The 71757-nt window shown below is 46.5% G+C and overlaps 3 protein-coding genes across 3 annotated transcripts; 2 read left to right on the top strand and 1 right to left on the bottom strand.

Moving 5' to 3' along the window:
- The first annotated feature begins 11973 nt into the window (after nt 1-11973).
- Nucleotides 11974-12921, top strand: LOC123348376 (olfactory receptor 12-like). Its single transcript, XM_044985896.1, has one exon. It carries the CDS (start codon nt 11974-11976, stop codon nt 12919-12921), a length of 948 nt encoding a protein of 315 aa, XP_044841831.1.
- A 20020-nt stretch (nt 12922-32941) lies between these two features.
- Nucleotides 32942-33880, bottom strand: LOC123348002 (olfactory receptor 10A7-like). Its single transcript, XM_044985209.1, has one exon. The coding sequence runs from the start codon at nt 33878-33880 to the stop codon at nt 32942-32944; it is 939 nt and encodes a 312-aa protein (XP_044841144.1).
- A 25872-nt stretch (nt 33881-59752) lies between these two features.
- On the top strand, nt 59753-60688 carry LOC123348855 (olfactory receptor 1020-like). The gene has a single exon (XM_044986539.1). It carries the CDS (start codon nt 59753-59755, stop codon nt 60686-60688), a length of 936 nt encoding a protein of 311 aa, XP_044842474.1.
- Nucleotides 60689-71757: the final 11069 nt, after the last annotated feature.

The raw sequence follows: 71757 nt of genomic DNA, 5'->3' as shown, positions 1-71757 counted from the left end.
GGAGCAATGGTCTGAAGTTTCAGTGGGGGAGGTTTAGGTTGGATATTAGGAAAAACTATTTCACTAGGAAGGTGGTGAAGCACTGGAATGTGTTACATAGGGAGGTGGTGAAATCCCCATCCCTAGAGGTTTTTAAGGCCCAACTTGACAAAACCCTGGCTGGGGTGATTTAATTGGTGTTGGTCCTGCTTTGAGCAGAGGGTTGGACTAGATGACCTCCTGAGGTCTCTTCTAACCCTAATCTTCTATGATTCTTTGATTATATGATTTCATCAGGCCCTGTTGACTTGAATACATTTATTTTATCTAAGTATTCTTTGACCTTTTCTTTCCCTATTTTGACTTGTTTTCCTTCCACCTTGCTTTTAGTATTAACCATCTGGTCACCATTAAGCTTTTTAGAGAAAACTGAAGAAAAACAGTTGCTAAATACCTCAGCGTTCTCTATAGTATCAGTCATTGTCTCTCCTTTCCTGGTAAGCAGAGGACCTACACTTTCCTTTCTCCTTCGCTTACTCCTCATGTACTATTAGAGAACCTCTTCTTAGTGCCTTCTATGTCCCTTGTAAGGTGTGATTCATTTTGTACTTTAGCCTTTCTGATTTTGTCCTTCATGCTTGTGCTATCCTTTCGTACTCATCCTTAGCAATCTGTCTATATTTTTTGGATTCTTTTTTTCATTTTCACAACATTAAAACGCTCCCAAAGGAGCCATATCAGACTCTTACTATTCTTTCTGTCTTTCCTTCGGATCAGGATAATTTGCTCTTGCACCTTTAATAATGTATCTTCGAGAAACTGCCAGCTCTCATCAACTCTTTTTTCCCTTAGATTTTCTTCTCATGGGACTTTATCGATCAGTGTTCTGAGTTTGTTACTCTGCAATTTTGAGGTGCATTGCCCTTATTCTGCTGCTCTCACTCCTTCCTTTCCTTAAAGTTATTAACTTTATCAGTTGTTGATCATTTTCATTCCAGATACCTTTAGTCTTCAAATTCTCAACCACTTCCTTCCTGTTCATCTGAATCAAGTCTGAAATGGATTCCCTCTGATTACTTCCTCCATTTTTTAAACAAAAGTTGTCCCCCAAACATTCCAAGAACTGTACCGAATATTTTGGGTTTTGCCATATTCCTTTTCTAACAGATGTCTTGGTAGTTAATGTCTCCCATTATTATCAGGTGTGGGTTTTGTTTTCATTTTGATATTTGTTTATTTGTATTAGAAATGCCTCATCTACTGCCTTTTCCTAATTTGGGGGTCTATAGCAGACCCCTACCATGGCATTGTTCCTTTTTTTCACCCTTTTATGTTCACCCAGAGACTTTCAACTGGTCTTCTCTCACCTACTTCTGGACCTCAGAACAAATATATATATTCTTGATGTATAATCCAATACTTCCTCCCATTTTTCCTTTCCTGTCCTTCCTGATCCAGCTATAGCCCTCTGTACCAATATTCCATTCCTGAGATTTATCCCACCAAGTCTCTGCAATGCCATGGTGGTATCATGGTGTATAAGGAGAGAAATACAGGGTAATAAGAGATCTTTACTCTATCAGAGAAAGGCATACCAAGAACCAATGGCTGCTCATCAAAAGTAGGCAAACTGAAATTAGAAATAAGGCACAGATTTTTAACAATGAGGGAGATTAACCACTGGAGTAAATTAACAAATTAAGTGTTGGATTCTATGTCTCCCAATGTTGTCAAATCAAGATTGGATTTCTTTCTGGAAGATATACTTTAGTCAAACACAAATTATTGGGCTCAGTAGAGGGGTAATTGGATGAAATTCTATGGCTGGTATTACAGAAGGTCAAGGCTGGATTATCTAATAGTAATATAATCTATGAATCTACAAATCCAGTGGTTTTCTACCTTTTTTTATTTGGAAACAATGCTGAATGGAGGTGCAGACCTCTCTGGAAATCTTTGACATAGTTTGCAGACCTCCAGGTGTCTGCAGACCACAGACTGAAAACCATAGCCTATGGTAAGAGCAAACTTTGGTAGACTCCTTACAGTGGTTTTCAACCTTTTCTGGACTGGGTGGGGCTGGGGATGAAGGGTTGGGGTGCAGGAGGATGCTCTGGGCTGTGACCAAGGAGTTTGGAGGGCAGGAGGGGGATCAGATCTGGGTCAGGAGGTTGGGGGGTGGAAGGGGACATGGAGGCAGGGGCAGGTGGCTCTGCACGCTGCCCCATCTGCAGGCACCACCCATGGTTCCCAGCCAATGGGAGCTGCAGGGGCTGTGCTTGGGGCAGGAGCAACATGCAGAGCCCCCTGACTACCCCTACATGTAGGAGCCGGAGGCGGGATATGCTGCAACTTCCGGGAGCCATGTGAAGCCACGTCACATGTGGAGTGGGGCAACCCCCCGACCCCACTCCCTGGCTGGACCACCGGAGCAGGGCAAGCCCCATACCCTGCTCTCCAGTAGCAGCTCGGGGGCTGTATATAAATGTCTGAAGGGACAGATGTGGGCCCCGGGCCATAGTTTTCCCACCCCTGCTCTGGACCCTATCCTTACCTCTTCCCCTAGCTTAGTGTCATCCGTGAACTTGCTGAGAGTGCAATCCCTCCCATCATCCCCTCAACCAGACATTAATGAAGATGTTTACCAGCCCCAGGATTGACCCCTAGAGCACTCTGCTGGATACCTGCTGCCAACTAGACATTGAGCAATTCATGACCAATCTTCGCACTTACACTGTAGTCAGAATCTGCTTCACTGAATCCAGTGGAGTTACTCCTAGTTTACACCAGGATGAATGCAAGGAGAATCAGACCGTCAATCTGTAGCTTCCCTTGAAATAAGAAGATAAGAATGGTTGTACTGGGTCAGATCAAAGGTCCATCTAGTCCAGTATCCTGTCTTCCAACAGTGACCAATGCCAGGTGCCCCAGAGAGAATGAACAGAACAGGTAATCATCAAGTGATCCATTCCCTGTCACCCATTCCCAGCTTCTGGCAAACAGAGGCTAGGGACACATCCCTGCCCATCCTGGCTAATAGCCATTGATGGACCCATCCTCCATGAATTTTTCTAGTTCTTTTTTTAACCTTTTTATAGTCTTGGCCTTCACAACATCCTCTGGTAAAGAGTTCCACAGGTTGACTGTGCGTTGTGCGAAGAAATACTTCATTTCTTTTGTTTTAAACCTGCTGCCAATTAATGTCATTTGGTGAACCATAGTTCTTGTGTTATGAGGAGTAAATAACACTTCCTTATTTACTTTCTCCACACCAGTTGTGATTTTGTAGACCTTTATCACATTCCCCCTTAGTCATCTCTTTTCCAAGCTGAAAAGCCCCAGTCTTATTAATCTCTTCTCATATGGAAGCTGTTCCATTCCCCTAATCATTTTTGTTGCCCTTTCCTGAAATTTTTCCAATTCCGATATATCTTTTTTTTTTGAGATGGGGTGACCACATCTGCACACAGTATTCAAAATATGGGTATACTTTGGATTTATATGGAGGAAAAATGATATTTTCTCATGATCTATCCCTTTCTCAATGATTCCCAACATTATTTTATCTTAAGATCTCTTTCTTGAGTGGTAGCAGCTAATATAGACTCCATCATTTTGTATGAATAGCTTGGATTTTGTTTTCCAATATGCATTACTTTGCATTTATCAACACTGGATTTCATCTGCCATTTTCTTGCCCAGTCACCCAGTTTTGTGACATCACTTTGTAACTCATCACAGTCTGCTTTGGGCTTTACTATCTTGAGTAGTTTTGTATCATCTGCAAATTTTCCCTCCTCACTGTTTACCCATTTTTCCAGATCTTTTCTGAATATTTTGAATAATACTAGTCCCAAGACAGACCCCTGAGGGACACCACTAATTATCTCTCTCCATTCTGAAAACTGACCATTTCTTCCTACCCTTTGTTTCCTGTCTTTTAACCACAAGACGACCTTGCCTTTCATCCCATAATGCTGCTTGAGAACTTACTAGTGTTTATTTTAAAGATATTTACTTTGTATATTTTGACATGAGAGGTTGACCCCTCTGTGATGGGGTGCAACCTGGAACTGGGGTACCACTCTGCACCCTCAAGTCTCCAACTGGGGCTGTCTCTTACAATGCTTTGCTAATGACATGCAGCAAACCCCTCTGGGACCTCTTATCACTCAGCACAACACGAAATTGAGCCCCACACCCAGCTAGACTGCACGAAGACACCCAAAGCCTCCCATGAATCACACAGAGAAAAACACCAGACAATTCCCCCAGCTCCCCAGCCTTATATCCCAAAGCTGCACTGTCTTGCCCTTGTCAGAAACCTAAGCAGTGTAAATTTATTATGCAGTCCACCCCTCCCTCAATGTGGAGAGGACACACACCGGATTTTGTCACCTGAGCTGATGTTTTCCAAGCACTTCAAGGAAAACACACTGTATTAGGTAAAGTATCAAAAGCGGGTGGCTGCTGGCGTGACTCTGTGGTCTCTGGTACTGGGCGATGCAGCTCCGCGTGCTACCCCTACCCCCAGCATCATCGCCGCAGCTCCCATTGGCTAGTTCCCGAGCAATGGGAGCTGTGGAGGGCGGTGCTTGTGGGTGCTGGCAAACCTCCTAATAGCTCATTAGTATTATAGTAGCACCTATAAGGTCTGAACTCCCTGTACTGCTTGGAATTTTTTATCCAACTCTTTTTTTTTTGTTTGGAAAATGACTTTTCAGAAATTTTTACACAAAAAAAATCAGTTTTCATTTAAAATCTTTGGCTTAAAAACCCTAATATTTTAAATTAAAAATTGAAAATATTTAGCTTTTGGTTGGTGAAAATTAAAAATAAATCCCTTTTGTTTTCAGCAACAACAACCCCTCCCCCCTAAAAAAAACTTAAAAGAAAAATGCAGATTAAAATTTTCATAAAAAGTGAAATAGAAAAATTCATTTTCTAACCAAATCTACCTTATGCTTTTTGAATACCCCAACCTAATTCTTTCTTTCTTCATCTCCATTTATTTAGATGGACAATGAACTATACAGTTTAACTAGTGTGGTAAATTCGGTCCCCCGTTGCAGCCCACATCTCATGTGGCAGGCTAAATGAGGGATTTCCTTTGAGGGCAAAGGTTTGATTCCCCTTCACAGAGTAGTTGATTAAGTGTGTAAAACATGCAGTTGACAAATTCCACCTCTTCCATTTATTCAAAGTGATCAGCAGCAACTGGGGAAATGTTATAAGCAGAGGATGCAGACCTGAGTCCATGATGCCTTTTGTAACTAGCAGCGTCTTGGTGTGAAGACACTTCCAGCAATCCTCAGAGTTGGTGGATCCAAGAGGCTGGGTACACAGCGGCTAGCTCAGTGGAAGGTAGAGAGAAGAAACCATCACACAGTTTCTAGCTGATTGCACAGTGGAGATCAAGGTAAAGCCAACATTTTCATACTTCTGCAGACGGCTACATTTCAGCACCCCACCGTGTATCCATCCTATAACCCCGTGACTAGGTCTTGACTCCTGACTTCTGCCAGCATGGCTTTGCTATTCAGGGGTGTAAAGAGGTGAAATCATTAATGGACATAGCTGTGCTCCCCACCATTCCAACCCCCTGAAAAATCCACCTCTTCCAGACTGTTAGTGATAGTAATGTAGTATTTAGGCCTGTTTATTATCTTGAGATAGAATTTGGGGGGTTGTTTGCCATTGACACTCTTATATCCTTACTAACATGGGTGAAAAAAGAACAAAGACACTGTGGGTTGCATCAGTCTGCAGCCAGATGGGGTTTATAGCACAATGAGAAAAGATAAGGAAAAGAATTAAAGTGTTGCTGGGTATGGAGGGCGTTTAATATACGAGTATACACATGAAGGCTGCCCGACCCCTCAAATAACCAGTTGTGGGCAGGGGGGGCAAGAGGAATGGGGGGAGGTATAAGAAACACTAAAATCCACAGAAACAGTGAACCTGGCCAAAACACAAACTACCTACCTCCCCCTCCCATAGGGTACAAAAGAGGTGGTACCAAAACCCCCAGACTCAAGACCCTCCAAAATGGAGCATGACCATGAATTGTAAGGGGTGGGACCAGGGGTGAGCAGTACAGGTATAATTCAGCCTATTAGGAAAGAGGAAGCAAGGAGAAAGTGCTACTCATGTACAGAGCTGTGGTTGTGCTTGGTAACCCCAATAAGCATTGCATTGCCTGCCCTTCGGATTCTGGCTTTCTGCTTTCCGCCTGCAGGACAAGAACCAGGGAAGGGCAGGGGAACCCTAACACAGACCCTCCCGTCAAACTCCTCCTTACACACGCTGTCCATGCAGGCTCCGTCAGGCAGGATAAGTGGAGTGGGCTCGGTGCCCTGGAGCTGTGCTGAAGGGCCTGGGTTGGGAGTGGAGTGAAAAGTTGCAGTTGGGGGGCGGGGGAAATGGCTCTACATGCCCCCCATCTCCTCACCTGGGTGTGACATCACAACATCACAGGTGTTGCTTTCAGGCGGTGGCTCTGTTGCTGGTACCGGGTGGACAATTCATGGTAGGGAAAGTGTTCCCCAGGAAATGCTGCCTGTAAGCGGTGGTTGCTCTTACAAGGTGTTGTTGCAAACAATCATCAACTGTATAGTTTATCTAGCTCAGAGGGGCTGGAATAAACTGTATCAATGAAGATGCATCTGTATCTTGCTGTCCTGTGCAATCCTGTATCAATGTGTCTGCTTCCTTACTCTCTATAGTCATGGCTTCTTTCTTGAATATGTTTAGTTAACAATAGGGTTAGCTCTTAGAGCTCCCCCATCTATCTATCTATCTATCTATCTATCTATCTATCTATCTATCTATCTATCTAATCTAGTGAATTTCTCACTGTCTGAAATGTATCCAGGGATTCTTATGCTTGTATTAGGCCTGGATGGAATCCTTTTCATGAAAAATTTCAAAACAGAAAGAAATAATTTTTATTCTATAAGTTTTAAGCAGGAAACATTTTTTCATTCATTTGGAATTAATTGCACCACATGTTTATCTATTGCTTTGAGGCTGAGGGAACTGGGATTATTTAGTCTGAAGAAGATAAGAATGAGGGGGGATTTGATAGCTGCTTTCAACTACCTGAAAGAGGTTTCCAAAGAGGATGGATCTAGACTGTTCTCAGTGGTAGCAGATGACAGAACAAGGAGTAATGGTCTCTAGTTGCATTGGGGAGGTTTAGGTTGGATTTTAGGAAAAACCTTTTCACTAGAAGGGTGGTAAAGCACTGGAATGGGTTACCTAGGGAGGTGGTGGAATCTCCTTCCTTAGAGGTTTCTAAGGCCCAGCTTCACAAAGCCCTGGCTGGGATGATTTAGTTGGGAATTGGTCCTGCTTTGAGCAGGGGGTTGGACTAGATACCTCCTGAGGTCCCTTCCAACCCTGATATTCTATGATTCTATTGACAGGTTTCAGAGTAGCAGCCGTGTTAGTCTGTATCCGCAAAAAGAACAGGAGTACTTGTGGCACCTTAGAGACTAACAAATTTATTTGAGCATAAGCTTTCGTGGGCCACAGCCTACTTCATCGGATGCATAGAATGGAACATGATTCTAGGATTCTATGATTTAACCTGGAGGTCCCAAGACAATAATTACTGAGTTCCTTTCCCTTGCAAACCTGGATAATGAAACTCAGAATGCACCACATGTTTAAATAAAGATCTAATTATGAAGTGACATATATTCTCTCTGATTCCAGAATGCAAAAATGTAAGGCTACTCATAATCAGAAGCACCTAGGGCCAGATCCTCAAAAGTACTTTGGAATCAAATTCCCAATGATTTCAATGAGTAGTAGATACCTAAATATGTTTGGAGATCTGGACCTCACTCCATTGATTAGCATTATTGACTGCAGTGGGGCTACTCATTAAGTGATTGTTGTGCATTGGGGTTCACAATCTGGCCTTTAGTTCAGTGGGCTCTTTTTATGTTTCTATGGTTTTAATTTTCTAATTAAGATTGAGAACAATCATGCTGCACATGTGTGTTAAGCCCCACAGTCACAATGTTTACCACTGATTATAATGGGAGAACATCTACTGCCCCTTGAAAACAAAATGCTGACATCTATGTCTGTTCCACTTCCTGAACTTCATTCTATCAGCCTTAATAACAATCATCATCAAATTGGTGCATTTCTAGTGGCGTCCTGCAGGGATTGGTTCTTGACACTATGGTATTTAACATTTGTATTAATGACCTGGAAGAAAATGTCAAATCATCACTGATAAAGTTTGCAGATAACACAGAAATTGGGGGAGTGGTAAATAATGAAGAGGACACTGATACAAAGGGATCACTTGATAAGCTGGGTGCAGGCAAATAATATTAATTTTAATGTGGCTAAATGTATACATGTAGGAACAAAAAATGTAGGCCACACTTAGACGGTGGGGGACTCTATCCTGAGAAGTAGTAACTATGAAAAATGGATGCAATGGATAATTAGCTCAACATGAATTCCTGGTGTGACACTGTGCAATGCAATCCTTGGCTGCAGAAAAAGGGGAATCTTGAGTAAGAGTAGAGAGTTTATTTTACCTGTGTATTTGGCACAGTGACCGCTGCTGGAATCCTGAGTCCAGTTCTGGTGTCCACAATTCAAGAAGGAAGTTGATAAATTGGAGAGGGTTCAGAGAAGAGCCAGGAGAATGATTAAAGGATTAGAAAACCTGTCCTAGGGTGACAGAGTCAAGGAGCTCAATCAATTTAGCTTAACAGAGAGAAGGCTGAAGGATGACTGGATTACAGTCTATAAGTACCTGCACAGGGAACAAATATTTAATAATGGCTCTCCAGTCCGGCAGAAAAAGGTATAGCATGTTCCAATAGCTTGAAGTTGAAGTTAGAAAAATTAAGACTACAAATAAGGCATACAATGTGAACAGTTGACAGTAATTAATCACTTAATAAAGTTCAACTTAATAAAGTTAATGGTGGAGTCTCCATCACTGACCATTTTAAATCAAGATGTGATGTTTTTGAAGAAAAAAAAAATCTGCTCTAGGAATTATTTCAGGGCGGTTTTCCGGCCTGGGTTTTACAGAGGTTAGACTAGGTGATCACCACAATGGTTCCGTCCAGCCTTGGAATCCAGGAATCTATAAAAGAGATAGTGGGTCTGATTCTGATCTCTTGGCTTGATCCAAAGCCCACTGAAGGCGAGCAGGTTCTTTCCATTGTTTGAAAAGGTCATCAGATCAGACTCTCACTTCTATGGTGTAAATGAAGAGTAATGCCCTTAATATGAGGATGAAGATAGATAGATAGATAGATAGATAGATAGATAGTTAGAATTTAAAGACTTCAAGGTGTGGCATATGACTCTGAGTGCTCTTGCCATCTGCTGGGGATCTATGATTTATTTTAAAATGCTTTATTTCCCCTGCTGCGGCATTAAACAATATCATGAACAACAGGGACAACTGACCAGCTAAGGGTGGAAACACAGAAAATGACTCTGCACAGGTAGTTTCTGTCTAAAACATGCAGTGATCTCACTGGATAACCTTGAATAATATTTGCTGTCTACGCTGTTTTACTAACAGTCATTTCAGGTGATAATTGTGATAATAGTAGGCAAAATAAATTTCAGACAGAAGTTTGATTTAGATGTTGCAGTCCCTTGAGGAAAAATCTCTTTAAAAGGGAGCCCAGCACTGTCACCTGTGGATGAAATGGGGGAAAAGGGAGCCTGCAGCTGTGGAAGGTCTCCATTGCTGAGGGAGCTCTCTGCCACTGTCTATTGGAGAGCAAAGGGAATTGACTAGATAGACCTGGCCTCATTTGCATTTCACTTACATGACAGTGTGGAGCATTTTGTTTAAAGTGGAATTCTGTTTTGAGTTGGGGGGATAAAGTGCAATTGGGAGCTAGAAGGACAGGACATCAGCATCGAACATGCCTGAGGTTGCCCTCACAAAGATATCTGTCAGGCACAGTGCAGTAAGGGAGTCTGGACAGAGCTAGAAGAAGGAAAAAAAGAGTTTAAAGGCAGCTACTTGTGCCTCTTGAGTTGTGAGGCCTTTCTCAAGAGCCCTAAGCACCACTGATCCCTTCCCAAGAGCCAAGCTGAGACTGTTGTGTGACACAGAACAGTGACAGGTGCGTTGATGGTGATGGGTGGAACAAATCAGCAATGGCAGCAGCTCCAAAGGGAGGGGTGGGGCAGAGAGGCAGCGCCAGCAGCTTCTTGGAGGCAGTGGATGGCTCAGGCAATGGATGACAAAGGTGGCAGTTTTAAGGGGACAAAGGGCAGCAGAGCTGGTCACCTTGCACTGAAGCCACAGAGAAAAAACAGCAGCCAGCCCAAGGGACACTGGTGCAGGCCTCCTTGCCCAGCAAGGAAAGCTGAAATCACTCCAGCTGGGTTAGGAAACAGAACATCCCACGCATCCCTGACCAGCTACAATCCTCGGACTTCTCCAGTCCTGGATAACAAATTGTGAGGGCAGAGCTGGGGAACAGGGAATTGGCCAGAACACAAGCTAAAGGAGGATCTACTCCTTTAGATCTGTTGAAGTTGGATCTACTTTTGAGATATGCAGGGGGAGTTTCACATTATAGAACTTTTTAATTTATGAATTGCTGGTTTCCCCAAATCCAGTCTGTTGCCTTCCTTCCACCTATCCACCCCAAATAAAGTTCTCTCTGTTGTAACCCCTGTATTTGGGACTTGCCAGGTGGAAGACTTGCCCATCAAGGGGGTCCGGGTGATGTATATCATTTCCTAGTACAACCAGTTCTCCACGGAGGTCTAATTTTAGCAACTGGTTCTTGGGAACCTGTGGGAACCGGCTCCAGCTCACCACTGGGTCAGATACCAAATGGTTCAATTGGTTTTGCTTGCCAGGCTTTAGTCAAAATATTGAAAATTTCAGGGTATAGACTTTCTAAAAGTATGGTGTGAATTGTTTTATCTGTTGTTTTCAAACCTACTCTACCTCTCACCCAGACATTAGAAAATTGGGAAATGCTTTGTAATATATGGAGATATACCTATCTCATAGAACTGGAAAGGACCCTGAAAGGTCATCTAGTCCAGCCCCCTGCCTTCATAACAAGGACTAAGTACTGATTTTGCCCTAGATCCCTAAGTGACCCCCTCAAGAATTGAACTCATAACCCTGGATTTAACAGGGCACTGCTCAAACCACTGAGCTATACCTCTGTAGGACTGTAGATGCATCTTGGGAGAATTTTCTGGATGTCTGTAGGTTGTTGACCTAGCTTCCAGTGACCAGAGCCCAACGGCCCTCCCTCTGATGGAAAAGACTCAAATCTAGGGTGATTAGCCATGAATACACGTACTTGTAAGGTTTATCATCAAACAGTTGAAATGAACAATCCATTGTTATCAAGAAGGTTACACGGGAAAGACGGTACTACTGAATGTGACTAAGGGTGGCAGAATCAGACACTTCACACACAAGCCAGCCAAAGTAGAAGTAACTTGTAGTCAAAAGCAAATACTGAGTCCTTACATTCATACTCAGACTTTCCTCATCAGTACTCATGCAAAACTCCCATTGGATGTTCCTGAGTAAGGGTATTTTGTACAGAGGTTAAAGCTCTCAGCTAGAACCATTGCAGTCTGTCAGGAGCAGAAATGATAATTAATTAAATCATAGATAGATAGTCTTATTTCTACAACCCTTTTATAAATCAGTGGTGTTACTCATGGAGGATTTTGCCAACATCTTAATCAGCCAAGAAGAGTCATGAATCACAATTGTAGGAGAAAGTTGATTAATCTAGACTTCATAGTAATTTTTTCTAAAACAAACAAACAAACAAAAAAACAAAGGCCAGATTTTTAAATATATTTAGGAACCTACTGGGAATTTCCAAAGCATCTAAGTGAATAACCCCAATTGAGTTGAAGAACATTTAGGAAAAACTTCAATGTATCTTCTGTATTTGACCTTTTTTAATTTTTACCTTGTTCTTTTTTCTAAAAGAAATGTCAGCCATGGAGCCAGTAAGAAAAGTAAACCACACAGGAGTGAAAGAATTCATCCTACTGGGGTTTGGAAGAGGTCTGTGGTTCCAGATTGTCCCCTTTGTGATGTTCCTGGTGATTTACATCATAACCGTGCTGGGAAACACCATCCTGGTCCTCATCATTAGAGCTGACTCTCACCTTCATACCCCCATGTACTTCTTCCTCAAGAATCTGTCCTTCTTAGACTTCTGCTGCTCTTCCTCTGTTGCCCCCAGAGCCATGGTGAGCTTCCTAGCAGGGAGTAAAGCCATTTCCTACAATGGATGTGCCACCCAATTCTTCTTCATCACTGTCTTCCTCACCACCGAAGCATTTCTGCTTGCAGTGATGGCGTATGATAGATACTCCGCCATCTGCAACCCACTCTTGTATCCCGTCACCATGTCCAAGTGGGTTTGCATTCAGCTGGTTGCAGGGTCATATATCTGCGGCTGTGTGAATTCAATGGTGCAAACAGGTTTCACCTTTACATTGAACCATTGTGGGTCTAATGAGATTGATAATTTCTTCTGTGATGGCCCTCCCTTGATTAGTCTCTCCTGTAGTGACACGTATGTCAATTATCTTGTGATGTTTACCTTCTGTGGCCTCATCATAGTGAGCACTGCCCTGATTGTGCTCATCTCCTATATCTATATCATCTCCACCATCCTCAGGATTCGCTCTGCTGAAGGCAGACACAGAGCCTTCTCCACCTGCACCTCCCATATGATGGTTGTGACTTTATTTTATGGGTCCACTGCTTTGATGTACGCCCAACCCAGTAAGCTAGCTTCTCTGTTCCCAAGGAAAGCGATGTCTGTGTTTTATACGCTTTTTGTTCCCATGTTGAATCCCTTCATCTACAGCCTTAGAAACAAGGAAGTGAAAGATTCTTTAAGAAGGATTGTGGGCAAGAAATGTTTGAAAAAATGAACAGTCTTTGAACACAGAGATGAAACACGGTGGGTCAAGGTATCGTGCACAGCAATGACAAATTCTGACCAAATATTTACTTTTTATTGGGCATAGTTTTTGTGCAAGTGCAAACAAATTAATCATTGCAATCCACAGTATCTATCTATCTATCTATCTATCTATCTATCTATCTATCTATCTATCTATCTATCTTTTTTCTGCAAAAAGAACAGGAGAACTTGTGGCACCTTAGAGACTAACAAATTTATTTCAGAATGAGCTTTCGTGAGCTACAGCTCACTTCTTCAAATGCATAGAATGGAACACACAGACAGGACATATTTATACATACAGAGAACATGAAAAGTTGGAAGTCTGCATACCAACAGGAAGAGTCTAATCAATTGAGATGAGCTATTGTCAGCAGGAGAAAAAATACTTTTGAAGTGATAATTAAGATGACCCATAGACAGTGTGAGGAGAACTTAACATAGGGAAATAGATTCAATTAGTGTAATGACCAGGGGCAGCTCCAGACCCCAGCACGCCAAGCGAGTGCTTTGGGCGGCATGCAGCGGGGGGGACTCTGCCGGTCCCGGGAGGGCGGTAGGCGGCTCCGGTGGACCTCCCGCAGGCGTGCCTGTGGAGGGTCCGCTGGTTCTGCGGCTCCGGTGGAGCATCCGCAGGCACGCCTGCGGGAGGTCCACCGGAGCCGCGGGACCAGCGGATCCTCCGCAGGCATGTCCGCGGGACCGGCGACTGACAGAGCGCCCTCCACGGCGTGCCGCCATGTTTGGGGCAGCGAAATGGCTAGAGCTGCCCCTGGTAATGACCCAACCATTCCCAGTCTCTGTTTAAGCCTGAGTTAATTGTATCTAATTTGCATATTAATTCGAGTTCAGTAGTCTCTCTTTGGAGTCTGTTTTTGATGTTTTTTTGTTGCAAAATTGCCACCTTCAAGTCTGTCACTGAGTGGTTAGAGAGGTTGAAGTGTTCTCCCACTGGTTTTTGAATGTTATGAATCCTGATGTCAGATTTGTGTCCATTTATTCTTTTGCGTAGAGACTGTCCGGTTTGGCCAATGTACATTGCAGAAGGGCATTGCTGGCACATGATGGCATATATCATGTTGGTAGATGTGCAGGTGAACGAGCCCCTGATGGCGTGGCTGATGTCATTAGGTCCTATGATGGTGTCACTTGAATAGATATGTGGACAGAGCTGGCATCGGGCTTTGTTGCAAGGATAGGTTCCTGGGTTAGTGTTTATGTTGTATGGTGTGCGGTTGCTGGTGAGTATTTGCTTCAGGTTGGGAGGCTGTCTATAAGCAAGGACTGGCCTGTCTCCCAAGATCTGTGAATTTTGTCATTGATTACAAATGAAAGAAGAGTATCAGTTATTACAAACTATTATTCACACAGGTCAATTCCATATCTTACTATCAGGGTAGGTCTATACTCACCATCCGGGTCGACGCGGTGAGTTCGACTTCTCGAATCAAGACGCGATAGTTCGAACTCCCCGCGCGCTCCGGTCGACTCCGGAACTCCACCACCGCGAACGGCGGTGGCGGAGTCGACCTTGGAGCCGCGGAGTTCGACCCCGCCGCGTCTGGACGGGTAAGTCAGTCGAACTAGGGTACTTCGAGTTCAGCTACGCTATTCGCGTAGCTGAACTTGTGTACCCTAGTTCGACCCCCCCCCTAGTGTAGACCAGGCCTCAGAGACAACAGAAATTGGGCCAGTGTCCTAGATGCGGAGGGTCTGTCCTAGTGGTTGTAGCAGTTGCAGTTGGGCCTAGTGATCAGTAGGGAGGCAGCTGGGACAGGAACTGGAGCCAAAAGTCAGAGCTGGAGTCAGGAGTAGGTTTGGAACAAAGCAAGAATGGGCCTGGGAGCCAGGCTGGAACAGGATCTGGGCTCGGAGCAGAGCTGGAGTCGGAGCAGGGCTGGAGCAGGCTAAGGCCTGTGGAGTCTGTCACCACTAACAGGCAAGGGAGAGTCCCAAGCCATGAAGCTGGGCAGACTGAGCTGCTGTTCCTCCTGTGGGGCTTATATACCTGTCCGTAGAGTCACCAGCCCATGGTGGGGGTTCTCTATTCTGTGTTGCCACCAATGATGAATCCAATCATCTACAGCATAAGAAACAAGGAGATCAAAGGTGCACTGAGTAAATGGATAGATTGGAGGTTACTCACTAAAAATAAAATTTCCATATTTCTCCTTCAGTAGCAATTTCATTCTGTGTTTCCTTATGAATATAATCAGCTGATGACATTATTGCCTCCATGTGAAAATACTGTGCCAACCTTTTATGCAGAATTGGGTATTTACCCTTGTAAAAGTCCAGAAAAACATGACTCAAGATAAAATGATTTACTATAGGTTTACACCAATCTAAGTAAGACTGGAATCTATCAATCATATACTGCTATCCATCACCATGCTATCGGAGCATCTTGCCCATAAAATCAGTAGCCATAGCAGAATCCCTACTGAGGTCTCTGGCTCTTCTTGTTTTTGGGGATAAAAACTCAGATTGAGGTATCAATGTATTTGTTATTTGTACTTTGTTTGTTTGCCAGATTTTTAGCTTATTTTTGTTTAGCTGGTTTGTTGGTGATTTGATTTGTTTCTTTGTTCCAGGAGGTCTTGGAGGTGCAAAGGGAAGATGGTGAGCATTTGGTTAGGCAGGATTTTCAATGTTTGGGCTCTTTGGGGGCTCATATGTTATCTCTTCAATGGGGTTTTCTGAGTGAGCTGAAGGTTTGCTCCCCACAATGATAAAAGGGGGCAAAAGAGGTTTCTGAATGGTTTGTTCCCACTGGAATGATTGTGTACTGTTGGGGTATTATTGGATTATTGATGGTAAATTAGGGACATAAGAACCTCAGCTGGGCCTCCTTTTTATTATTTTAACCTAAATGAATATGTAAAAACTGTGTCATTCTTGCTATGGTGGAGATGCTGATTTGGAGAGAAACTTTTTCCAGAGTTTCCTAAGGAAAACCTGATTCAAATAATGAGGCCAAATTTGGATTCCATGGAAATCACTGCAGTTTAGAACCTCACTTCAACGATATCAAGTTTTTGCTAATAGCCTCTACACACAAGGATCCAGATTTGGCTGACAGCACCTAGAGAAAGTGAGTGTGACAGCGAGGTAAGGGTCAGATTTCCCAACTCAGCTAGACCAGCCCCAATGCAGAGATGACCCATTGACATCACCAGTTTAATACTGAAGAGGTTCTGGCCCAAAGTCTCCGTGCTGCACTCAGTAGTGACATGAACACCAGTGTAAGTTTCTTGTCTTGGGTCATTTTGTTTTAACCGTGATGTAAGTAGAAAAGTGCCATCACATGCACTGAGCTGGTGTTCCATACACCATCCCATGTCAATCTACTCACCTCCAAGTTGAGAGGAGGTCTCAGAAGTTGGCCTGTTACTTATATTGGAACACCATCTTTGTGCATGGCTGTGTACGCTACATGTATGACAGACAAAAACAGAGTATGCGATTAGTTAGACAGACAGACAGGACCATTCCTTGTCCTAACACCCAACCTAATTTAGTCATTGTAGCAGGGTGGACCCTGCTCCTGCTGTGAGGGGTTTAAAAAGCAGCCTGGCAGGGCTTGAGAGCTGCTGCTCTAGGCTGGGCTGATTGGGAAAGTGGCTGCAGCTGGGGCCACGCCCCAAACTGAGCCAAGGGCCTTATAAGAAGGCCAGGGAAGCTAGAAGCAAGGAGACAGTCTCTCTCTGGCTATAGAGAGAGATGGGCCTGGCTGCTTAGGAGCTTGAGACTGGATACCTGAGTGAAGCAGGGCTGGGGAAGGCTGGGGAGCTCCAGCCTAGAAAGCCCCAGGCTGCGGCCTAGCAGTGGGCCAACAGGTACTGGGGGTTGCAGAGGGCAGCCCAGGGGTAGGCCAAGGCAGCAGGTCCAAACCCCTTTGCCTGTGATGAGTAGGCTGATACTGCAGAGTGTGGGGCTAGACAATGACTGGCAGTAGCCAAATATTGAGGCAAGGTGGGGATAGAGCAGGGGTCTCAAACATGCCCAGAGGGGGGGGCAAAGGGGGCAATTTGCCCCGGGCCCCGGGCTCCGCAGGGGCCCCCAAGAGAAAAGCGGAGGCTCCCGCCTCCGCCCCTCTCCTGGAGCCTTCCCCCCCTTTACCCCCCCCCTCTTACCCGAGCGCGTCTCCGTCCGAGCGCCTGAGCCCCACCCCGATCCGAGCCGCGTGGGGAGGGGGCGGGGTTGGGAGCTCTGGGCTGAGCGCTGCGCTCGGCGTGGAGCTCACAGCCCTGCCCCCTCCCCACGCGGCTCTGAGCGGGATGAAGCTCAGGCCTCGCCGGAGACGCGCTCGGGTAAGGGGGGGGGGAAGCGGGAGCCGCCGGGGCCGGGCCGTGGGGGGGGGGAGAAGGGAAGGGAAGCGAGACCCGCCGGGCCGGGCCGGGCCGGGGGGTGGGGGAGGGAAGCGAGACCCGCCGGGGCCGGGCCGGGCCGGGGGGGGGGGAAGGGAAGCGAGACCCGCCGGGCCGGGCCGGGGGTGGGGAAGGGAAGCGAGACCCGCCGGGGCCGGGCCGGGCCGGGGGGTGGGGGAGGGAAGCGAGACCCGCCGGGGCCGGGCTGGGCCGGGCCGGGCCGGGGGGGGGGGGAGGGAAGCGAGACCCGCCGGGGCCGGGCCGGGGGTGGGGAAGGGAAGCGAGACCCGCTGGGGCCGGGCCGGGCCAGGGGGTGGGGGAGGGAAGCGAGACCCGCCGGGGCCGGGCCGGGCCGGGCCGGGGGGTGGGGGAGGGAAGCGAGATCCGCCGGGGCCGGGCCGGGGGGGTGGGGGAGGGAAGCGGGACCGGCCGGGGCCGGGGTGGGAAGCGGGACCGGCCGCCGCCGAAGCGCAGCCTGGTCTTCGGCAGTGGGGGGCCCCTTCTGTTCCGGGACCCGCCGCCTAAGTGCCCCACCGCCAAGCCACCAAACAGCTGTTGGTGGCGCTTAGCACTTTCCAGGAGGGAGGGGGGAGGAGTGGGGAGCCGCGCGCTTAGGGGAGCAGGTGGAGAAGAGACAGGGCAGGGGCGGGGCCTCATGGAAGGGGTGGATTGGGGGTGGGGCCAGGGGCAGCAAGGGGGCGTGTCAGTGATGCGGCCCTCGGGCCAATGCAGTAGTCCTCATGCGGCCCTCGAGGTCATTTGAGTTTGAGACCCCTGGGATAGAGGGTGAGGGTTCCCTAAGGAGGGGAGACCCAGAGAGAAAGGGGTTACTGCTAGGGGGCAGCACCCCATGTAAGAGGGCACTGGGTCCAGGGAGGGACACGGGGGCCTGAAGACAGGTGGATCACCAGCCTGCAGAGGGCGCTCCGAACGCTGAAACAGAGCTAATTCCCGGAGTAGCCAGCAGGAGGCGCCGCAGGGGTGAGTCCTGAACCCGTTACAGTCATAATGACAGATTTCTATTTGATTGTGAATTCTGTCAACTAGCTAGCTAGATAATGAATAATCTATGGAGATGATTGTGCAAATTATTGTGCTTTTTTCTGTTAATGATTAAGTCCAGATAATAATGTTCTTATAAGTACTCATTAAACATTATTTAGCAAAGATTTTTTATGACTACATCTTACTCCATCACTCATTTTAAAACAGTTCATCCTAAAGTATGCGGGGTTTGAACTTTGAGCTGTTTTGACTGGATACATTTTTAACATGCTCTGGTTTGCTTCTCTGAATGAATGACAGTGTCACTCTCGGGATCCCTGAAAATCAAGGGGACAATCATCAGCTGGTTTAAAGTGTCATAGCTCCAATAGATCTCAGAGCATTTACACCAGCTGAGGATCTACGCCAAACACCCATGATTCTGAAACAAAACTCACTTCCTTTGAATATTCTGTACAGAAGCCTGATTCCACAGCTGCTTCAGCACATTCTTAACTTTAATCATATGAGTGGCAACACTGAAGGTTTAAAGGTAAAGTCATGCTTAAGTCCCTGTTGGATATGGGGTAGGGACCCTGGCACTGTCTCCATTTCTTTCCTTTCCCAGTCAAATAAAGCCCTACAACTGGTACATGGGAATTACTCTCCCCTTCTGCGGACTGTGGGCGGGGCTATCAAGCAGGCCAGGGCTTTATAAAGCAGTGCACAAGCGACCAGGGAGCTTTGCGAAAAGGGGCTGCTAACAGGAAGTTTCGCAAGGGAGTTTGGAAGAGGAGTGAGAAGGGGGCAAGGGCCCCTTGCTGTTTTTTAAAACTATAAACTAAACTACATTCAAAACTTCTTGATTTAAACAAAACCCTTTCATTAACTAGGAGACCATGCAGGTAGAAGCCCAGCGGCAGAGTGAGGACTATCCAGTTTATTGCGCTGAGTAGAGCCTGTGGGCGGGTGGCGTATGTGTGCATTCAGTGCAAGGAGCTCCTGTCCCTCAGAGACCGCATACGGGCTTTGAAGGCCAGAGTGTCGGAACTGGAGGAGCTAAGGGAGGCAGAGAGGTATGTTGATGAGGCTTTCTGGGACACTGAAGAATTGTCCCACCTCCGGTCAGACAGCCCCTGCGCTGTTGAGGAGGAAGAATGGCCCAGGGAAGCAGAGCAGTCAATGGGAGCAGAGGGAAACTCTCCATAGTTGGGACCCTCCTTCCAGATGGTGCTGGGGTTGCCTCTCGCACTGAGGTTACCTCTCCAGGTGAGGGAACTCCAGTCACTAGGAAAAGGCAGGTGTTAGTAATGGGAGATTAGATCATTAGAAACATAGCTGGGTTTGTGATGACCGGGAGAACCGTATGGTGACTTGCCTGCCTGGTGCGAAGATTGTGGATCTCTCGAGGCATCTAGATAGATTTATGTGTACTGCTGAGGAGGAGCTGGTGGTTGTGGTACATATAGGTACCAATGACATAGGAAAAGGTAGGAGAGACGTCCTGGAGGCCAAATTTAAGCTGCTAGGGAAGAGACTGAAATCCAGGACCTCAATGGTGGCATTCTCAGAAATGCTCCCAGTTCCACGCGCAGGGCCAGGTAGGCAGGCAGAGCTTCAGAGTCTCAATGCATGGATGAGATGATGGTGTAGAGAGGAGGGGTTTAGATCCATTAGGAATTGGGGAAACTTTTGGGATGGGGGAGTCTATGCAGGAAGGATGGGCTCCATCTAAACCAAAATGGAACCAGTCTGCTGGCACTTAACATTAAAAAGGTTGCAGAGCAGTTTTTAAACTAGGATATGGGGAAAGCCGACTGCTGCAGAGGAGTCGTGGATCGGACAGAGACTTCTCTTAGAGGAGAGTCTATTGATAAAGATTCTCTAAGTTATAGTCAGGAGCAGAGGATGGAAGAGGATAATGTAAGGGCCAGATCAGATGAGAAACATTCACATAAAGAATCGGACACATCAGAAAAAGGCAGACAAATAAATAGAGACAAGTTTTTAAAGTGCTTGTACACAAATGCTAGAAGTCTAAATAATAAGATGGGTGAACTAGAGTGCCTCGTGATAAAGGAGGATATTGATATAATAGACATCACAGAAACCTGGTGGACTGAGGACAATCAATGGGACACAATCATTCCAGGGTGCAAAATATATTGGAAGGACAAAACAGGTCAGGCTGGGGGTGGGGGAGGGAAGGGGATTGGCACTATATGTGAAAGAAAATGTAGAATCAAATGAAGTAAAAATCTTAAGTGAATCCATATGTTCCATAGAATCTCTATGGATAGTAATTTCATGCTCTAATAAGAATATAAAATTAGGGATCTATTATCGACCTCCTGACCAGGACAGTGATAGTGATGATGAAATGCTAAGGGAAATTAGAGAGGCTATCAAAATTAAGAACTCAATAATAGTGGCGGATTTCAATTATCCCCATATTGACTGGGAACATGTCACCTCGGGACGAAATGCAGAGACAAAATTTCTCGATACTTTAAATGACTGCTTCTTGGAGCAGCTGATATGGGAACCCACAAGGGGAGAGGCAATTCTTGATTTAGTCATGAGTGGAGCACAGGATCTGCTCCAAGAGGTAACTATAACAGGATCACTTGGAAATAGTGGGAAGAACATCTCAACAGCCCAACACTGGCATTTAATTTTAAAAAGGGGAACTATGCAAAAATGAGGAGGTTAGTTAAACAGAAATTAAAAGGTACAGTGACTAAAGTGAAATCCCTGCAAGCTGCATGGGTGATTTTTAAGGACACCATAATAGAGGCCGAACTTAAATTATACCCCAAATTAAAAAAAACAATAAAAGAACTAAAAAAGAGCCACCGTGGCTCAACAAGCATGTTAAAGAAGCAGTGAGAGATAAAAAGACTTCCTTTAAAAAGTGGAAGTCAAATCCTAGTCAGGTAAATAGAAAGGAGAATAAACACTGCCAAATTAAGTGTAAAAATGTAATAAGAAAAGCCAAAGGGGAGTTTGAAGAACAGGTAGCCAAAACCTCCAAAGGTAATTACAACATGTTTTTAAGTACATCAGAAGCAGGAAGCCTGCTAAACAATGAGTGGGGGCCCTCGATGATCGAGCTACAAAAGGAGCACTTAAAGACAATAAAGTCATTGCGGAGAAACTAAATGGATTCTTTGCTTCCCCCTCGTGGGTCTCAGGTTACAAAGGGGCAGCCATAGTATCCATGCAGGCAGCTGAGCAGCCCCGCAAAAGTCACACACCTTTATTCTCACCACCTAGACATTGGTGCAATACACAGGGAAACAGGCTAGAGCTCAAACTATTGATGCAATGAGCAGGGCTTTGGAGCGGAGCCCGCATCTGGAGCGCGGAGCAGTTCCGGAGCAGTGGAACTGAAGGTTTTTGCCTGGAGCTGGAGCAGAGCCGAAGCACAGCTCCAAAGCCCTGGCGATGAGGGTCAAAAACATCTCAGTGTGTTGAGTTTATTTACTGTCTTTCGGGGAGCCAAATTCTATTGAAGAAAATGTTTGCTTTCTACAGTCCACATGCACCAATACAGAAAAACAGCCATATTAAATGCTTTAAAGCTTAAACCTTGTATGTTCTCTAAAATTCAAACAGTCATTCAGATTGCTTTGAAGTTTGGTGTGCCTCAAAGGGTTGCAGGCAGTGGTGAGCTGCAGCTGGTTCGCACCGGATCGCGCGAACCGGTTGTTAAATTTAGAAGCCCCCTTTAGAACCGGTTGTTCCTGGAGGGACAACTAGTTCCAAAAGGGCTTTTAAATTTAACTAAAACTCTAGCAGCTCCCTGCCCTTCCCCCAGCCCCAGCTCACCTCACTCCGCCTCCTCTTCTGAAGCTCCTCTGGCTTCTCCTCCCCCTCCCCAGCTTCCTGCGAATCAGCTGTTCGCGCGGGAAGCCTGGGAGGGCTGAGAAGAAGCAGCGCTTCCACCAGGTGAGCTGGGGCTTGGGGGTGGGGGTGCCAGCGGGAGGAGGGCTCCAGGCCGCGGGCCGCTAGGCAAGGTCCCGGCGAGACTCTGGGGTCGGGTGGCGGGGCTCCTGCCCCCAGGGTCCTGCTGCGACCTCTGCCGGCGGCGGGGTTCCTGCCCAGCCGCTGCCGGGTCCGGGCAGGCGGGTGGCGCGGTTCCTGCTGCCGGGGGTCGGGCGGGCGGTGCGGCGCGGCTCCTGCCGCCGGCTCCGGGGTCCGGGCGGGCAGCGCGGCTCCTGCTGCCGGGTCCTGCCGCCGGGTCCAGGGTCCGGGCGGGCGGCGCGGTTCCTGCCGCCGGGTCCGGGGTCCGGGCGGGCGGCGCGGCTCCTGCCCAATTCCCGGGTCTGGCCCCCGGTCCCGCCGGGCGGCGCGGCTGTTGCCCAGCCCCCGGGTCTGGCCCCGACCTCAGCTGGGCGGCACGGCTCCTGCCTGGCCCGACCTTGACCGGGTGGTTCCAGTCCCAGCCCCAGCCCAGCTGGGCCCCCACCTCCAGGTAGCACGGTAAGGGAGCAGGGAGGGGGTGTTGGAAGAGGGCAGGGGAGTTGGGGGGTGGATTAGTGTCAGGGCAGTCAGAGGGCAGGGAACAGGGGGATTGAATGGGGGCAAGGTTCCCAGGGGGCAGTCAGGAAGGAGCAGGGGTTGGATGGGGTGGTGGGGGGCAGTTAGGGGTAGGGATTCCAGGGACAGTCAGGGGACAGAGAGAAGGGGTGGTTGGATGGTGCAGGGGTCCCTGGGTGCCATTAGGAATGAGAGAAGGGGTTGGATGGGGTGGCAAGGGGCAGTCAGAGAACAGGGAAGGGGGGTGGATACGGCGCGGGTCGGGGGGGCTGTCAAGGAACATGGGGGGGGTTGGATGGGGCAGGAGTCCCCTGGGGGGGGCATGACCCCTCATGGGGTGAGGAGGAGGGAACCGGTTGTTAGTATTTTGGCAGCTCATCACTGGTTGCAGGGTAGTGTTAGTGATTCAAATCTGGGGTCAGTTGACCAAGGGTTTCCTAAGTTATAGCCTCCCCACCCCCTCACAAAAAAAAGTTTCTATAGGTATTAAATGGAGAGGTACTAATGAGCGGATGCATCACAGACCTTGTTGAGATTGATGGGTGTGAATTCACCCTTCAGTTAATGTAATTGAGGAGAGGTTAATCCCAAACTCCCCTGCAAAGGGCCTGGTATGCAGCAAGCTGCTATGGGCAGAGTCCAGGCACCAAAGCACAGTGTGGAGGGAAGGAATGGTTCCCCCACAGAGGGCTAGGGACTCTCCTCTAGGAAGAAGGGGCCCTTCCTGCCACTCTACTATGTCCCCAGCTGGCTCTCATCTCTTCGCACCCTACTCATGCCTCAGCAGCTCCATCAAGCCAAGGGAGCTGAGCCAGGGGCCACTCTTGCTCCTGGCCCTGAGGAATAGGATGGTCATAGAATCATAGAATCTCAGGGTTGGAAGGGACCTCAGGAGGTCATCTAATCCAACCCCCTGCTCAAAGCAGGACCAATCCAACTAAATCATCCCAGCCAGGGCTTTGTCAAGCCTGACCTTAAAAACCTCTAAGGAAGGAGATTCCACCACCTCCCTAGGTAACCCATTCCAGTTCTTCACCACCCTACTAGTGAAAAAGTTTTTCCTAATGTCCAACCTAAACCTCCCACTCTGCAACTTGAGACCATTACTCCTTGTTCTGTCATCAGGTACCAATGAGAACAGTCTAGATCCATCCTCTTTGGAACCCCCTTTCAGGTAGTTGAAAGCAGCTATCAAATCCCCCCTCATTCTTCTCTTCTGCAGACTAAACAATCCCAGTTCCCTCAGCCTCTCCTCATAAGTCATGTGCTCCAGCCCCCTAATCATTTTTGTTGCCCTCCGCTGGACTCTCTCCAATTTATCCACATCCTTCTTGTAGTGTGGGGCCCAAAACTGGACACAGTACTCCAAATGAGGCCTCACCAGTGCTGAGTAGAGGGGAATGATCACATCCCTCGATCTGCTGGAAATGCCCCTACTTATACAACCCAAAATGCCATTAGCCTTCTTGGCAACAAGGGCACACTGTTGACTCATATTCAGCTTTTCGTCCACCGTAACCCCGAGGTCCTTTTCTGCAGAACTGCTGCCCAGCCATTCGGTCCCTAGTCTGTAGCAGTCATGGAGCTGGGTATGGGTGTTGCCCTTTCCTTCCTTTAGCGAATTGAGGTTCTGGGTCCTTACTAAAGGTCTGGTTTGCAGAGAAGTTGAGGGTGTGCAGACGGCACCAACTGGAGTTGGAGTTTTGGTGGTTGTGGCCTCGCTGAAATTCAGGCCCTTAGTTCATCCTGCACATGGAGTTGAAGTCATCTCTACCCACAGCCCCTGCTGTGACTCATTCACCTCATTGCTCCCAGGACATGAAATGGCCAGGGCCGCCCAGAGGATTCAGGGGGCCCGGGGCAAAGCAATTTTGGGGGCCCCTTCCATAAAAAAAAGTTGCAAAACTATAGAATATTATATTCTCGTGGGGGGCCCTGTGGGGCCCGGGGCCTGGAGCAAATTGCCCCATTTGCCTCCCGCTCTGGGCAGCTCTGCAAATGGCAATGGGATGGGAGTGACTTTCTGGGGCCTAGAGGAGACAGGCACTGGGTCCCATCTGAGGCCAATCCAGTCCCCTTCAGCTTGACAGCTTCCCCTAGGATGAAGAGGGTTAGGACTAGCCCAGCCTGTTTGATGGACAGCAGGGGGTCATTGATGCCTGCCAGAATGATCTTCTCTGTCCCCTGGAGAAGATCTGCCCAAGGTCCACGGCACGAGCCTTTGGCAGATTGCACACAGTCATGCTCCAGATCCTGGGGCTGGGATGTTATCACCCTATTTTGCCCCCAGTGGAGGTCTCAGGTCCCACTGCCCACCCCACTGACATTGCCACCTGCATTTGTAGGGCACCGTGATGCAGCCCAGGGTAGGAGCTCACCATGTCCCTGACCCAACCCCCAGGGCAGGGCTATTCTGCTTCCTGACTCACAGTGGTGCTGGGAAACCCCCACACCCTCTCTGTGCTTCTACAGGGACCAGGGAATCCATCTGGGATCTGGTCAGGCAATAACTGGGCATGTCTTTCCCAGCCCACTGACCCCGTGGCTCCCCTCTCAGACACTCAGGGATCAGCCAGGGAGAACCACAATCCTGCATTAAATCACCCACCCAAGGGATTCCCTTTGCCTCATGTAGCAATGGATCCCTGTAACACACAAAAACCACAGTCACTAGTGAGGTCCACCCAGGCCCCTCAGGTTCTCTAAAGTACCAACCATAGAGCACCAGGCCAACTTGGGGAGGGAGAACTTCTAAACCCTGTGAGACCCAGGAGAAGGAGAACTGGCTGTTTCCTAGGGAGACCTTGAGATAAAGGAGGGCCCTTGGGAAATCAACCCAAGCCGACTGCTGCAGAGGAGCATGTGGATCGGACACAGACTTCGCTTAAGGGAGAGTCTGATGATAGAGAATCTCCAGGCTATAGTCAGGAGCAGAGGACGGAAGAGGATAATGTAAGGACCGGATAAAAAGATGGGTGAACTAGACTGCCTTGTGATAAAGGAGGATATTGATATAATAGGCATCACAGAAACCTGGTGGACTAAGAGCAATCAATGGGACACAATCATTCTGGGGTACAAAATATATCGGAACGACAGAACAGGTCGTGCAGGGGGAGGAATGGCACTATATGTGAAAGAAAATGTAGCTTCAAATGAAGTAAAAATCGTAAGCGAATCCACATGTTCCATAGAATCTCTATGGATAGAAATTTCATGCTCTAATAAAAATATACCATTAGGGATTTATTATCAACCACCTGACCAGGACAGTAATAGTGATGATGAAATGCTAAGGGAAGTTAAGAACCCAATAATAGTGGGGGATTTCAATTATCCCCATATTGACTGGGAACATTTCACTTCAGGACGAAATGCAGAGATAAAATTTCTCGATACTTTAAATGACTGCTTCATGGAGCAGCTGGTATGGGAACCCACAAGGGGAGAGGCAACTCTAGATTTAATCCTGAGTGGAGCGCAGGAGCTGGTCCAAGAGGTAACTATAGCAAGACCGCTTGGAAATAGTGACCATAATACAATAGCATTCAACATCCCTGTGGTGGGAAGAACACCTCAACAGCCCAACACTGTGGCATTTAATTTCAAAAGAGGGAACTATACAAAAATGAGGGGGTTAGTTAAACAAAAGTTAAAAGGTACAGTGACTAAAGTGAAATTCCTGCAAGTTGCATGGGCCCTTTTTAAAGACACCATAATAGAGGCCCAACTTCAATGTATACCCCAAATTAAGAAACACAGTAAAAGAACTAAAAAAGAGCCACCGTGGCTTAACAACCATGTAAAAGAAGCAGTGAGAGATAAAAAGACTTCCTTTAAAAAGTGGAAGTCAAATCCTAGTGAGGCAAATAGAAAGGAGCACAAACACTGCCAACTTAAGTGCAAGAGTGTAATAAGAAAAGCCAAAGAGGAGTTTGAAGAACGGCTAGCCAAAAACTTCAAAGGTAATAACAAAATGTTTTTTAAGTACATCAGAAGCAGGAAGCCTGCTAAACAACCAGTGGGGCCCCTTGACGATCGAAATACAAAAGGAGCACTTAAAGACGATAAAGTCATTGCGGAGAAACTCAATGGATTCTTTGCTTCAGTCTTCATGGATGAGGATGTTAGGGAGATTCCCAAACCTGAGCTGGCTTTTGTAGGTGACAAATCTGAGGAACTGTCACAGATTGAAGTGTCACTAGAGGAGGTTTTGGAATTAATTGATAAACTCAACATTAACAAGTCACCGGGACCAGATTGCATTCACCCAAGAGTTCTGAAAGAACTCAAATGTGACGCTGCGGATCTATTAACTAAGGTTTGTAAACTGTCCTTTAAATCGGCTTTGGTACCCAATGACTGGAAGTTAGCTAATGTAATGCCAATATTTAAAAAGGGCTCTAGAGGTGATCCCGGCAATTACAGACCGATAAGTCTAACGTCGGTACCGGGCAAATTAGTCAAAAAATAGTTAAGAATAAAATTGTCAGACACATAGAAAAACATAAACTGTTGAGCAATAGTCAACATGGTTTCTGTAAAGGGAAATCGTGTCTTACCAATCTATTAGAGTTCTTTGAAGGGGTCAACAAACATGTGGACAAGGGGGATCCGGTGGACATAGTGTACTTAGATTTCCAGAAAGCCTTTGACAAGGTCCCTCACCAAGGCTCTTACGTAAATTAATCTGTCATGGGATAAAAGGGAAGGTCCTTTCATGGATTGAAAACTGGTTAAAAGACAGGGAACAAAGGGTAGGAATTAATGGTCAATTCTCAGAATGGAGAGGGGTAACTAGTGGTGTTCCCCAAGGGTCAGTCCTAGGACCAATCCTATTCAATTTATTCATAAATGATCTGGAGAAAAGGGTAAACAGTGAGGTGGCAAAGTTTGCAGATGATACTAAACTACTCAAGATAGTTAAGACCAAAGCAGATTGTGAAGAACTTCAAAAAGATCTCACAAAACTAAGTGATTGGGCAACAAAATGGCAAATGAAATGTAATGTGGATAAATGTAAAGTAATGCACGTTGGAAAAAATAACCCCAACTATACATACAATATGATGGGGGCTAATTTAGCTACAACGAGTCAGGAAAAAGATCTTGGAGTCATCGTGGATAGTTCTCTGAAGATGTCCACGCAGTGTGCAGAGGTGGTCAAAAAAGCAAACAGGATGTTAGGAATCATTAAAAAGGGGATAGAGAATAAGACTGAGAATATATTATTGCCCTTATATAAATCCATGGTACGCCCACATCTCGAATACTGTGTACAGATGTGGTCTCCTCACCTCAAAAAAGATATTCTAGCACTAGAAAAGGTTCAGAAAAGGGCATCTAAAATTATTAGGGGTTTGGAGAGGGTCCCATACGAGGAAAGATTAAAGAGGCTAGGACTCTTCAGCTTGGAAAAGAGAAGACTAAGGGGGGATATGATAGAGGTATATAAAATCATGAGTGATGTTGAGAAAGTGGATAAGGAAAAGTTATTTACTTATTCCCATAATACAAGAACTAGGGGTCACCAAATGAAATTAATAGGCAGCAGGTTTAAAACAAATAAAAGGAAGTTCTTCTTCACGCAGCGCACAGTCAACTCGTGGAACTCCTTACCTGAGGAGGTTGTGAAGGCTAGGACTATAACAATGTTTAAAAGGGGACTGGATAAATTCATGGTGGCTAAGTCCATAAATGGCTATTAGCCAGGATGGGTAAGACTGGTGTCCCTAGCCTCTGTTCGTCAGAGGATGGAGATGGATGGCAGGAGAGAGATCACTTGAACATTGCCTGTTAGGTTCATTCCTTCTGGGGCACCTGGCATCAGCCACTGTCGGTAGTCAGATACTGGGCTAGATGGACCTTTAGTCTGACCCGGTACGGCCATTCTTATGTTCTTATGTTAACCCTTCTCTCCAATGTTCACAGATTATTGGGGAGGGAGAGGGAATTGTCCTCAACCCTCCCTTCACCCCAGAAAGCTGCAGTTGGTCAATTTCACTGGTCACAGGTTCCTGGAGTGAGGAAACACAGGTGCCTAGAACCCAGTTGGGCCTGCAGGGTGATAAGCAGTTGGTATGCGGGATAGAGTACCTAGATCCCAGTCTGAGAGTGGAAGGCACGTGAGATTCCATCCTGAGTCAGATGAGGGCAAGAGTCTCAACACCTGAGTCAGGTGCTTTCAGAGACACCAAAGTGTAGGCAGAGGTGTAACTAGCCGATAACCAGCTCTAGCCATGGCACAGCCATTGGACTTATCAGGAAACTACTGCAAGTCCTAAAAACAATCTGAAGTCATGAAAGATCAGAAATGGCCTAATACACCTTGACTTCAAAGGGAGGAGATTAGGCACCTGAGCAATTGCTCTAGGCACTGCTCAGCTAGGAAGTGTCTGGAAGAAAGGCCCTTCTCGTGATGTGGGCTTAGGAGGTGGAAGGTTTGGTGCCCCAGATTTCTCTCCTAAGAACTGCTTATAACAGAATAACGCACAGAGAGAAATACTATGGGAGAAGTCAATGGGGCCAATCTCATCCAGTGAGTCTGCACCAAACCCAGGAATTAAACCTAGAACTCACAACACACGTGGTCTCACCTGCATGTCTCCTGAGAAATGAGCCGTGCCCAAGTGTTGCATTGGACACAGGGACTTTTGCTTGGACATGCGGGATTCGACCATCTGAGCCCAACAAATGTACCCCTGGGAAGGAGCTGGGTCCTTAATAATATGAGCACAGCTCTAGTCAAGCCAGATTTCTTTCATCCTCCTTCTTTGTGTGTTTTGACAAAAACGCTTTTGGGAAGTGAAGCATGGTCAGGAAACAAGAGCTCTCCTAAACTTCAGAAGAAGTTCAGAGTGGCATGAAAAGCCTCCAGACACATTCATCTGCATTGTTACAGTGGCCACAGATGTGTGGCAGGCCTCTGAAGAGGCACCGGAGAGCTTGTGTGCAAATGGCAGCCAATGTCTGGTTCAATGGGATTCTCTACTCTGCACTGCATACTGGGAGCACATTTGCAATAATATCCTTTTGTGGAGTAATTGTTGTGGATCAGCTCTTCTGCGTGGTTAGACATAGGCTTGTCTTTATAACTGTGTCAGTTTTTGACCATAATGCTGAGAATCCCTTCAGAGCAAGGCCGGCATGAAGCCTTCTCCTTCTGCCTCCCTCACTTCATCATGGTCTCCTTGTTTCTTCTCACTGCCACCTTCACCTACCTGCCTCCAACTCTCCCTCAGGACTGGAGCTCATGGCAGCTGTTCTCTAGTTCATTCTGCCTCCCATGATGTTTTAGGTGAGTTCAGACATAAGGGATAAAGTCAGAAATGGTTACAAGAAAGCAAATACCAATGGAAAATACTTCCTAGTGACTAGGACTTAACAAAACTGCAGTCCTGGTTCAAGGTAAGATTCTTACCACACTTTCTTGCCACAAGTTGGCTGACTACATCTGCAGTGCGCAGTTCCTTTGTCTTCTTAGACAGTGGTGAGCTGGAGCTGGTTCGCACCGGTTCGCAGGAGCGGGTTGTTAAATTTAGAAACCCTTTTAGAACCGGTTGTTCCAGGATAACTAGTTTTAAAAAAAGCTTTTAAATTTAACAAAAGCTCGGGCAGCTGTCCACCCTGCTCCTGGCCCCAGCTCACCTCCCCCTCCTCCCCTGAACGCTCTGCCCTCCTTCTCCTCCCCCTCCCTTGCTTCCCACGAATCAGATGTTCGCGGGAAGCCTGAAACAAGCAGCAGGCAGGTAAGCTGGGGCTGCGAGGAGAGCTCCAGGGAGGCACGGCGCGGCCCAGTCCGGCTCCGGCTGAGCACCCCTGCCGGTCCCAGCCAAGCACCCCCGGCTCTGGCCCCAGTGGCTCCAGCCCTGCTCGGGCCCTGCAGCACCGGTCCCGGCCGAGCGGCTGCGGCCCGGCCCAGGGAGTTGGGTCCCGTGGCGCCGGTCCCGGTCCCGGCCGAGCAGCTCCGGCCCGGCCTGGGGAGTTGGACCCCATGGCGCCAGTCCTGGTCCCGGCCGAGCAGACCCAGCCCTGGCCCCAGGCAGTGCGGTAAGGGGGCAGGCAGCAGGGAGGGGGTGTTGGAAAAGGGCAGGAGTTTGGTGGGTTGTGGGGAGGTGGATAGGGGTCGGGGCGGTCAGAGGGCAGGGAACAGGGGGCAAGGGTCCCGGGGGGGCTGTCAGGAAGGAGCAGGGGTTGGATGAGGCAGTGGGGAGCAGTCAGGGACAGAGAGAAGGGGTGGTTGGATGGAGCAGGAGTCCCGGGGGGCCATCAGGAATGAGAGGACGGGTTGGATGGGGCGGCAGGGGGCAGTCAGGGGACAGAGAAGGGGGGTGGATGGGTTAAGGGTCTCGGGGGGGGCGTCAAGGAACACGGGGGGTTGGATGGGGCACGACCCCCCGGGGGCGGCACGACCCCCTCGTGGGGTGAGGAGGAGGGAACCTGTTGTTAATATTTTGGCAGCTCATCACTGATTAGGCCCACTGCCTGCTTCAACACAATGTACTAACCACCGGTTCATTAGTGTTTGTCATCATGTTTACATCATTTAAGTTTACACAAGTGTGTAAATAGACAATACTGTACATAGAAACAACCTATCTAAATACATATGAAACAAGCTGAACTTCAACTATACATCTATGCAGGTGACTTTAAATCTTATTAAAATATGTAAAATCTGTTTGGTCCACACAAGGTCGTGCTTAGCCTTATGTGGCCCACCTGTGTAAGAGGTCTGACTCCACTGAAATAAAGGATGACTCTTGGCAAAGGGACATGCATTAAAATAGATCATGATTGTTCAGAAAGGTAAACTAGGCTTCACCATGATGTGAATCATTCCCCCTCCCCAGAGACTCATTAGGCTGTTTCACCAAATGGAATTACATTTCGGAAAAACAACTCAAGTTACACCAGGCATTACTAAGAACAAAGCTTTGGAGACACAAAATTGTCCATAATGGTGATGGGCTGAGTTTAAACGTTTTGATGGTACTTATGAAAATCTTTGAATTGGAACGGGAAAAACAATCCCCAAAAGGTTTTGCAATCAGAAGTGAATAGACTTATACTTTCCCCAAACACCAGTATAATTCAGGTCAATGTGGGACAGCTTTCCTCAGAAATCTTACTAATGGAAATGCTCACTGATTGGAACCAGATGTGGACAATATACAGTGATCCATAAATGCAATGGTTACACAGACTATGCCAGAATGTTTACATTAATTGATGTGTGTACACACACAAATGTGCATATGTGTCCATCTGCACAAACCACTGTCCTCCTCTGCCTGATTTCAGATGTTCTGAAGTTTGCTCTTTCATACACATTGTAGTACAGATTTTCTTGAACTTGTGGGATGGCCAATACCTCCAAATCCACAATAGCCTTGATATCTGGCTGGGATTTCCAAAAGAAGCAAAGGGAATTAAGCACCCAAAATGAAGTTGGATGTGGGTATCTAACTCCCTTAGGCTCATTTGAAAATATCAGCCAGACTTCATATTTGATCAAGCATTAGTTAGAACCTGAACTATAGGATGGAATGCTATTTCAGACTGAGAAAAGGGACTCAGTTCAAACATATCTTCACAGCTCCTTTACCCTCTTTCCAACCTTTTATACTTGGTCAAGCACAACGCTTTTTTTGAGTATTCTGCTTTTCTGGCTGTGTCTCTGTGAAGATAAAGCTAGGAGGGAGGACTTGTTATTGTATGTGTGGAGGAAAGACTGAGAGGGAAAGCAAAGATCTTAGAAATATCTAAGGCACCAAAGTTTAGTGTCCACCTTTCATTTTGCAACCATGCCAAGAGACTTCCAACACAGCTATATGATAAAGGCCACAGTGATCAAAATCTCTTCTCAAACTTCCTGCCTATAACTTTTTTCAGGCACAGTGTTGTGAAATCCTGAGTGATGCTGGGCGAGAAGAAAGGCCCAATCAATGACATTGTTAAGATTGTAGGCTATCTTCATAATTCTGTTGAGATCTGGGCTAGGTTATTCAAAGTGGCTTGAAGAAATTAGGCACTGATCTACCAATGGGAGTTGGCTGCCAAATTTCCATAAGTTGCTCTGAAAAAGACAGCTTAAACTATGCCTAAATTCTGCAACACAACTTTCCTGAATGCCCCCTTCACCTCTTTGTTCCTCAGACTGTAGATGATGGGGTTGAACATTGGGGTGATGACAGTGTACATGAGAGACAGAACTTTATGGAAGGCCGGGGATCGTTCTGCTGATGGCACCACATATATGATAATGATGGTCCCATAATACAGACCCACCACCAGCAGGTGAGAGGCGCAGGTGGAAAAGGCCTTCTGCCTCTCAGCAGAGGAGGCGATTCGCAGGATGGCAGAGAGGATATTAATGTAAGACACAACAATGAAGAGGAAAGGGGCCAGGGTTACCAGGGAGCAGGAGATCAGAACAATCATTTCCACCAAGGAGCTTTTTGTGCAGGACAATTTGAGCAGCTCCTCCATGTCACAGAAGAAATTATTAATTTCATTGGCGCTGCAGAAGCTTAGCTGGGGCACCATCCCCACTACTAAAGCAGTGGCTGAGAAACCAGTTATCCAGGAGGCAGATACCACCTGAAGGCAAACCCCGAGGTTCATCATAATGTTATAGCTGAGTGGGTTGCATATGACTAAGTAACGGTCATAAGCCATGACTGCAAGGAGGAAGCACTCAATGCAAGCGAAAGCACTGAGGAAAAATAACTGTGTGATACAGTCCCTGAATGAGATTATCCTGTCTTCTACGAGGAGCCCAGCCAGCAATCTGGGGACACTCGCTGAGGTGTAGCAGGTCTCCAGGAAGGACAAGTTTCCCAGGAAGAAATACATTGGGGTGTGAAGCTGCTGATCAGCCACAACTAGAGCAACAATGAGAAGGTTCCCAGCCAAGGTCACAATGTAGATCACTAGAAACACCACAAAAAGCAGAATCTGAACTTCGTTCAGGTTCCCAAATCCCAGGAGAATGAACTTGGTGATGGGTGTGTGATTTGTCCATGGCATTTGTGCCATGTGTTCCCTGGAAGGGAAGAAAGAAAGGAAGTAAAATTAGCCTTGTTATTCCATCCCTTTTTACTGCATTCAGTATCTACTTAAGGCCAGATTGTCAAAAGTGTTTAAGGGCCTAAAGATTTAGTTATTCTTCTAGAGGCCCTAAATCACATGCCCTAAATCACACTGATTTCAATGGATGTTGGGTGCCTAGATGCTTTAAAAAGTCCTACTAGTCACCTAAATACCTTTAAAAATCCAACCCTTGACCTGTTTAATTTCATTAGTGAATCCAGCTAGGCACCTATCTGCATGTTTAGGCACCTAAATACTTTGAAAACCTGTGCCTTAGTATATCATGCTTTTTCACCTGACCTGACATAATATGGCAGCTGTTTCAACAACTACAAATACATCCATTTAAATGATCCCAGAACATCACAGAAGGGCACTTTTCAGTTAACTCTGTACAGGGAACAAAGACAACGTGTCAGCAAATCCAGAGTTACCCGCCTATACTTTTTTCAGCAACATGAACAATGCATATGAGTAAACTTCTCATTCCACATCCTCTTAAAGCCCCCTGCCTTTGCACAGCTGTACGGGCATAATATGGCCTTAGGAGAACTGCTCTGAAACATTTTTCATGGAAATCTATAAGTTTTCAGCAAGACACTTGAAAAGAGATTCGGGACACAAATGGGAGTTGAAGTGCCTTGTGGAATATGCAGTTTACTCATGTCCCCATTCTCCTCACTGGGCTGGGATCCCTCATCTGGACTACATCTCCCATAATGCAGCATGAGAGACCGTGATGAATTATGGGAGGTGTCATCCAGCTGCAGATCCCAGCCACAGAGGAGCTGGAGAAACATGTAGCAAACTACAACTCCCAGTAGGCACCTATTTTATACCCCATTTAAAATATTTTGAGGAAAAAAATGAAATTTCCCACTGAAAAGAGAGATATTTTTGAAAATTAAAAAAAAATAATAGTGAAAACCCCAATATCCCACTGAAAATTTTCAGCCCTAGATTTTCAAATAACTGAGATTTTGGTCCATAGGACTTGATGCTTTAGCTCCAGTCTGGTGGGTCGGAACACAACATATGAGCTTAACTACATAACATGAGCATTTAGAAAAATGCCTGCATGGAAGTATGAGTCTATCCCTTTGCCCTGCAGGTGCAAGGACCTGGGCTCAGTTTAGCTCAGAGGAAACAGGATCTATAGAACCATTTCTTCATTCAGAGACCTTTGCCCCCAGCCCCAAACAGCACATTCCGTCTGATCTGGCTGCAGAAGTGTCCCTGCTAAAATAAGCTGTGACATTGAGACCCGAGCAGCTGGGATATTAACTTGTGATCAGGGCTTTGCAGATGAGAGCGTGCAGATACAGGGAACAAACATCTGCTCTTTCTCAAACTATCACCCACCCTACTCAAGTAAATGGACTTACAAGGATTGCAAGTTACAGCATACATAGTCTGAACATAATAAAATGTATATAGATCCACATGAACAATAAGGTACAATGCTGCTTTGGCCCCAAGGTGATGGACTGGACGGGTAGCTCGGTCTATTGACCTTAACGAGGAGAAAGCTAAGAGGGGACTTGATCAGGGTCTTTAAGTACCTACATAGGGAGAAAATTTCTAATCAAAGAGGACTTTTTAGTCTGACAGAAAAAGAAAGAAAAACATCAAATGGCTGGAAGTTCAGGCTAGAAATAAGTTAGGGTTTTTTTAACAGTATAGTCAAGAGGGTGGTTAGGTTAAGAAATAAGTAGATGTTAGATTTTGGTTCTAAGTCAGCCTAAGTGTCGAGGAGAATGGGAAACTGAAGTTGCTGCTGTGAGAATGTTAGAGATAAGTTGGAGACAGAGTGCTATGGGAAAGTAAGAGTTAACAATGACATGGCCCAGGGCTACGTTACTATTATGGTTTGGTTATAACCGGTTTAAGCAAAGTTTTTAATCAGTGATTTTGAGCAGTGAGAAGGTTTTATTAAAATATTACATACACCTCTACCCTGATATAACACGACCCGATATAACACAAATTCGGCTACAACGTAGTAAAGCAGCGCTCTGAGGTGGGCGGAGCTGTGTGCTCTGGTGGATCAAAGCAAGTTCAATATAACGCGGTTTCACCTATAACACGGTAAGATTTTTTGGCTCCTGAGGACAGCGTTATATGGGGGTAGAGGTGTATATTGATAGTATGGGAAGGACATTGGTGAAGTTCTTAATTTATGTAATGTGAAATGTAAAGAGAAGATGGCAGAAATATAATTATGGTAAAGGACAAGTAAATGTTAATTAGTATTATAATGGAGTATAAAAGGAGTAGCCTTGCTAAATTGTGGAGATCTGCAGTTAACATCCAAAGGCTCGAATCTAGATGATTGAACCTGAAAACTAAGTGGGGTCTTATTGAACCCTTATCCTTAACTACTTAATATTATTTGGGAACATTTCAGCATAAAGGCTACAACATTGAGTGTAACTAACTATCAGAACAACAAGCAATCTAGTGGCTGCTCCATCACTTGGGGCCTTTAAATCAAGACTGACTCTTTATTTCTAAAAAATTAAGTTCTAGCTCAACCACATGATATAGGCTTGATGCAAGAATTATTGGGTGAACTCCTTTAGCATTTGTTAGGCAGGAGCTCAGACTAGATGATCATGATGGTTACTTCTAGCTTGAAATCTACGATTATGTGGCCTAATATGTCTCTTGTATCCCTAACATCAATTATCCTATGATAGTTTCCTGAGAGTCAGTATGATCCAAGGGGATTGACCAGTGCTCTGAAATTCTGGCAGGCAGGGATCCATTCCTGGCTTTGTCACTGACCAGCTTGATGGTCTTGAGGATGTCACTGCCCATGTTCTGCCTCAGTTTCCCCAATTCTACAATAGAAGCTCTTATTTTGTGATTTAGGAAGGAAGGGAGAGGCATACATCAGTGCAGATGAGAGGCCTTGAGCCTTTACCTCTCTGGGGTGGAAACCTGCAATTCTCCCTCTCTTTAGACCTTGTCCTGAGCTGCAGCACCTGTTTACCAGCTGTGAGTGCTTAGCAGCCCTAACTAGGTTCCTCTGCCCTTGCAATATGTCCCCATGGGAACTGTGACCGGATGAACATAGTGACCCAAACCAGGCTTTGGGACATCAAGCATCTGAGCAGCAGGCATCAAAGCGTAACAAGACACAGAGGGGTTGTTTAAAAAACAAACAGTAAAGATGCATCTGTCTGACCTAAAGTGTAGGTAGGCTTAGCTCATCCAGACTGCTGGTTCTGGGGGGAATGTTCTGGACTCCTGCAGCCTCTTTATCCCTCTTCTCCTAAGCTACAGCAGCTCAGATTTTCTACTACTCCCAAAGCTCCTAGTTTCACTTTCCTACCTGTTGGTCCTTCTGACTGCAGTTACCAACCCCAGGGCTGAACCCAGCGTGGTGGAGGTAACACTTCAAGGTCACTGACACCAGTACTGTCCTTAAAGCACCAGAGAACAGGGAGATACCAGGCACTATAGTCTGCTTCCCAGCCCATGTGGCCTCTGGTCCTATTGGAATTAGCCTCCTGGCAGCCATATAGCAAGCCACACAATAACGATCAAACACATTGAACGTATAATAGTCATAAGACAGCACAGGCAACTCACGTGTCCCTGACGCTCCTTTCCAGATGATCCTTCGAATGCTGAGAAGCTGGGACATGGTTATCAACTTGCAACATTTTAGAGACACTACTACCTAGTTATATGCCTTTTCCCCGTTCACTAATGATTACATCATTGTGATGGTTTTCTTCCTGACCCTTTTGTGGATTGCTTTGACTCCATCACTGAAAAGACATAATAACTCCCCCAGCTGCCATTTTGAAATATCAGTTGCATAAACAAAATTAACAAGTGACCCTCAAGAGGGTTAATAGTTTGGTAGAGCTTTAATGACAAAACACTCTGGAGAAAAGTTCCAATTTCTTTCTTCCTTTCTTAATTTCCATAAAGAAACACATAATGAAAGTGCAGAAAGGTAACTGTGACATACAACTTGTAAATGTTTCCAATTACCGCATGCTACATGGGGTCTCCAATATAGAGATCTGCTCAAACCTACTTTTAAAGCCAAGCCCAAACTTGCCTAGAGCACAGCCTGTCTGAGCCTGACCCCAGCTCGTGAGTGTTGAGTTGTTTTAAGGCCTGACATGACCCAAGCCCAGCACATATAGTCGGATACCATTGGGTTCAGGTTGCCTTGAGCAGTCACTATGGTTCGTGCCAAGGAGTCTGGGGTGCAGAGGAAGCTCTGGCAGTGCCCGGGTCTCTGGCAGAGGTGGATGTGGTGGGGGCATTGGAGCAGGCCCCTACCTTGGTCTCAGACACACACAGAAGGTTGAGGGAGCAGTGGGGTCCGGGAGCTGTGTTGTCCCCACTCCCCTGCCCTGATCACCAACAACAGCTGCCTGCCTGGCTCCCTGCTACCCCTGCCTACTATTGTGTTTGCACAACTGGCAGCAGCTCCTGCCCTGGAGGGGAAACAGCCTTCCTTCCTATCCCCAAAATGATGTGGTGCTGCCCAGCGTCCACTTCTCCACCAACCCCTCCAGCCCCTGCCTCCATGTGCCAGTTCTGAGGGGGCTGGGCTGGAGGAGGAGTGGCAGCTGGGTCGCACTGTCTTATGATGTGAGTTTTCACACCCAACCAAACCTGACATCTGTAACTGGGTGCTGTACCTCAAAGCCACGTGAACTTGTAGTCAGGTCCCATTGGGTTTGGGTCAGGTTGACCAGCTCTACAGCAATTGAACTGAACATTCAATACATTCGAGGTCCTCATTCCTCTCTGACTCCCGTGATTTGGGTCACTTTATGGGAAACTGCTCTTCTTTAGGAAAGTCACTGCTTGGCTTCTGGCCCTTCCCAGGGATCTTTGACTTCCTTGTTCCTCAGGCTGTAGATGAGGGGGATAAACGTGGGAGATATTGCTGTGTGGAGCAGGAAGAAAACCTTGTTTACATTTGGTGACTGATTTCTACAGAGGCCCCAGAGACAACAGGGATGGACCCATAGGAAATAGAAACAATCTGGAGGTGTGAGAAGCACCTCCCTGAGTTTTTCTCTTCCCTGAGTTGGAAGGGATCCTTTGGATGGTCAAGAGGATCCTATAGCAGGAAGCCAGGGTGAGTAGAAATGGAACCACACCCACAAAGGCAGACACTAGGAAAGACAGAAATTCAACCAGGTGGATGTCAGTACAGGTGAGTTTTAACAGAGGCATAAAATCACAAAAGAGATGGCCTACATCCTTGGAGGCACAGAAAGACACCTTGAAGGTCAAAACCATCATGACTAATGGAGCCAATTATCCAATAGCCAGAGGCTAGCTGAAGGACAACTGCTGGGCCAGAGCACAGGAGTGATAATGACTGTCTCCCAGTGGCTGCCTTCTTCTACCACCCGGGACCTCTATGGGCCTGGGACCAGGCCCTGCAGCCTTGGGAGTCATCAGGCTGGAGCTCCCCTGCTCCTCTGACTCTTCCCCAGCCCTGCTTCACTCCCAGGTACCCTCTTATTCCCCTGCAGCCAGGCCAGTCTCCCTCCACAGCTAAAGGAGAGACTTTGCTCAGCTTCTGGCTGCCCTGGCCTTCGTATAAGGCCCAGCTGCCCTGATTGGGGAGTGGCCCAGCCGTAGCTCCTTCCCCAATCAGCTTGGGCTTTTTCTCCTAGCCCCTAGCCCTCTCTCAGAGCTGGCTTCTACTTTGTCAGGGCTGGAGCAGATAAGCACCCTGCTGTGGGGCTTGTTTCCGATCCTTAGTCTGTTCATGTCTCCGAGCGGAGTTCCTCTGGGCGGCGTCCGCTGGCTCCCTTGACGCCTTCAAGGAGCAGTGGGTGCTGTCCGGGGTTCTCTGCTCGGTGTCCCTGTCAGGCTCCCTTCTTATGACCCTTTGACTGCACTCCTGTCCCTGTTCTTTTATTAGTTGTCCCCCGCAATTAGTGGGTTTCTGAGGCCCTGTGGAACCTCCCCTTAGGCTGGGGGGGGGATCCGTTAGCATGGGGCGGGCTTTGCCCACCCCGTTTCCCGGAAACCCAATAGATACAACATCCCAGAATGATGTTTGCTCTTTTTGCAATAGTGTTACACTGTTGACTCGTATTTAGCTTGTGATCCACTATGACCCCCAGATTCCTTTCCGCAGTACTCCTTCCTAGGTAGTCATTTTCCATTCTGTATGTGTGCAACTGATGGAATACTTTGCATTTGTCTTTATTGAATGCCATCCTATTTACTTAGGACCATTTCTCCAGTTTGTCCAAATCATTTGGAATTATAATCCTATCCTCCAAAGCAACCCCTCCCAGCTTGGTATTGTCTTCAAGCTTTATAAGTGTACTCTCTATTGCATTATCTAAATCATGGATGAAGCTAGTGAACAGAACCAGATCCAAAACTGATCCCTGCAGGACCCCACTCATTATGCCCTTCCAGCATGACTGTGAACCACTGATAACCACTCTCTGGGAATGGTTTTCCAATCAGTTATGCAGCCACCTTATAGTAGCTCCATCTAGGTTGCATTTCCCTGGTTTGTTTATGAGGTCATGCGAAACAGTATCAAAGGCTTTACTAAAGTCAAGATATACCGTGTGTACTGCTTCTCCCCTATCCACAAGGCTGGTTATCCTGTCAAAGAAAGCTATTAGGTTAGTTTGACATGATTTGTTCTTGACAAATCCATGCTGTTACTTATCACCTCATTATCTTCTAGGTGTTTGCAAACTGACTGCTTATCTTTCTGGGTACAGAAGTTAAGCTGACTGGTCTGTAATTCCCTGGGTTGTCCTTATTTCCCTTTTTATAGATGGGCACTATATTTGCCTTTTCCCAGTCTTCTGGAATGTCTCCTGTCTTCCATGACTTTTCAAAGATAATTGCTAGTGGCTCAGATATCTGCTTAGTCGGCTCCTTGAGTAATCTAGGATGCATTTCATCATGTCCTGGTGATTTGAAGCTGTTGGGGGAGCAATAGCTTGGTGGTTTGGGTATTGGTGTGCTAAACCCAGGGTTGTGAGTTTAATCCTTGAGGGGGCCACTTAGTTATCTGGGGCAAAAATCAGTACTTGGTCCTGCTAGTGAAGGCAGGGGGCTGGATTCAATGACCTTTCAAGGTCCCTTCCAGTTCTAGGAGATAGGTATATCTCCAATTATTAATTTGTCTAGGTAATTTTTGACTTGTTCTTTCCCTATTTTAGAATCTGATCCTATCTAATTTTCACTGGCATTCACTGTTAGACATCCAATCATCAACAACTTTCTTGGTGAAAACCAAAACAAAGAAGTCATTAAGCACCTCTGTCATTTTCATATTTTCTGTTATTGTCTTATCCCCCTCTTTGAGTAATGGGCCTACTCTGTTCTTGGTCTTCCTCTTGCTTTTAATGTCTTTGTAGAATGTTTTCTTGTTACTCTTTATGTCCCTAGCTAGTTTGATCTCATTTTGTGCCTTGGCCTTTCCAATTTTGTCTCTACATGCTTGTGTTATTTGTTTAAATTCATCCTTTAAAATTTGACCAAGTTTCCACGTTTTGTAGGACCCTTTTTTGAGTTTTAGATCATTGAAGATCTCCTGGTTAAGCCAAAGCAGTCTCTTGCCATATTTCCTATCTTTCTTACACAGTGGGATAGTTTCCTCTTGTGCCCTTAATAATGTCTCTTTGAAAAACTGCCAACTGTCATCAATTGTTTTTCCCTTTAGACTTGCTTCCCATGGGATTTTACTTACCAACTCTCTGAGTTTGTTAAAGTCTGCCTTCTTGAAATCCATTGTCTTTATTGTGCTGTTCTCCCTCCTACCATTCCTTAGAATCATGAACTCTACCATTTCATGATCATTTTCACCCAAGTTGCCTTCCACTTCCAAATTCTCAACCAGTTTCTCCCTATCTGTCAAAATCAAATCTAGAACAGCCTCTCTCCTAGTAGCTTTCTCCACCTTCTTTAATAAAAAAATTGTCTCTAATACATTCCAAGAACTTGTCCCCTGCTGTGTTATTTTCACAACAGATGTCTGGGTAGTTGAAGTCTTCCATCACCACCAAGTCCTGTGCTTTGGATTATTTTGTTAGTTGTTTAAAAAAAGCCTCATCCACCTCTTCTTCCTGGTTTGATGGTCTGTAATAGACCCCTACCATGACATCACCCTTCTTTTTTACCCCTTTTATTCTTACCCAGAGACTTTCAACAAGTCTGCCTCTTATTTCTATCTCAACCTCAGTCCAAGTGTATGCATTTTTAATATATAAGGCAACACCTCCTCCCTTTTTCCCTGCCTGTCCTTCCTGAGCAAGCTGTACCCTTCTATACCAATATTCCAGTCATGCGTATTATCCCACCAAGTCTCTATGATGCCAACTATGTCACAGTTGTGTTTATTTACTAGCATTTTGAGTTCTTGCTGCTTATTCCCCATACTTCTCGCATTAGTATACAGACATCTAAGATATTGATTTGATTTCCACCCACCAGTCTGTCTTGTCTCTCCCTTATTTCTGCTATAACAGCGCATGCTCCCCCCAGATTCCAACCCTTCTCCCAGGTCTCCATGTTTTTGTCTTACCTGTGGGCTTTGGTCACATGCCCCCGTCAAACCTAGTTTAAAGCCCTCCTAACTAGGTTAGCCAGTCTGTAGCCAAATATGCCCTTCCCCTTCTTCAATATGTGGGCCCTATCTCTGTTTAGCATCCTTCTTCCTGGGACAGCATCCTGTGGTCAAGGAAACCGAAGACCTTATGGTGACACCATTCTCGTAGCCAGGCATTCACTTCCAAGATGCATCTGTCTCTGCCTAGGCCCCTACCCTTGACCAGAAGGATCAAAGAGAACACCACCTGTGCTCCCAACTCCCTCACCCTTACTCCCAGAGCCCTGTAGTCACTTCTGATCAGCTGAGGGTCGTACCTCGCAGTATCATTAGTGCCCACATGGATGAGTAGCATGGGGTAGTAGTCAGAGAGCTGGATGATCCTCAACAATCCCTCTGTAACATCTTGGATACAGGCCCCTGGCAGGAAGCATACCTCTTGGGATGCCATGTCAGGGCGACAGATGGGTGCCTCCATCCCCCTCAGAAGAGAGTCTCCAACCACCACTGCCCTACGTTTCCTCCTGGGAGTGGTGGCTGTGATCCTCCCAGCCTCAGGGGTACATGGCTTCTCCTCCTCCACCTTTGGGGGTGATTCCTCATCACTTGTTGCCAGGTCAGCATAACGGTTCCCCATCACCACAGTGGGTAGGTTGGGAGTAGGGGTGGAGCACGGCCTGCTGCCAGAAGTAACCAGCAGCCAGTGTCCTCCCTGTACCAGAGCCATATCTTCCTCCCCCAGTGGCATGACAGCAGTTCTCTTTAGCTGGATAGCATCCTCAGCCTTGGAAATCTCCATATGAATACTGTCAATGAATTCCTCATCAGCATGGATGCTCCTCAGCCTAGCCACATCCTTCTGTAGCTCTCCCACCTGCTTCCGGAGAGATTCCACCAGCAGGCACCTCTCACACAGGATGGTCCCCCTGAATCTGGCTTTCTCCCCCCCGCCCACCTCATCCCCCACCCCAGATGAAACAGTTTGTGGAATTTCTGTCACATTTGCAAATAGCAGGGGGTCAAACAAAACCCCAATTTGGGGCAAATAAATTATTTGTCTGACAAATTTCTCCCAGTTCTATACAGTGTAGCACCTCCTTTGTCTCATCTCCTGTTCTGTCCTGCAATCTTATCTGGTCTGTTTGCTCCTTTTTCATTCCTTAAGGAGTGTGTCCATCTCTTCGTGATGTCCAAGGAGAGCGGGCCATATCCCATGTGTTCTCCTCTGCTTCCCCCTAGTGGTCCTTAGACATTATGGTTAGGGTTTTCAAAGGAGTGAAAGGAAGATTAAATTATTTGCTATTTGGGTTTCTAACTCCTTAGGCTGCTTTGAAAAGGTGAGCCTCTCTGTACAGGCCTTTTTTATTGACTCTCCTTGAGATTGAGCACTTATATCCATTATGCCACACTGATAATCTAAACCTCTTTGCTGTCATTGTTTTACATGGTAAAATACTGCTTAAGGGTTGAACCAGCACAGTATTACTGAGCACATGTCACAGAGAATGAACTTCAGGGATCTTGTCCCAGGGGGAACAACAGAGCATTTAAACAACTCTCAAGAATCAGTTCTTAGTCTTGGACTCTGCTATGGAGAGGTGCTTTGCCCCACTCCCACTGATATCCCTACACACCTCAAGGGGTTTCACTGCTCTGAGTATAAACTATTTGATGTCCTTGGGCACTATATTCCAGAGGTACATAGAGAGATCAGACAGGCAAATCGGAGGTTGATAGGCTAAGAAACCAGTAAGAGAAAATCACATATCAGAATGTTCTCACCATATTTCCTGAGAGATAGAAGAACCAGCATCCCAGCTCACCTGTTCTCTCCACAGGTACTAGTGCAGAGAGTGGAGTGGATGATACACCTGAGGGAACAGAGCAGAAGGAGACTCCACTGATTGGAAGGCATGAGATGCGCCGTCCTAGGGATGGGGGTTCCACGACCACCACTCCCAAGAGGAGGAGGAGGAGGGTGGTGGTGGTCGGGGACTCTCTCCTCAGGGGGACTGAGTCATCTATCTGCCACCCTGACCGGGAAAACCAAGAGGTGTACTGCTTGCCAGGGGCTAGGATTCACGATGTGACGGAGAGACTGCCGAGACTCATCAAGCCCTCGGATCGCTACCCTTTCCTGCTTCTCCACGTGGGCACCAATGATACTGCCAAGAATGACCTTGAGCATATCACTGCAGACTACGTGGCTCTGGGAAGAAGGATAAAGGAGTTTGAGGCGCAAGTGGTGTTCTCGTCTATCCTCCCTGTGGCAGGAAAAGGCCAGGGTAGAGACCGTCGAATCGTGGAAATCAACAAATGGCTACGCAGATGGTGTCGGAGAGAAGGGTTTGGATTCTTTGACCATGGGATGGTCTTCCAAGAAGAAGGATTGCTAGGCAGAGACGGGCTCCACCTCACGAAGAGAGGGAAGAGCATCTTTGCAAGCAGGCTGGCTAACCTAGTGAGGAGGGCTTTAAACTAGGTTCACCGGGGGAAGGAGACCAAAGCCCCGAGGTAAGTGGGGAAGTGGGATACCGGGAGGAAGCACAAGCAGGAGACTGCAAGAGGGGAGGACTCCTGTCTCAGACCGAGAAAGCGGGACAATCAGCGGGTTATCTTAAGTGCCTATACACAAATGCAAGAAGCCTGGGGAACAAGCAGGGAGAACTAGAAGTCCTGGCACAGTCAGGGAATTATGATGTAATTGGAATAACAGAGACTTGGTGGGATAACTCACATGATTGGAGTACTGTCATGGATGGATATAAACTGTTCAGGAAGGACAGGCAGGGCAGAAAAGGTGGGGGAGTTGCGTTGTACGTAAGAGAGCAGTATGACTGCTCAGAGCTCCAGTATGAAACTGCAGAAAAACCTGAGTGTCTCTGGATTAAATTTAGAAGTATGAACAACAAGGGTAATGTCGTGGTGGGAGTCTGCTACAGACCACCGGACCAGGGGGATGAGGTGGACAAGGCTTTCTTCCAGCAACTAACAGAAGTTGCTAGATCACAGGCCCTGGTTCTCATGGGTGACTTTAATCACCCCGATATCTGCTGGGAGAGCAATACAGCAGTGCACAGACAATCTAGGAAGTTTCTGGAAAGTGTAGGGGACAATTTCCTGGTGCAAGTGCTGGAGGAACCAACTAGGGGAAAAGCTCTTCTTGACCTGCTGCTCACAAACAGGGAAGAAATAGTAGAGGAAGCAATAGTGGATGGGAACCTGGGAGGCAGTGACCATGAGATGGTCGAGTTCAGGATCCTGACACAAGGAAGAAAGGAGAGCAGTAGAACAGAGACCCTGGACTTCAGAAAAGCAGACTTCGACTCCCTCAGGGAACTGATGGGCAAGGTCCCCTGGGAGAATAACATGACGGGGAAAGGAGTCGAGGAAAACTGGCTGTATTTCAAAGAAACCTTATTGAGGCTGCAGGAACAAACCATCCCGATGTGTAGGAAGAAAAGTAAATATGGCAGGCGACCAGCTTGGCTTAACAGTGAAATCCTTGCTCGTCTTAAACACAAAAGAACAGCTTACAAGAAGTGGAAGATTGGACAAATAACCAGGGAGGAGTATAAAAGTATTGTTCAGGCATGCAGGTGTGAAATCAGGAAGGCCAAATCACACTTGGAGTTGCAGCTAGCCGGAGATGTTAGGAGTAATAAGAAGGGTTTCTTTAGGTATGTTAGCAACAGGAAGAAAGTCAAGGAAAGTGTGGGCCCCTTGCTGAATGAGGGAGGGAACCTAGTGACAGAGGATGTGGATAAAGCTAGTGTACTCTGTTATATCCTTGGGGCAGCCGGTGTAGGAAGCAATCACTTGAGGCCAGAGAGCAGGCAGCTAACCAAAACCTCCATTTTATTTACAGATATACAGAGAGCTCACTCAGCTGGTTGAAACCGGCTGAGCTATCCCTTAATAGTCTAACTCAGTTGCCATAGTAACAAAACCCATGACAACCAAATACACAACATATTCCTCCCCCCCTAATAAGAACATCCCCTAAATAAAACACACACTAAACTAGAGAAGGAGGGTAGACTGCCTCCATTCCCGGCTAAACCCTGGGGATTATTTTGCTCCATACCCGTGGGTTCGCCCTAACTAAAGATCCAGCCGATGAGGAGGCCTTCTGTCTCTAGGTGGATTACGGTGAACTTCTGGTGTTGTTGCACCCGAAAGTACTAGGGGCTCAAGGTCCGCAGCACGAATAGGTGAGGAGGTGGTATCAGCTCGTGCTGGGCAAAGGGGTATCTCAGCTGCCGGCAGTAATGGAGGAGAACAGTCAGGAACAGGTGACTCATGATTCGGTGTCTCACCAGGAGGGGTGAAGTCAGACCCCTCAACTGCAGATGGGTCCTGAAGACTGGCATGACCTGGCAACAGCTGATCTACATGTCGCCGCCAGGTAAGATTCTCTGCAGTCCGGACTGTATAGGAAACAGGTCCTGTTTGAGTGATGACTGTGGCCGGGACCCATTTAGCTCTGGAAGTATAATTCCGAGCCAAAACTGGCTGTCCTGGGCTAAAGGTTCGGTCTTTTGCTCTGGGTGCCCGTCTGATGACTTGATATTGCTGCTGACGTTGCACAGTTTGTCTGGGTTCAGAAGGTTTCAGCAGATCAAAGCAAGTGCGCAGCTGTCGTCCCATCATTAGAAAGGCTGGGGAAGCCTGGGTCGTAGCATGAGGTGTGTTTCTATAGGAAAGTAAGAAGGTATCCAGACGCTTTTGAATGGAGTGTTGTCCCTTTGCTGATTTCAAAGCGTTTTTCATTGTCTGCACAAATCTTTCAGCTAATCCGTTGGTGGATGGATGATATGGTGCTGACGTGCTGTGGTGTATCCCATTTGCCTTCATAAAATTTTGAAACTCCTGAGAGACGAACTGTGGTCCGTTGTCGCTTACAAGTTGTTCTGGCAGACCAAAACGACTAAAGAGTCCTCGTAGTTTTTGGATAGTACTCTCTGCAGTAGTGGACTGCATTATAGAGACTTCTGGCCACCAAGAACATGCTTCCTTCAAGGGGGCCAGCAAAGTCAACGTGAATACGTTGCCACGGGTTTTCAGGCCAGTCCCATGGGTTTAGGGGTGCCAACTGGGGTGCATTTCTTACACCCTGACATGACATACAAGCTTTTGCCTTCTCTTCAATAGCACTGTCCAATCTAGGCCACCAAAAATAGCTTTGTGCAATTTCCTTCATGCGCACTATTCCACAGTGACTGGAATGTAGCTGTTCTAACATCTGTGATCTCAGGGGTGGTGGAATAATGACACGCCTCCCCCACAACAAACAACCAGATTGGACCGATAACTCCGTCCGCCTGGACATGTAGGGAACAAGGTCGGGTGAGACCGGAGAGGTTTGTCGAGATTTTCCATGCATCACCAGGTCCATAACTTGGGATAATACTGGGTCAACGCGGGTTGCCTTCTTTATCTGAGTAGCAGTGATGGGTGTATTCTCTACCTGTTCAAAGTAGAAGATTTCCTTTTGGGCACTATCTTGATGTTTGACCGGCAAAGGCAACCTTGAGAGGCCATCTGCATTGCCGTGCAAAGTGGATTTCCGATATTTGATTTCATATGTGTGTGCTGAAAGTAACAATGTCCAACGTTGCATAAGACTAGCAGCTAATGGGGGAATGCCTGTGTAGGGTCCAAAAATTGATGTCAGAGGTCGATGGTCTGTAAGAAGAGTAAACTTTCGCCCAAACAGGTACTGATGAAACTTCCTAATTCCAAAAACAATTCCTAATGCCTCACGTTCGATTTGGGCGTAGTTAGTTTCTGCTTTGCTTAGAGTGCGTGAAGCAAAAGCAATAGGTCTTTCTTCTCCCGAAGGCATAATGTGTGACACGACTGCTCCCACTCCATAAGGGGAGGCATCGCAGGCCAATTGCAGGGGTAAGGATGGATCAAAGTGCGTTAGAACTTCAGAATTTAGCAATGCATCCTTAGCTTTGTTAAATGCAACATCACAGGCTTCAGTCCACTTCCAGGCCTTGTTCTGCCCAAGGAGCTCATGAAGTGGTTTTAGCAGTGTGGCTAACTGTGAGATGAACTTCCCGTAATAGTTCAGTAGTCCTAGAAACGAGTGCAGCTGGCTTACATTTCGAGGTGGGGGAGCCTCCACAATAGCTTTAACTTTTGCAGGGGCCTTATGAAGACCTGCAGAATCGATGATGTGTCCCAAATATTCAACAGAGGGCTTGAAGAATTCACACTTGTCTTTGCAAACTCGTAGGCCATACTCTTCCAGTCTTTGTAGGGTAGCCTCTAAATTCTTTAAGTGATCCTCTTCATTTCTTCCAGTGACCAGGATATCATCCAGATAGCACTGAACTCCTGACAAGCCACACAAGATCTGGTCCATAGCCCTCTGGAACAGGGCGGGAGCCGATGTGATTCCGAAGGGTAGGCGACAGTATCGATAAAGCCCCTTATGAGTCACAATAGTCAACAGCTCTTGGGACTTTTCATCGACGTGCATCTGTAAATATGCTTGACTCAGATCAATCTTACTGAACTTTTGTCCCCCAGCCAGGCCTGCGAAGAGGTCATCGATGCAGTGAAGCGGGTATTGCTCTGCACACAACACTGGGTTGACAGTGACTTTAAAATCACCGCAAATCCGGAGAGAGCCATCTTTCTTCACGATTGGAACGATAGGAGTGGCCCATGAGCTATGGGTAACTGGTATTAGGACTCCATTGGTGACCAGGCGCTCCAGGTCTGCTTCAACTTTTGGCCTGATGGCATATGGCACAGTTCGGGCTTTCAGATATTTTGGTGGACTGCCAGGTTTAATGTTCAATGTCACAGTGATTCCCTTCATACTTCCCAAATCATCTCCAAAAACAGCAGCATGTTTCCTTAGTATAGGGGTTAGACTGGTTTCTTCTTTAGTCATCCGGTGCACTTCTGCCCAGTTCAGCTGAATCTTCCCAAGCCAAGACCTACCCATTAAGGCTGGGTAGTCACCTCTCACCACAAACAGTGGCAATTTAGCCGCCTGTCCATTGAGCTCCACCTTAACATCAATAGTGCCCAACATGGGCACAGCTTCACCTGTATACGTCTTCAGAACAGTTTTTGTTGCCTTAAGCGGAAGATGCTGTAGCTTTTCCTTATACACAGTCTCAGGAACCAGCGAGACAGCTGCACCGGTGTCTAGTTTCATGCGTATACATTTGCCCTCCAATAAGGGGGTTACCCAGTATTCATGTGAGCCCGCTGCCAAAGACAAAACATGCAGTGGCACTTCCTCTTGTGAGGAGGTGTCACCTTGATCATCCTGGGTCTGCTCTAGGGTATGCAAGGTTCCTCTTTTTGTCGGCCAGACCACAGGCCTCTTTTTCTTTTGTTTACAGGCATACTCAATGTGTCCCTTTTTGCCACAGTGTCGACACACCAGGTCCTTACACCAGCATTCTGATGCCTGGTGACCCAGCTTACCACAGCGGTAACATTCTTGACTCTGCACCGTTTTGTGGGTCAGTTCTTGTGACACTTTTTGCACCCTAGGGGATACACCGATGTATTGTGCCTCCCTTGTAGCCAGTTCCATGGAGACAGCAATATCAACAGCCTTCTGTAATGTAAGCTGAGCCTCTGTCAGTAGGCGCTTCCGTATAGCTTCACTGTAGAGGCCACACACTAACCTGTCACGCAGGGCATCATTTAACATCTCTTTAAATTCACAGTGTTCTGCTAGCTTTTTTAAAATGGCTACAAATTGTACAACTGTTTCATCTTCCTTTTGGTCTCTTTTGTGGAACCTATATCTTTCAGCAATTACCAGTGGTTTTGGGGAGAAATGAGACCCCAGGATTTCCACAATGTCACTGTAAGATTTAGTTTCAGGCTTAACAGGGTGTAGTAAGCTGCGTAGCAGAGAGTAGGTTTTAGCCCCTACAACAGTTAAGAATATTGGCACCTTCTTCGCTTCTGTAATGTCATTTGCAATACCAAAAAGCTCAAAACGCTCAGTATACACATGCCACTGCTCTGTATTCTCATCAAAAGGCTCCAGGGGCCTGGTCAGAGTAGCCATGATTTTTAGTTTCACTTTCACAGTCAGTGCAAACAAGCAGCTTTTTTTCTTTGTTTGGTCTTTACCTTGACTTCTACTTCCTTCTGTTACTGGAGCAGCACCAGGATCCCACCCTCGTCGCCAGTGTTATATCCTTGGGGCAGCCGGTGTAGGAAGCAGTCACTTGAGGCCAGAGAGCAGGCAGCTAACCAAAACCTCCATTTTATTTACAGATATACAGAGAGCTCACTCAGCCGGTTGAAACCGGCTGAGCTATCCCTTAATAGTCTAACTCAGTTGCCATAGTAACAAAACCCATGACAACCAAATACACAACATACTCAATGCTTTTTTTGCCTCTGTCTTCACAGACAAGGTCAGCTCCCAGACAGCTGCACTCTGCAGCACGGTATGGGGAGGAGGTGACCAGCTCTCTGTGGAGAAAGAAGTAGTTCGGGGCTATTTAGGAAAGCTGGACGAGCACAAGTCCATGGGGCCGGATGCGCTGCATCCGAGGGTGCTAAAGGAGTTGGCCGATGAGATTGCAGAGCCATTGGCCATTATCTTTGAAAAATCATGGCGATCGGGGGAGGTCCCGGATGACTGGAAAAAAGCTAATGTAGTGCCCATCTTTAAAAAAGGGAAGAAGGAAGATCCAGGGAACTACAGGCCAGTCAATCTCACCTCAGTCCCTGGAAAAATCATGGAACAGGTCCTCAAGGAATCAATCCTGAACCACTTAAAGGAAGGGAAAGTGATCAGGAACAGTCAGCATGGATTCACCAAGGGCAAGTCTTGCCTGACTTACCTAATTGCCTTCTATGATGAGATAACCGGCTCTGTGGATGAGGGGAAAGCAGTGGATGTACTATTTCTGGATTTTAGCAAAGCTTTTGATACAGTCTCCCACAGTATTCTTGCCAGCAAGTTAAAGAAGTATGGGCTGGATGAATGGACAGTAAGGTGGATAGAAAACTGCCTAGATGGTCGGGCTCAATGGGTAGTGATCAATGGTTCCATGTCTAGTTGGCAGCCGGTATCAAGTGGAGTGCCCCAAGGGTCGGTGCTGGGGCCGGTTTTATTCAATATCTTCATTAACGATCTGGAGGATGGTGTGGACTTCACCCTTAGCAAGTTTGCAGATGACACTAAACTGGGAGGAGTGGTTGATACGCTGGAGGGTAGGGGTAGGATACAGAGGGACCTAGACAAATTAGAGGATTGGGCCAAAAGAAATATGATGAGGTTCAACAAGGACAAGTGCAGAGTCCTGCACTTAGGACGGAAGAATCCCATGCACTGCTACAGACTAGGGACCGAATGGCTGGGCAGCAGTTCTGCAGAAAAGGACCTAGGGGTTACGGTGAACGAAAAGCTGAATATGAGTCAACAGTGTGCCCTTTTTGCCAAGAAGGCTAATGGCATTTTGGGTTGTATAAGTAGGGGCATTGCCAGCAGATCGAGGGATGTGATCATTCCCCTCTACTCAGCACTGGTGAGGCCTCATTTGGAGTACTGTGTCCTGTTTTGGGCCCCACACTACAAGAAGGATGTGGATAAATTGGAGAGAGTCCAGCGGAGGGCAACAAAAATGATTAGGGGGCTGGAGCACATGACTTATGAGGAGAGGCTGAGGGAACTGGGATTGTTTAGTCTGCAGAAGAGAAGAATGAGGGGGGATTTGATAGCTGCTTTCAACTACCTGAAAGGGGGTTCCAAAGAGGATGGATCTAGACTGTTCTCAGTGGTAGAAGATGACAGAACAAGGAGTAATGGTCTCAAGTTGCAGAGGGGGAGGTTTAGGCTGGATATTAGGAAAAACTTTTTCACTAGTAGGGTGGTGAAGAACTGGAATGGGTTACCTAGGGAGGTAGTGGAATCTCCTTCCTTAGAGGTTTTTAAGGTCAGGCTTGACAAAGCCCTGGCTGGGATGATTTAGTTGGGTTTGGTCCTGCTTTGAGCAGGGGGTTGGACTAGATGACCTTTTGAGGTCCCTTCCAACCCTGAGATTCTATGATTCATATTTATGATCAACGTTTAAAAGGCAGGTGAATTGATTCATAATCACTTTTTTTAAATCTGTTTACCTGTTCAGATTCTGCCCCCTTATCTCAGAGGGCAGGTGTCTCTGCAGATGCCCATTGACTTCTGCCTGGCTGCAGCAGTCTGTCAGAGAAGACTTAGTTGCAGCACAGGGCCCTTGGTTGGCAAAATCCAGTTATTTGAACCACCCATCTCTCTTGCTCTCTCTATTTCTGCAGGCAGCACTGAAACAACAGAGATAGCTGGGGCATGTTAGCAGTGGTTTATAGTTTCGAGTGGGTGGGTGGGAAGGGTGTTAGGGGGTGGCAAGGTGAGGGACAGGGCATTCTCTGGAGAAGGGGCTTAGCTTTGGAATTCACTGTGCACACAATCTGCCTGTGTTGACATTCTGCTTCCTTGAGCACTTCTTTAAGTGCTTGCATTAAATCATCAAGTCTTTTCTATTTCATTCTTGGTAGTGCTGGACAGTGCACAACGTCTTTTACATCCAGCATGATCTCAATTAACAAATTATTCATATTTCCCGTACTTTCTTTGGGTGCTCTGTTTCACTGATATTTGCCCTCGATATTTCTTCCTTTTGCAAAATTCTCCTCTTTGGAATAAAGCTCTCCATTGTCCAACAAGTCTATGTTTCGTCATTTCTTTCTCTGTGTTGTCATTGTTTCTCTCCGTCCAGTGCTGGAACATTCATTTTCTACAGCCTCTCTCTTGCAATTTTGCCAAAATCCAACCTCAGATCACTTCTTGCTTTGCACTACTAGTTCATTTCACTCTTCTGGGGACGATGATCTCCAGTTTTCTTGGTTTATTTGGACCATTGCATGATATCAACCTGGGGTTACCCACCTCCACACGACACATCCTGCCAGGTGAGGCACCTCTAAACTCTTCTGAAGCCCCTGTTATGCCATTCACAATAATTATTAATTTGCCTGTAATCTCCATATTTGGTTAGGTTGGCAGGCTATAACACATAGAGTGCCAAATCAGTATTTCTAGACCTCAATGGGTTGTTATTAATTATTATTATTGTTGTTATTAAAACTCTGGACATTTTAATAGGGATCAATCAAATAAGATACTACAGATATTAAACAGGATTTCACCAAAATAAAAATACTACAGAATGTAATAGACAAAGAGATACCTCTCACAAAATTGTCCAGATTCCCAGCTGATGGGAATCAGCCATAAATCCTTTGGAGTCAATGGCCCAGATTAGCAGCTGGTGCAAATCTGCCCTAACTCCATTGGAGACAATCAGCCAGATCCCCAGCTGATGTGAATCGGCTGTAGCTCCACTGAAGACAATGGGACAGATGAAAGAGAGATTAGGCCAGAAAGAAACAGATGGTGACTTTATAGCCTGGTGGTTCAAGCACTCACCCCTGATGCTGGAGATCCAGTCCTGCTGCTACAATGCCTTTTTAATTATTTAATCACAGTGAACAGCATCAACAGGAGAGACTAAAGGAGCCCATAGTAGCAGCTGAATGGGGATTTTGTAAATACCGGCATGCTAGCTGAAGTGGATTATGACCAAGAATGTAAACCTCAGGGCAGACTGTCAAAAAGCAGGTCAGACACCCCAAACTGGTGGTATGTTCTATAGTCACATTTCAGCAACCCAGTAACAAATGCAAACTCCTGAAGTACTATAACAGTTTTATCATGGAGTCACAGACAGTCCTCTTGGGCTCTCCCGTCTATCTTTCTGCCCAGGAAAACTGGACTTAGTGATAACTAGTTGCTTACATCAAAGATCACAAAATATTGACGTTTCTCCCAGTCCCAAGAGACTAGTGACTTACACCAACTCAATTTGTACTTCAGATCTCACACCAAAGACAACACTTGTGGCTCATCCTATAGTAAACTAACTAAGGGTTTATAACTAGGAAACAGAAATGAGAGAATCATTTACAGTTTAAAGCAGGTAACTTATAAACAGCAATGGGTTTCAGTCTATGGTTCCAAAAGGTGACAGACTTGTAGCGGTCTGTCAGGACTGAATGTGTTTTAGGACTTACACAGGTTGATCCTGGGGATCTCCACTTTTGTTTCCTAGCCCCAGCCCTGTGAGAATCCAAACAGCAAAGCGATGAAGAATTTTCCTGTCAGCCAACTTTATTTCCTTCTTCCAGAATTCAAGCTGATGGGACAACTTCTTGGGTGCAGATGTGACTGCCGTGGGGACAGGCTCTGGAAGTCTCAATGAGCTCCGATCCCAGCGGTGTTCCCAGAGGCAGTCCCAGGCGGGCGGGGTGATTTCCTGCACTGCCCGGGCAGAGGCCGTGTTGCCCTTTTCTCTCCCCTCATTCCGAAGGCTCGGCCCGGAGCCGTGACACAAGGTTGCTGGGCTGGGGCCACGCCGAGAAAAGCCCTGAGTGGGGGGACTCAGGCTGGTGCCGCGAGGGGAGCAGAGCCCAGAGGCCTCCAGCCTGGCTCTCTCTCTCCTTCCCCTCGCCACCTAGTACCTTGTGTCCCCCGCTGTGGCTGGGCTGAATCTCCCCCCAGGGGGCCCAGCCGAGGGACACCCCGTCTCTCTCGCACTCTCCCGGGGGGGTCTCTCCACCAGCTACCTTGTCCCTGGAGCGCAGGGTCTCACCTCTGCCCCACACAGAGGGAGCCCTCATTGCTCAGGTATAACAGGGGGGTCACCTGGCCTCCCGCACACCACGAGCAAGAGCCTTGTGTCCAGCAAGTATAAATGGGAGTGGTTCCACCCGGGCTTTGTCTGTGGGTCCAGAAGCCTGGGAGGGCACCGCCCCTCACTCCCAGGCTGGACCGGACTGAGACTGTTGCCTACCCCCCTCCCCCCCTGAAGCTCCTGCCTTGTGATGGAGGCACGCACAGGTCAGTCCCAGGGATTCTCGTCCCGCAGGGGTTGGTTCAATCTCAGATTTTACTTGTTTTTAAAAATAATAATAATAATTTACTCTTTAAGTTTTAAATTGTATTTGATATTTTTTAAACTTTTTAAAAATATTTTATTTTAATTTACTTTCTATTTCTTTTATATTCTGGCCAGACCCTCTCGCCAGGCTCCTGACCACCCCTGCACACACACACACTCTGGTCAGACCACCCACCCAGCCAGCTCTCTCCCCACAACTCTAGCCACCCAGGAGCCCATAACTAAGCATTTTAGTGCTTGGGCCAAGTGAGCAAAAGTGTGCCCCCCCCCCCAGGAGCTACAGCTGATGAGTTGTGGGAACATGCAGAGTCACCCCCCGATTTCTGCCTTCTGCTAAATGCACAGAGGTTTTCAAACTGTGGGGCATGTCCCCCTAGTGAGCCACCTGGCCTGGCCCGCTCAGGACCCTGGCTCTCCATGCTGTGGGAGCTGGGGTGCTTGGCTGGCTTACTCGGAAGCCCCTGCTCCTTGAGCTGGGCTGCCTCTGCACAGCCTGGTGCTCCCCAGGCCTCCATAGAAGGGGAAAATTTGCACCCCTGACTTACTTGCTCTTTGCCTGTGTCCCAAAGGAGTCCAGTGCCAGCCAGCGACAGCCCCTGGAGTTAGCTCCTGCCTGTGGAGCTTGGCTGCCATGAGATGCTCCCTCAGGCACCTGCCTCTCAGCAGCTTGGTCATAGCTCATTTGCCACCTGGAAACCACCTGCCCATTGCCAAGTCAAGTCATGCTCCCCACGCTCCCTGCACACAGTGCGGAACTGCCCCTTGCTCCCCTGGGCTGCCCTGCCCCAGCCCCTGTGGCTGCCGGTCTTCTCATAGTCCCCCACTGCCTGAGCCCCCATACCCGGGCCAGACTGCTCCTGCCAGCTCCAGAAACAGAGGCTATCAGAGCAGAGCTGAACCCCCAGGAGGTTCTGGTGTTGCAGTATCCACAGCACTGATTGATGCAGAGTCAAAAGCCATGTGTGTCTGAAGCCAAGGTGACGTCCTGCCCCAATGCCCCCTCCGCATCCACCGCTGACAGAGCCCTGGGCACTGACTGAGCTCCCGCTGCACCCCAAATCCCTCAGCACACACCCCTAGCCCCAGACCTCAGGCAACCTTCAAGGCAAAACTTTAAAATTAGGTTTGCGCAGACCGATATATTGGAAAACCCCATGTAGCATGCGGTATTTGGAAATGATTACAGGTTATAAATCACAGTTACCTTTTTGTACTTTCATTGTATGTTTCTTTAAGAAAGAAAGAAAGAAAAAGAAAGAAAGAAATTGGAACTTTCCTCCAGAGCTTTCTTTGTCATTAAATCTTTACCAAACTTTTAACTCTCTTGAGAGACGTGTTAACTTTGTTTATGCAACACACATGTCAAACTGGTAGCTGAGGGAGTTGTTATGTCTTTTCAGTGAGGGACAAAGCAATCCACAAAAGGGTCAGGAAGAAAACCATTGCAATGATGTAATCATTAGTGAATAGGCAAAAGGCACATAACTAGGTAGCAATATCTTTTTAAAGGGTGTTGCAAGTTGACAGCCACGTCCCAGCTTCTCAGCATTCGAAGGAGTGTCTGGAAAGGAGTGTCAGGGACACGTGAGTTGCTGGTGCTGTCTTATGACTATTATACGTTCAATGTGTTTCACTGTTATTGTGTGACTTGCTAGACAGCTGCCAGGAGATTAATTCCAATAGGACCAGAGACCACATGGGCTGGGAAGCAACACCTGGTATCTCCCTGTTCTCTGGTGCTTTAAGGACAGTACTGGTGCAGGTGACCGTGAAGTGTTACCTCCACCACCCTGGGTTCAGCACTGGGGTTGGTAACCACAGACAGAGGGACTAAGGTGAAAAAGTGAAACAAGAAGCTTTGGGAGTAGTAGAAAATCTGAGCTGCTGTAGCTTAGGAGAAGAGGGATAAAGAGGCTGCAGGAGTCCAGAACATTCCCCCCAGAACCAGCAGTCTGGATGAGCTAAGCCTACCTAGGCTTTGTTTTATAAACAACCCCCCTGTGTCTTGTTATGCTTTGATGCCTGCTGTTCAGATTAAGCGATGCTCGGTGTCCCAAAGCCTGGTTTGGGTCACTGTGTTCACCTGGTCCTAGCTCCTCAGGGGGAAATCTTGCAAGGGCAGAGTAACCTAGTCAGGCCTGCTAAGCACTCACAGCTGGTAAACAGGTGCTGCAAGGCTCTGGGACTGGGTCAAAAGAGTGAGAGAATTGTGGGTTTCCACCTCTGAGAGATAAGGGCTCTCAAGGTCTCTCATCCACACCGAGAGATGTCAAAGATGCAGCTAAGCTCTTAACCGTGATAAGGAGTGGGCAAATGTTGTTAGTTATAGGTAGTATCCTTACAGGCAATATTGGTTTTCCTGTGTGCAAATAACACTTAGCTTTCTACAGAGCTCTTTGGAGAAGAGTTTCAGAGGCACAAAACAGGATTAGGCACCTATTCTATATCCTTTTTTGTGCCTTTCAAAGTCTCTCCCTTCCCTCCTAAGTTACAAAATAAGAGCTTCCATTGTAGAATTGGGGAAATTGAGGCATAGCATGGGCAGTGACATCCTCAAGACCATGAAACTGGTCAGTGACAACAAGGCCAGGAATAGATCCCTGCCTGCCAGAATTTCAGATCAGTGATCAGTCCCCCTGGATCATACTGACTCTCAGGAAACTATCATAGGATAATTGATGTTAGGGATACAAGAGACGTATTAGGTCACATAATCGTAGATTTCAATCTAGAAGCAACCATTATGATCATTTAGTCTGAACTCCTGCATTACGCAGGCCAGAGGGTTCTACCCAATAATTCCTGCATCAAGCCCATACCTTATGGTTGAGCTAGTACTTATCTTTTAGAAATAAACAGTCAGTCTTGATTTAAAGACGCCAAGTGATGAAGTATCCACTACATTCCTTGGCAGGTTGTTCTGTTTTATGTTGAAATGTTCCCAATTAATATTATGTAGTTAAAGATAGGGTTGGAATGAAACCCAACTTAGTTTTCGAGTACGAGCCTCTAGGTCAGTTATGGAAAATGTACATAGTACAGGACCCTTAAGCAACATTTTGAGTAATACAACTTAACTTTATTGAAACGAAAAAATGATCAATACATTAGAAGCAAGAGGAATATCAAGGACAGGATAGGCCCACTGCTCAGTGAGAAGGGAGAAACAGTAACAGGAAACTTGGAAATGGCAGAGATGCTTAATGACTTCTTTGTTTCGGTCTTCACCGAGAAGTCTGAAGGAATGCTAGTGAATGCTAATGGGGAGGGGGTAGGTTTAGAAGATAAAATAAAGAACAAGTTAAAAATCACTTAGAAAAGAGATGCCTGCAAGAAGACAGGGCCTGATGAAATGCATCCTAGAATACTCAAGGAGCTAATAGAGGAGGTATCTGAGCCTCTAGCTATTATCTTTGGAAAATCATGAGAGACAGGAATGAGGACATTAAGAGCAAACTGCATATCCTATAAGGCACTGCAACCCTCACTTGTGGCCAAAATCTCTCTTTTCAAGTGTTTTTATGAAAACTTACAAATTTCCATGGAAAGAATATTTTGCACCAGTTCTTCTAAGGCCCATTTATGCCAATACAGCCATGCAAAGGCAGGGGGCTTTAAAGGTGTGTGGAACGAGAATGTTGAGAATCTTACCCATATGTACTATTGCATGTTGCTGAAGTTATAGGTAGATTACTTGGGGGATGTGGACATTTGCGTCCATTGTCTTTTTTCCCTCTACAGAGTTAACCAAAAAGTACCCGTCTGTGACATTCTGGGGTCATTTCAATGGATGTATTTGTAGTTGTTGTAACAGCTGCCATATTACCTCAGGTTAGGTGAAAAAACATTATTTACTAAGAGTCAAGTTTTCAAAGGTATTTAGGTGCCTAAAGATACAGATAGATCCCTAGTTGTATTTACTAATGGACATAAACAGGTTCTGGGTCAGATTTTCAAATGTATTTTAGGTGTCAAATGAGACTTTCAAAAGCATCTAGCCACTCAACATGCTTTTAAAATCAATGTGTTTTCATTTGTGGGTTTCTTTTGTAAAATCCTTCTAGAAGAAAAATTTAATCTTTAGACCCTGAAACACTTTTGACAATTTGACACTAATCAGAGACTGTTAAAGGGGATGGAATAACAAGGAAAGAGTTGCAGATTTGGGGAAAGGAAATCTTTCTGATTTGGTTAATCTTCCTTTCTTGCTTCCTTTCCAGAGAACACATGGCACACATGCCATGGACAAATCAAACATCCATCAAGTTCGTGCTCCTGGGATTCGGGAACCCAAAAGAAGTTCAGATTCTGCTTTTTGTGGTGTTTCTAGTGATCTACATTGTGACCCTGGCTGGGAACCTTCTGATTGTTGCTCTAGTTGTGGCTGATCAGCAGCTTCACACCCCGATGTACTTCTTCCTGGGGAACTTGTCCTTCTTGGAGACTTGCTACACCTCAGTCACTGCCCCCAGATTGCTGGCTGGGTTCCTGGCAGAGGACAGAACAATCTCCTTCAGCGACTGTATCACACAATTATTTTTCTTCGGTGCTTTAGCTTGCATAGAATGCTTCCTCCTTGCAGTCATGGCTTATGACCGTTACTTAGCCATATGCAACCCACTCAACTATAATGTTATAATGAACCTCAGGGTCTGCCTTCAGCTGGTATCTGCCTCCTGGGTAACTGGTTTCTCAGCTAATTCATTAGTAGTAGGGATGGTGCGCCAGCTAAGCTTCTGTGGCCCCAATGAAATTAATAATTTCTTCTGTGACATGGAGGAGCTGCTCAAATTGTCCTGCACAAAAAGCCTCCTTGTAGAAATGATTGTTTTGGTCTCCTGCTCTCTGGTATCCCTGGCCCCTTTCCTCTTCATCGTTGTGTCTTACATTCTCATCCTCTTGGCCATCCTGCAAATTGCCTCCTCTGTGGGGAGGCAAAAGGCCTTTTCCACCTGTGCCTCTCACCTGCTGGTGGTGAGTCTGTATTATGGGACCATCATTATCATGTATGTGATGCCATCGGCAGAGTGGTCCCCAGTGTTACATAAAGCTCTGTCTCTCATGTACACGGTCATCACTCCGATGTTCAACCCCATCATCTACAGTCTGAGGAACAAAGAGGTGAAGGGGGCCTTCAGGAAAGTCGTGCTGCAGAATTTAGGCATGATTTAGGCTGTCATTTTCAGAATGGCCTATGGAAGATTGGTAACCAACTTCTATTGGCAGATCAGTGCCTAATTTCTTTAGGCTACTTTGAATAACCTAGCCTAGATCTCAACAGAATTATGAAGATCACCTACAATGTTAACTGCACTTATTAATGATCTCTTTGACTGTGCCTTTCTTCTTCCCCAGCAGCACTCAGGATTTCACAATACTGGGCCTGAAAAAATTCCTGTGAAGTTAGAGGAAGGAAGTTTTAAAAGGGACTTTTATCTATGAGGCACTTATTGTCCAGCTGTGTTGGAAGTCTCTTGGCATGGTTGCAAAATGAAATGTGGACATTAAATGTTGGCTCCTTAGACGTTTCTAAGATCTTCAATTTCCCTCCCAGTCTTTCCTCCACACACATAATAACATCTCCTCCCGACTAGCTTTATCTGCACAGAGACACTTCCAGAAAAACAGTATCAGAGAGGTAGCCGTGTTAGTCTGGTTCTGTAGAAGCAGCAAAGAATCCTGTGGCACCTTATAGACTAACAGACTTTTTGCAGCATGAGCTTTTGTGGGTGAATACCCACTTCTTCGGATGCAAGCCAGAAAAACAGGATACTCAGGAAAAGCATTGTGCATGACCAAAAATATGCCAGGTTGTAGGGAGAGTAAAACATGTGTGGAGACGTGTTGGAACTGAGCCCCTCTTCTCAATCTGAAATATCATTGCACTGCCTAGCCTCTTATATTGAAACTAATCCTTGACCAAATATGAAATCTGGTTGAGATTTTCAAAGGAGCCTAAGGGACTTAGGCACCTATATCCAACTGTGATTTAGGTTCTTAGTTCCCTTCACTTCTGTTGGGAATCCCAGCCTTCCTGGTTGCCAGATACCAAAGCTATTGATCCCATCGCTTGGGCTCAAGAAAATCTGTTCTACCATGTGTAAGAAAGAGCAAACTTCAGAACATCTGAAACCAGGCAGAGCAGGACAGTGGTTTGTGTAATGGACACACATGCACATGGGCGTGTGTATACACATCAATTAATGTAAATGTCATAAACAGATCGTTAAGGGTTAAAGTCTCTTTTATCTGTAAAGGGTTAACAAGCTCAGTAACCTGATGAACACCTGACCAGAGGACCAATCAAGGGACAGGATAATTTCAAATCTCTGTGGAGGGAAGGCTTTGTCTGTGTCCTTTGTTTGAATTGCTGTGCTCTCTTTGGATCTAAGAGAGGCCAGACATGTCTCCAAGTTCTCCTGGAGTATTTCCTACTATCCAGTATAGTGAGTATTAGAAAGGCGAATTAATCTTCTAATTAATTTCTGCATTTGCAACTGTGTGGTTGCTGGAGAAATATCTTTATTCCTGTTTGCTGTTACTTTGATTATTCTGAGGAGGAGGGAGGGGGAAGTCTCTCCAGGTTTATAAGTCAGACCCTGTGATATTTTCCATCCTGGTATTACAGAGATAGTGTACTTTCTTTCTTTCTTTAATAAAATCTTTTCTTTTTTAGAACTTGATTGATTTCTTCCTTTGTTTGGATTTTCAGGGCAAGGGAAGGGGGAAAAGGGAATCCCTCTTTGTTTGATTCAAGGAGTTTGAATCAAGGTATCTCTCCCAAGGACAAGGGGAGGGGGAAGAAGGTGTGGGGAAATGGATTATTTCCCTTTGTGCTGAGATTCAAGGTGTTTGGATCTGTGTTCCCCAGGAAAAGTTTTTGGAGGAACAGGGAGTGTGTCAGACACTTAAAACTTGACTGGTGGCAGCGAGAACCAGATCTAAACTAGGATTTTAGTTTAGAGGAGTCCATGCAGGTCCCCATCTTGTGAACGCTAAAGTTCAAAGTGGGGAATAAACCTATGACAGTAAACGTTCTGGCATAGTCTCTGTAACCATTGGGTTTATTCATCACAATGTATTGTCCACGTCTGGTTCCCAGAAGTGAGCATGCCCATCAGTAAGTTCTCTGAGGAACCCTGTCCCACACCGACCTGAATTATACTGGTGTTCTTGGGGAAGAATAAGTCTATGCACGTCTTATTGCAAAACCTTGTGGGAGACTGTTATTTCCCGTCTAATTCAAAGAGTTTGATAAGTACAATCAAATCCCGAAACTTTTAACTCAACCCATCACCATTATGGACAATTTTGTGTCTCCAAAGCTTTGTTCTTAGCAATGCCTGGTGTGACTTGAGTTGTTTTTCCCAAATGTTATTCCATTTGGTGAAACAGCCTAATGAGTCTCTGGGGAGGGGGAATGATTCACATCACGATGAAGTTTAGTTTATCTTTCTGTGCGATGATGGTCCATTATAACTCCCAGCCCTTTACGGATAGACATCCTTTATTTCACAGACTAGCTGCCCATTACTCATCCTTGACACATACTGCCACTTAGTGGTCACCTCACAGAATAAATCTCTGTTTCTGTTTCATATTAGGCCCATTTATCAACCTTCCCTTTTGTTCCCCATTAAAACATTATGAGCTACATTTTCCAGTAGTGTAAAATAAGTTTGCTCCATTAAAGATAATGGACCGGATTGTCATCTGATTTTAATTGATGCAGCTCCATTGGACTCAGTGGGTCACATTGTCCTCTGGTGTAAAAAGATGTAGCTCCATTGGATCAGTGGGACAGACCCCAACTGCTGGGAATCAGCCATAGCTCCACTGGAGTCAATGGCCCAGATCCACAGCTGTGGGAAATTGGTGCAGCCCCCCTGAAATTAACAGAGCTGTATCAGCTTACTAGAAGTGAGAATCTAGCCCTGTAGCTGCTCCTTTCTTATCCCTTCTTTTCTGCAACCACCTAGAAGCCTTTATATAGTATGGCTGCCCTTTTGCAACCCCAGAGGTTCTGCTGACATCCTGTCCCCATTATGCAATGTAGCTGCTCCTTTCTCATTGCATATCAATCATCCAGTATAGTGTACGTGCAAAGTTCTCATCAGTGACCCCATTCAGCCATGCAACAGCATTTATACAGTATCACTGCTCTGTTCTCTTTCCTTCCCAGCCAGAGGCAGCAGGGTGTGGTGGATCGGACACTGGAAATGTGGATTAGTGTCCTCACTCTGCAGGTATCTGCTGTGAGGTCTGGGAAAATTACCTCACTTCTCTGTGTCTTGGTTTCTCTCCCCACTGTTTTTTTACCTTTGTCTGTTTAAAATGTAAGGCCACTGAGTCAGGATCATCTCATAGTGTGTGTTCAAGCCCTGGTGAGCACCATAAGGCTGTGATCTTGGATAGGGCATGAAATCACAGCTGTTATATACTGTGACAGGGTCAGGTCAGATGGCTACAAGAGAGTGGTCAAAGGTAGATACATTAGTTCCAGGTTAAGCAGGTCCCTTTTCCCTGGGTTAGATAACAGGGATTATTGAACACTCAGCAACTTTCTAGAACTAATTAAGGCAGGCAGGCTAATTAGGACACCTGTAGCCAACTGGGAAGCTGCTAGAATTAATTAAGGCTAATCAGGACACCTGGTTTAAAAAGGCTCTCACTCCAGTTAGTGAGGTGTGTGTAAGGAGCTGGGAGTGAGAGGACATGCGCTGGAGGACTGAGGAGCACAAGCACTAACAGACATCAGGAGGAAGGTCCTGTGCTGAGGACAAGAAGGTGTTGGGAGGAGGCCATGGGGAAGTAGCTCAGGGAATTTTAGCTATTGCACAGCAGTTCCAGAAGGCACTCTAGACAGCTGCAGTCCATAAGGCCCTGGGCTGGAACCCGGGGTAGAGGGCGGGCCTGGGTTCCCCCCCAAACCTCCCAACTCCCGATCCAACACAGGAGGTTCCACCAGAGGGGAAGGTGTCTCGGCTGTTCCCCAACCCACATGGTGGATCAGCAGAAACTACAGGGATTGTTCTTACTCTTTTTTCCCTATGCTGGCCAGTGATGAGGTTATCTGAGTGAATGGCAGATTTGAGCCATGAAAGTGGCCAAACTGAGGGCTACTGTGAATCTCTGAGGTGAGCAAAATCCACCAATAAGTGCAGGACCCACCAAGGTAGAGGAGGAACTTTATCACAATATGTAAATACTACTTGTAATTGTCCCCTTTGGCCTATTGCTCTCCCAAAGGTGGAGAAAAGTGGAAGGGACTATATCTGGTGTTCTCCATCCTGAAGCTAGTGAGGTTGGATCACAAACAGGGACCCCGTAGGGAAAAACAGTAATATTTAATCTCATAGCTATGGTCAGGGCCACCCGGGGGGGGGGCGAGAGGGGCAATTTGCCCCAGGCCCTGGGCCCCACAGGGGCCCCCACGAGAGTTTTTCGGGGCCCCTGGAGCAGGGTCCTTCACTCGCTCCGGGGGGCCCGGAAAACTCTTGCAGGGCTGGGCCCAGGAGCTTCTTCCGCTCCCGGTCTTTGCCGGTGGGGGGTCCTTCCGCTCCGGGGCGGAAGGACCCCGCACTGGCGAGTTACCGCCGAAGCGGGACCCGCTGCCAAAGTTCAGCTCGGTCTTCGGCGGTAATTCGGCAGCGGGGGGCCCTTCCATTCAGGGACCCGCCGCCGAAGTGCCCCGAAGATCCGCGGTGGGGGCCCCCCGCCGCCGAATTACTGCCGAAGACCGGGCTGCACTTCGGCGGCGGGTCCCGCTTTGGCGGTAATTCGGCGGCAGGGGGCCCTTCCGTTCAGGGACCCGAAGCAGAAGTGCCCCGAAGACCCACGGTGGGGGCCCCCCGCCGCCGAATTACTGCCGAAGACCGGGCTGCACTTTGGCGGTGGGTCCCGCTTCAGCGGTAATTCGGAGGCGGGGGGGGCCCCGCCGCAGGTCTTCAGGGTACTTCGGCGGCGGGTCCCGGAACGGAAGGGCCCCCTGCCGCCGAAGACCCCAGGCCCCCAGAATCCTCTGGGTGGCCCTGGCTATGGTTACAGATTGAGCTGGAATACACTTGAATCTCTATTCTAGTTTGATTCTTTTTTAATACTGCTTGGTGGAATAAACTTTTCTAGTCATTCCCCACAACTTCTCTGTCACTGTCTGAACACCACTGAGGTCCACTGCAAGTATTGTTTTTCTTTGCAAGTGTGTTTTTAGTAGCACAAAGTGAGATTTATAGGCAGAAACTCCCAGATAGCACAGCCCTATGTGTTAAGTAATTTTATTTTACGTTTGCATGAATTTCCTTAAACTGGGACTAAAGGAAATGAATATATGGGAGTGAAAGAAGAACAAAAATTTAGAACTGGTTAAATCTTGTTATTAGGATGGGGAAATATGCTGGGAAATGGCCAGTGGGAGCTGTGATCGGCCGAACCTGGAGATGCGGCAGGTAAACAAACTGGCCTGGCCCGTCAGGGGCTTTCCCTGAACAAGCAGCATCCCAAGTTTGGGAAACACTGCCCTAGGGTTAACCACCAGCAAACATGTTAAAAGGTGGTGTTAACCTCCACATTTAAACACTGTGCTATCAAATAACAAACCAATATTCCAAGTCTAGACATGCAGCTAGATTGATCAATTTCACACAGCCTTATGCTCCTTACATATGCCCGTCTGATCAGCCAAAATGCCTTTCTCACAGGTGACTCATTGATATCTTATTGCCAGCATCTGGTGAAATCCTAGCCCCATTGAAGGGAACGGGAGCTTTGCCATTGACTTAGGAACATAGTGTGACACTGCAGCCCATATTCATCATAGTGGTATTGTTGCCGGCTCAAAGAGCCTGAGGCGGAGCAACAGCAGGGTTCGTTGCCCGGTGTGCGTAGTACTAATTGACACACCAGGGTGGAGAAGCAAAACCAGGTTTATTTGAGCCCAAATAAGGTGCCAGGGAGAAAAAGCATTCTCAAATCCTGCACACCCGCGCGCAGGCGGGGTCCCAGCATTTATACCCCACTTGTTTGTGTAAGCCTTTTGTTTGGTTTTCCCCCTCACCCCTCCCTTCCCAACAGCAGTTACTTTAAACATTACATTTCAGCGTGTTAGAAAAGTTCCCATTCGCATGCTTATCTCTGGCCTTCACAGCACAAACGCATACAGATTTTCCTTCCCCCTCTCCCCCTCCTCCCCGCCGCTTCTGCTGTTTTAAACTCCTGCATTTGCAAGCTGAGGCAGCTGATAGTTACATATTTTGCTTGCAGTCTGTTAGCATCTTAGGCTGGTTAAAGTTCACAGCATGGAAGACCTCTGGTTCACTCAGGCCTACAGTCACAACTTTGGTTTACTTAGGCCTAGTGACACCAACAATTCCCCCCTTTGAGAATACTCAACAAACTTTTGGCGAGTTTTCTCAAACTTTAAAAACAAAAAGCAATGACGCAAGCTCTGCAAAAATATTTACAACTGTTCTTTTGAGCTTAGTCACCCCCAACCCAAGAATGAACGCATGGACAAAAGAGTGGAATGTTTATTTAACAACTAAGGGATTGGGGCACTGACTATAAATCAGGTAGGTATACCAAGTGGTTTAATTTCCCAGATGTCTCGGTGAATAATTCAGTCCCATATGCATGCTCCCCATGGACCCAGCAGGATTCGGTATGTGGGAGCCCACACCCACCCTAACCAGTCCATATGCTTGGAAGGAGCACTGTGAACGTCCACACTTCCATCCAGAAAGTGTCCAAGTATGTCTCCATGACCACAGATCAGATGGTACTCCTGATGTGTCTGTAAGGGCAGTGGGCCAAGTCTGGTGCTTAAGATCACTCGGAATGGCCATCAGCTGGTCATTCAGGAAATCCTGAATTTCTAAACATACTAGATCCCACTGCAATGCCTTCCCAGCCTCAGTGATATTCAATACCATCTCTGTCAGTAACTTCTGGGTCATAGAACTAAGGGTGGAAATGACATGTAACTCACCAACTCCAGCCTGTACTTAAGATAGCTGAGTTTCAAAAATAAGGCTAGTAGTCTTTTCTAGTTGGCCCAATTTCTTATCATATTCTTGGCTTTTAAGATATTGGCCCTAGCCCACAGGGATCTGCTTAATTTCCTTTCTTTCCAGAGAAAATAACCCAGGCCTTCTGTTGTGCTAATCTAATGGCAGCCCCTTGTGAGCAATCTGGGTATGTAGAAGTGATTTGAAACCCTGATAAGGGCAATGTCATTTAAAATCCAATTAGGGAGGGCAATACATACTGAAGGATTTATCCAAAACACAGGGCACAGCCTGTAGATTAAACCCCAAAATCCAATTAATACCACATTCCCAAGCATGGGTCCCATAAATTTCTTCCTGCCAGTGTTTGTTTCTTTGTTTCTTTGTTTCTTCACCAGGGTCAGTTCTCAATGTCCTTTTAGTCAGGAATTCCTGGACTTTGGCAATGTCAGTGGAGTGAGTGTTTCTTCTTCTTTCCCAAAACAATTGTGGTTTAGCATCCTACAGGGGAGAGGTTGCCAGCACATATCACCCTGTAATGGCTTTGCTTTTTCTAGAAAAGTCTAAAGGCACAGTTGGTCTGTCAGTGGACAAGGGAGAGGTTGCTAGTACGTCACCTTGTCCTTTTTCCCTGCTGTCCAGAAGCACAGTAGAGCTAGAAGAAAGAATAGGCTAATCATCAATAGGAAAATTCTTCTGATGTGGAGGGGTCTTTTTGCAGTGAGAATCCTGGGTCCAGGCAGTCAGTCTTTGGCATTTCACAGCAGTGTTGGTAGACAGCAGGACTTGGAAAGGGCCTTTCCAGCGTGGAGCCAAGGCAGTCTTTCGTTGATGGATCTTTATGTAGACCCAGTCGCCTGGTTCCAAGGAGTGGCAGGGCTGCTAGGATCTTTGGGTTGTTTCTTCTTTACCTGTGAGGAAAGAAACCTAACACATTGCATTAGTGTCTTTGCAGATTTTACAAATTTTATAGCTGCATGGGCAAATTTAAGTCCCCCCCTTTTTCTGGTTTTTAGCCAAGTAATGGCTCTTATACTTATCAGTGCCAAAGGAAGGGCATCTGGCCACTTTAAGTTTGTCTCAGCACAAATCTTGGCCAGTTTATTTTTAGCATGTTAGCTATTCTTTTTCTCAGTTAACTCGTTCTCTTCTTTTTCCTTCTTGGCCTTTTAACCTACAAAGGAAACTTTTACTCTTTACTTATACACCTTTTGTTAACAATGAATACATATACATTGCTGTTATACAGTACATTAGTCTTATTATTTAATGTATGCCACATATACCCTTTTACTAAAATAACCTTATTACAGAACTTTGGAACAACAAACCAGGATAAGCACACCCACTTTGAGAAGCTCACTTAATATAACCTCTAGTCCAATAGTTTCCCACAATCCCCAGCCCTTGCTTTTAAAGACTGTTGGTATGCAAATTTTAATAACAATTTGTACTTAAAAGATTTGGCCAATGTAGTTTCTTTCCCAAACACTTTGTATTCTAAGTTGAACAGAACCAGTATCAGCATTTCAATCCAACCCTTCCGCTTGATTTCAAATCAGACCATCCCATGAAAATATTAAACCCATCAATTCTGGCCACAAGACAAACACCACAAGACAGAACATAGAACACAAAACATAATTTTTACTCTGTTAGTAAATGCATGGTATGTTGAATGCTGTTCAGCTGGCATTAGTTTTCTTTGATTATCTGAAAGACAAAAACAGATCTACCCCTTCTGGGCAGTCAATCATTACTTAAAATATACAAATACTCTTGTTGATTTTAGGCAAAACAGGAGAATTACCCCATATTTTCTTTGCCTGAATTTATTTACAAACATTTCAAAGACACCAAAAACTTTTCTCTTTAGCATTTTTACAAAGTTCAACTGCTGTTCCCTCCAGCAACTACAGAGTTAACTTTTCACCTTCCCTTAAAAATCACTTGCTTTTCCCTTAAATCACTTGCTTGCCTTTCAACAGCCACTTACCAATTCAAATCACCATTCCAAATATCCTTCTGAGTATTTGAAATTCTCATGCTTATATTCACTTGCTCCTTCTTTCCACTACACCCTCAAAAGTTTCCAACCTGTTCTCCAATCTCTCTGTCTATTGCCTGCCCGCCTGGGCCCGATCCTGCTTTTCTCGCTGAACCGTCCCTTTCATGGATACCAACTTGTTCCACTACCAGTTTAGCTAGGAGGCTGGGCTTCTCAACTTGCCCCCACCCTTCTGGTCTTTTCCCTAAAACATTTTTACTTACAAGACTACCCGAGTCCTCCCTAGTAAGGCTTGCCACCTGGGCAAAAATACATGGCCATTGGGTAAAGGCCATTTACTTAACACACAATCCAAACCCCTTTAGGGGGTCTATCCAGAGACCCACCCATTTGTCTGCTGACACTTAAACAGAACAGAAAATTACACAGAGAGCAGAGAAAATTACAGTCTAAGCCAGATTTTTCCTACTTCTATTACATTGTCTGTTACAGGGGGCGGGACAGAAAGATCTCAATACAACCTCAGAGCTTCATCGCACCCATGGTTTCCACCCTGAGGAATTACAAACGAGAAGTTCAGTTCCGCCCACACACCTAACGCCCAAATGAACAGAGCAGAAAAACAACAGTAACCGGTTAAACAGAATAGAACCAGAACCAGATAGTGCACCAAAACCAGATAGTGTTTCCTTATTCTATTAGGGCTCACCTTTAATCATACAATCCTTATCATATAACACCAACAATACCAAATAAAGCAAACATAAAATGACAAGGGTAAAACAGATAGATGGTGTAAATTCTGCAGGGCTCCCCCATTCTTAATTGCTCACCAAACTGACAAATTTCTGTTACCAATTTATCCCTCATGTCAGGTGATCAAACTGACACTGCAGGACGGTGGGGGGGTGGATAGAGAAAGCACACCATATAACCAAATTTTAAAGCTTCATTAAAAATAAAAAAACAACAATGGAGAGTGTTGGGAACACTCCCGCATCACTCAGGAAAAATATGAATGCCCCAAGCCTTAAGCAACTTTAATACTCACACATGTCTAGACTGGCCACGTCTGTGTATAATGGTCAGAGAAGGGGGAATAGGTGGACGGGAGATTATCCTGTATACAGCTTGTCCAGAATTTCCAACATGCTTCCGCTCTTGGGAGGGCTGTTCTTTTACACCCTGTACTCTCCTGTGGCGTCTCTTTCAGAGATTCCAGTTCAGGTCAGCTGCCTGTCCGGCTTCGGGGTTGCAAAAACTGTTGGATCTCACTGAACCGTTAAGCTTTGCAAATGCAATCTCAGTTCTGTAACTTGTATTGCCTTTGGTTTGCCTCTGTCTCTATTTTTCCACAACCAGCTGGGGCTGAAAGCAGTTTTTCTTTGCACTTAGCATAGTCTGTGCTGGTTCTTGACCTTGAACACAAAGCAACTTTTCATCTCTGGGACAAGCTGAATTTCAAATTAACCCGTTCCTAGACAAATTGCTCACACTGTGTCAGAGGCTTTTCTTTGGTGATTAAAAGCTCCTCTGAGATATATGATCTTATCTAGATTGAAGATACCTTCTAATGGGCACTGTTTAGATGGATTTTCACGCTTGTGAAGATTCCAATTCTCTAAATACCTGCAGGTTTTAGGACCACAATGTACGTACATGTACTATGCTGGGGTACCCTTAGGGGGTGAGGTAGAATGTTTAGACTGTCCCTTACCCATTTTCCACTTACATACACAGAGAGGGTGCCCTGTCCGCGCTAGCGGCTCATAAACTAAGGATCTCTCCCTACAGGGCACTCACACAGGAGAGACTAACGGGGATGACCATGACTCTCCTACACCTCCCTTCAGCAAAGAGCGTCGGCTAGTCTCTGGGAGACACGGTGCCGCGTACTCTGATTGCATCCAGTGAGATGATCACACTGTCAGTAGCCCACACGGAAAGGAAGGGGGGGAGGGAAGATGGGTTCACACATTCCTAGACCCAGGCAGCTTCCTCGCCGGACGATGCCAGGCCGAGTCAGCCCACCGTGGGTCGGATCTCCTAAAGATCCACTAGTTACCGGGCTTGCGTTAGAATATTCCTGATCATGAGCATTTGCTTCACAGGGTATTCTGGGCGTCTTCCGGTAAAACAAACAAACAAACAAACACACACACACACACACACACACACACCCATTATTTCCTATTACCACGATGCATCTTATCTTGCTGCACAGTCAATAA

This window comes from Mauremys mutica, chromosome 13 (genome assembly GCF_020497125.1).
Source record: "Mauremys mutica isolate MM-2020 ecotype Southern chromosome 13, ASM2049712v1, whole genome shotgun sequence".
Taxonomy (NCBI): domain Eukaryota; kingdom Metazoa; phylum Chordata; order Testudines; family Geoemydidae; genus Mauremys; species Mauremys mutica.
This window is presented reverse-complemented; position numbering and strand designations above follow the sequence as displayed.

Coding starts and splice junctions, on each gene's coding strand:
- LOC123348376 (XM_044985896.1), top strand. CDS start 11,974: ATGGAGCCAGTAAGAAAAGTAAACCACACAGGAGTGAAAGAATTCATC.
- LOC123348002 (XM_044985209.1), bottom strand. CDS start 33,880: ATGCCATGGACAAATCACACACCCATCACCAAGTTCATTCTCCTGGGA.
- LOC123348855 (XM_044986539.1), top strand. CDS start 59,753: ATGCCATGGACAAATCAAACATCCATCAAGTTCGTGCTCCTGGGATTC.